The sequence below is a fragment of the Papaver somniferum genome, chromosome 11 (genome assembly GCF_003573695.1).
Source record: "Papaver somniferum cultivar HN1 chromosome 11, ASM357369v1, whole genome shotgun sequence".
NCBI classification, from domain to species: domain Eukaryota; kingdom Viridiplantae; phylum Streptophyta; class Magnoliopsida; order Ranunculales; family Papaveraceae; genus Papaver; species Papaver somniferum.
In genome coordinates, this window is record NC_039368.1 from 7,393,405 (window position 1) to 7,465,493 (window position 72,089).

General features: G+C 36.1%; 5 protein-coding genes across 7 annotated transcripts; 3 read left to right on the top strand and 2 right to left on the bottom strand.

The window, feature by feature from the left end:
- Positions 1-14,903: 14,903 nt before the first annotated feature.
- On the top strand, positions 14,904-20,337 carry LOC113320589 (pentatricopeptide repeat-containing protein At4g02750-like). Of its 3 annotated transcripts, none has more exons than XM_026568495.1 (5): positions 14,904-18,076; positions 18,185-18,288; positions 19,676-19,737; positions 19,823-19,901; positions 20,059-20,337. In XM_026568495.1, exon 1 carries the CDS (start codon positions 15,215-15,217, stop codon positions 17,999-18,001), a length of 2,787 nt encoding a protein of 928 aa, XP_026424280.1. In that variant the 5' UTR covers positions 14,904-15,214; the 3' UTR covers positions 18,002-18,076; positions 18,185-18,288; positions 19,676-19,737; positions 19,823-19,901; positions 20,059-20,337. The 3 variants fall into 3 exon arrangements, with proteins under 3 accessions (XP_026424280.1, XP_026424278.1, XP_026424279.1); XM_026568493.1 differs by having other exon boundaries at positions 14,904-17,997; XM_026568494.1 differs by lacking the exons at positions 19,823-19,901; positions 20,059-20,337 and having other exon boundaries at positions 14,904-17,997; positions 19,676-19,808.
- Positions 20,338-21,433: 1,096 nt separating this feature from the next.
- On the bottom strand, positions 21,434-22,153 carry LOC113324020. The gene is made up of 2 exons (XM_026572361.1): positions 21,613-22,153; positions 21,434-21,531 (listed from the first exon to the last, which is right to left on the bottom strand). The coding sequence occupies exons 1-2, from the start codon at positions 22,151-22,153 to the stop codon at positions 21,434-21,436; spliced, it is 639 nt and encodes a 212-aa protein (XP_026428146.1).
- Positions 22,154-40,576: 18,423 nt separating this feature from the next.
- On the top strand, positions 40,577-42,970 carry LOC113324022. The gene has a single exon (XM_026572362.1). It carries the CDS (start codon positions 40,577-40,579, stop codon positions 42,968-42,970), a length of 2,394 nt encoding a protein of 797 aa, XP_026428147.1.
- Positions 42,971-59,974: 17,004 nt separating this feature from the next.
- LOC113321174 (F-box/kelch-repeat protein At3g06240-like) lies at positions 59,975-61,569 on the top strand. The gene has a single exon (XM_026569055.1). It carries the CDS (start codon positions 60,007-60,009, stop codon positions 60,976-60,978), a length of 972 nt encoding a protein of 323 aa, XP_026424840.1. The 5' UTR covers positions 59,975-60,006; the 3' UTR covers positions 60,979-61,569.
- Positions 61,570-62,698: 1,129 nt separating this feature from the next.
- LOC113324024 (F-box/kelch-repeat protein At3g06240-like) lies at positions 62,699-63,916 on the bottom strand. Its single transcript, XM_026572363.1, has one exon. It carries the CDS (start codon positions 63,914-63,916, stop codon positions 62,699-62,701), a length of 1,218 nt encoding a protein of 405 aa, XP_026428148.1.
- Between the last annotated feature and the right edge of the window lie 8,173 nt (positions 63,917-72,089).

Consider the following 72,089-nt stretch of genomic DNA (forward strand, 5'->3'; position numbering starts at 1 on the left):
GTTAGGATTGATTTTTACCCTTTTATCTTATATAGAATGCTAATGGTAATCTCCTGTAAAATTTTGCATCAGTCTTTTTTACTTTTATTTCATTAAAAATCTACAAAACGAGAAAATTATTACAAAGGCGATGTTGGTGACCTAATAACAAGCTGGTCAATGTACTTTTTTTGTCTTATATAGAATGGTAATGGTAATCTCCTGTAAAATTTGGCATCAGTCTTTTTTACTTTTATTTCATTAAAAATCTATAAAACGAGAAAAGTATTACAAAGGCGATGTTGGTGACCTAACAACAAGCTGAGAAATGTATTTTATTTATTTGTTTATTTTTTTGCAAGTGATATTCAAATTTATCCTAATTATGTATTAAAAAAATATAAAAAGAAAATATATAGTATAAGCTATTATCATAAGCTGTTATGAAAAGAAAATAGCTTTTTTTTTGTCTCCTTCCCACAGTCTACTGCTTCCGATCAACAATATTAAAATTTCATAATGTTTTTAGTGGTATGTACTCTAGGTTATATCAATGTCCAAACATAAACAATTGTCTTGGTTTTGATTGATACTCCCTCCGTCCCGAAATAGATGATTTATTCAGTTTGAAATTTTGGCCCACTAAAAATCATAACTAAATGCTTTTTCATGTTTCAGTTTGGTACTTGAGCATCAAGGAATATCTTTGAACAATTAATGATAAGAGTTATGCACATTTTCAAATAATGTTGACATCTACAAGTTCCCTATCTCAGCAAACCCTGATTACAAATTCACACACAACATACAGAAATATGGGAATATTGGAAACTCGGAGTTTCTCTTGGGACCGGTTATATCATGACTCCCAAAGCCTCAAAGGCTTGGGAGGAGTTAACAACTAGAAGACGGGTTTTTACGATGTGGAAGAATTTAAATTTGAGGTTGTTGTTTCCGCTCAAGAACTGCACAAGTTAATAGAGTTGTGTGTCTCATGCATATGCAGAAGAGTTGGAGTCATGCTTCTCGAGTTTGATTTTCCCTCATACTATTTATCACACTCGCCTAGTTATGTCTTCCTTCGATCATCTATTTATGGACCGATGCATCATTAAAATAAAAGAAAATTCGGGTTTACTATGATTTACAGTCACATGACTCAAATCATCAGTCTGAGATGATGGAGAAAACTGAAAAACAAAAAATTACTCATTTTATATTTATGTGGATTCATAAAAGCAGACCTTACACAATTTATTTATCTCCCTTTATTGCCTTGCAGGTAACAACATCTGAACTTGTAAATCCTAACGAAAATTATCAAGTTGAAAATTGATTTGCAACTAGGAGAGGATATACAAGATTCGCTGAAGTATGGTAGTTTCTTGTTTTCTTTCTATCATTTTATTAACATCTTGATGTTAAGACAATCACTTTTATTTGTAATAAAAAAAACTAATAGAGTTGCATTAGCATACAAATGCGCCAAAATTATTACTTGCTCAAGTTTTTTTTTTTTTTTTTTATATTTGTGATGAGTTATAAAATGGTATAACTTTATTAACTTGATTATCTATATCGACTTAGTGTTTTTTTTTTCCTTTTTCTTTTGTGATTGAAGCATGAAAAAATATTTATTAAACTATTTATGCGACAGTACGTCTTGACCATCTATCCCATCTTTTTAAATTCGTCTTTGGGTCTCGTTTAAGCATGACCACAGACCTGATATGCTTGCTTATAGACGACAAATCACAAGATTTCAAACATCATCCACCCGCTAGGGAAATACTCTTTACTTCCTAACTTGGAGATAACTCTCTAGTTTTGCTAGCATAAAAGCAAAAAAAGCAGAGCGATATTTTTCTTACGAAAGAAGGGAAATTAATTAAAAAGATAAGTGCACCATTAAGAGGATGATGCCACTCGATGAAAATAGAAGACATGGCTCAATTATAGAGAGACAGAATTACGTGGAACCAATTACTGAATTCCAGTCAGTTAAAACCATGTTCAAAGTAAAACCTTCAAAGAATCCACATCCCAGTTAAACGTGAAAATTTTTACATTGTCAATTATCTCATCCAAGCTTTTATATCTTCCCTTGAAAACTTTATTGTTTCATTCTTTGATTCCAAATTATCTACCAAACTGCCAACAAGATTAAATCCACATCCTGATTTTCCTTGATAGGTTAGGACCCTTTTCTATGTTCCATTCCCACAAAGTATCCCTAACATATTATCGAAAAACCCATTGTAGATTATACCCATTCAGAAAATATAACCAAACTGTTTTAGTAGTATGGCAGTGCAAAAACATATGGTTATTTGACTGAACAACTTTCTTGCAGACTAAACAAACCATTCATCAAAATAGTGTTTTTCACCTTATCCACAGTTGGAGCAGCATTGTAACAAAGGCACCAAACAAATAAAATTACCTTTTGTGGTATTTTCGGATTCCAAAGACATTTATGAGGGAAATATAACAAAACATCGTCTTCCAAAGCTTTGTAACACCCTGAAACAATAAATGAATTACCAGAAAGCCTCTTCCTAGAGTCAATTACGTATTTATTATTGATAGCATGAAGCAAACGAATAAGTGCTGAGACTTCATCAACTTCTGAATCTTTTGAAGATCTACAAAAATCTAGATTCCAACCCGGTTCACTTGTCTTTAACTCTTGTATGGTAGAATTTTTTGATTTGTTGGTTTTTTATAAGGGCCGAAAATAAAATCTTTAAAGAGTGACCATTAACCCACTTATATTTCCAAAATAAACATCTATTACGTACCACTGTTAACCTGAATAACATCATTGTTTTCAACATGATCATTGCTTTTGAGAATACTAGTCCATAGACTCTTTCCCACAGTTTTGTCAGATTAGGTTAGAAAATTTTATTGGTTCTACCAAATTTTTCGTTCACTATCCTTTAGAGAGCCTTATCTTCAACTCCATACCTCCATGTAGAGATTTTTTCATTATCCCCAGGTTCTTTATTCACTCATCACCACCATCCTTAGGAAAACTCACATTACCCCCGTTTGACCAAACTGTTTTTTAGTTTATTATTAGATAATCCCCACAAAAAGTGCCTGATTATCTTCTCCATTTGCTTCTCTACTGAAACAGGCAACTGAAAACTGAAGATAATATATAGGCAAACTAGATAATACACTTTAAATAACCATTAGCCTACCTCCCTTGGACAAATATCTTCTCTGCCAATAATTAAATTTTTTATGGAATTTTTGTAGAATGATGTCCCAAACAATCACTGCTTTAGATTTGCTTCCTAATGGAATACCTAAATAATTCATAGGGAAAGAATCCAACTGACATCCAAAACTAACTGCACAGCTGCATTCTGCGCATTACCTACTGCAACAATAACACTTTTACTGAAGTTCACATATAAACCAGAAACAAGTTGAAATGCCATCAAGATATTTTTCAAGTTGTGAATCTGCTCCACTTCATTATCTAAAAAAATTATTAAGTCCTCAGTAACTGCAAATTGGTAATAGCAGAAGCACCTTGATCAGACTTGAAACCACCTATTGACCCCAAATTAGTTGATCTTTTGAGAAGTAAAGATAGTACTTCTACAACAATAATAAACATGAACAGAGAAATTGGGCCCCCATGCTTTACCCTTTTACTAGTTCTGAACCTAGTTAGCAATTCGTAGTTCGACATACGTACGTGTATTATTCGGATTTGTAAAAATCAAGTTCGGTCAAAAATCCGGTCAACGGTTCGTGAGTCGGGAATAAATCGGAACGGCATACGTACGTGTATAATCCGTTTTAGAGTTGTTGATTCGCTACACAAAATTTGGCACACATAAATAACATATTAATAAGTATTTATATCATAAAAGACTAATTTTTGTATAAGTCTCGGGATTTAAAGATGGAAAAATGTTGATGAATGAAATATATATGGACTAATGATATTATAAGAAATATATATGACATATATAACAAAAACTAACAACTGGAACGGTGGTCTGGCATGCTCCTTTAGGAGCATTAGGACTCAAGTTCGATCCCCATCATTCTTTTCTTTTTTTTAGTGAATTGACCGAGTCTAGTTCTTACCAATTCGAACGAGCGAACTATTCGGATACGCGAATAATTCGCGCATTATACGGCCAGCTCATATTACACGCGCATTATACGGCCAGCTCATATTACACGCGTATTAGGTTCGGAATTAGGTTTGTACACGTATGATTCGCGAAACGTATCAGTTCTGAATAAAGACGACGCTCTCCAATTAATTGCCATTGCAAATCTTGTTTCTGAGACCCAAAATAATATGAAATCTTGTTGACAAAAGCTCCTTGCAACTCGGAGATAATTGTCGGCATAACAACTTTCAACCCATCTGTCAGTAACTTAGTGATTATTTTGTAAAGGGGAAATTAGGCTAAGGCCCAAAAAAAAAATATTATTGTTGTCAGGCCCACAATCAATTTTAGTTTATGTGACACCTAAAATAATATGAAATTTTAAAAAATGTCTGTATAACGGGTTATTCATCCTAATTTTTCAGGGGTATAATTGACAACTCAATTTGGATATAACATATCTTACAAACCGCGCCTTAGAATTTTACAAATTTTATATCGTTGGAAAGCTTTTCAAGAGAGTTACATAACGAGTACAAACAACAATAATAAATTTAAGTTTTTTGTGCAAAAAATCGTAGGAAATTGTTCTTCTAAGCAAAATTTCGAAAGTTTAGTATACAACTATTATACAACCACCAAAAACGATGCATAACACATTATGCAGACACAACAAAAGATGCATAAAACGTTATGCAACCATATGTTGGTTCATGCATCTATTAATTTATGCATAACATGTTACACATCCATTTCCCTGGATGCATAAAAGATTATGCATCAATTTTTTTAATTCAGTGCTTACAAAAATATGGTTGCATAATGCTTTATGCATCTATTTTCTCGACTGCACAACATGTTATGCAGATGTTATTGTAGGTGCATAACATGTTATGTAGCCTTTTGTTTGTTGGTTTCAATACTAACAAAGAAATAGTTGCATAACGTGTTATGCAACCATTTTCTTGACTGCATACCAAGTTATGCAACAACTTTGGTAGATGCATAACAGGTTATGCAACCGTTTCTGGACTGCATAACAAGCTATATAACCGTTTTCATAGCTCCGTAACAGATTATTCAACTATTTCAACATGTTTTGGTGCAACTCAACTGCATACCAAGTTATACAAAATCATGTTCTCCTTAATTTGAAAATTGAAAGGAAGCTGAGGCTAATGTGAACAAGAGGACTGGTGAAGCAGAATTCAATATGCTGATTGTTTTTCATGAAGGTGTTGGTCCTGTTAGAAACATGTTGCTCGGTGGAGGGAGCATTTGAAAATATTCTCAAGACAAGGTCTTTGCATTCCCGCGCACATTGCGCGGTCTAGCTCATTTACAAATGAGTAATAGAAACACATTATTATGGGGAGAATGTTAACAAATCATCAAATAGTTATAGATATGAATATCATATAATTTGCAAGCGATGTCATTTTTGAGGGGATGCTATTACCTGAAAGCCTATTTGGACAAAAACGGAGTGCTTCGGTATGTCTTTTTTGAAAGATGTGGTACACTTAAAGGAGTTAAACGAACAACCAAGGGAGAGTGATAGGTACAAATTCAATCTTAACTTCACAAACTTCGATTCCAATGCTACATCCAATCTAGTATGATTTTGGATAATGGACCAACACCGATAGCATACAAATCTAAGCTTCATAACTTTCAAGGAAATGAATAGGATAGAGGCCCTACTTTACTTCCTACTCTCATGAAAATCAAGAATGAAATTGTAATACAGAAGATCATTTTGACTGCAAACCATTTTCAGTTGCATCATCCTATTCTTTCTTCTTTATCATCATGTTGTAGACTTCTAACGAAACCTATATTACATATACATTGGATACATCAAAGTTGCGAAGTTTCAACCAAAACTCATAAGAATGTATCTTATTCATAAAATTGTTTCAAGCGTCATTTTTAAACCATCTATCATCAGTATCTGCATGGAACCTTGGATTTCTTTGAGTCTGCGTTACCCAAAGTAAACTTTTTTTTTTTCCTTTGAGAAACCTAACGTAACGTTAGGGTACATGAAAATACGCATGGCGAGGAGAAAATTCGACGTTGTCTAATCATATGAATTGGTTGTGGATACCCTAGGTTCACAATCCAAGATATTTATAGTTGGGAAAGGTGTTGGCTCTCTACATGGCGTTTCTAAATAACGACTATTCTTTTTTTTCAACGTTTCCGTGAATCGACAAAAGGTATGAAGATTCAGTCATGCAGAATTTGAAGAGACACGTCCCGTGCTAAAAAAAACGCACACCTTATGTGACAGGAGGCATATCTTCTTGTGGTGTTCGGTAAAAGATGCGTCCGGTTGTTCAGTGTTTTCTCTAAGCATGCATCTTGCATGGCTTTCTAAATACGGCAATGCTACACCGCGCCCCGTTCCGCGCCCTACTCACCGTCCAAACTGATGTGTTTCCATATCACGCCCACCATTTGGATTCTCACTTCTCTCTCCAAGTTCTTATATTCTCTCTCAGCTAAAAAATAGATGGGCCTAGAGTAGGGGGCGGAATCGCGATGCACAAAAGCATTTCCGTTCTAAATAAATAGAAAACGTGAAAGTCATTGTGGGGACGACACATCAGCACCAAACATTCTCCTTTATATAATTTTTTTTTGATTTTGCAGAGTCTCCAAGAAGAAATCATCATCGAATTCTTTTCGGGGTTACCACCAATACAACTCTTAAACTTCAGGTGCGTATCCAAATCTTCGAGCATCTTATTTAATGATCCTAAATTGATCAACTTGATTATGAAAAACAATATTCTCATGCTGAGAGATGATAACACAGTATACTCTCGTTTGATTATGTATCGTCGTCATCATCAATACCTGATGATATTGCCTCACATATTAAGAAGATTAATCTGCCAACAGTGGTGAGAGCTCATCCACGCATTGTGGGTTCTTGCAAGGGATTGGTCTGCTTAAGTTCTTCTCATAGCTATTGCCTTTGGAACCCATCTACCGAGGAATACAAAGGTATACCAATATCAACAGTACCTGGATATGAATCTGCCTCTTCAGAATACTCCACTAGACAAATTACACAAGGTTCTGGATACGACTGCTTGACCAATGATTACAAGTTATTCCAAATATTTCCCGGTACGAACAACAATCGATCTGTAGTTGGTGTCTACTCATTGAGATCAAATTCATGGGAACCGCGATATATTCCTTGTGAATTTCCCCCTCAAACACAACCAGGGGTGTTGTCTAACGGAGCTCTTCATTGATTTTAACTACTTAGGAAAGCAGAAACCCTAACTTCACGAACAACCCCTCAATCTGAGTTGAACCCATCTGTCGCGGCTTCAATCCATACTCAAATAATCTTCAAATCTTCAGAAATTTGTTCAACCCCTTCTTCAAATCATCAGAGATAATCAATCTCAGAACCCCAAACGATACCCTGTATTTTTGAAATCCATTGGAATGGGTTTGTAAAGTATTATACATCGAAAGCAAATCTACAATCGAAACTCGTTTTGAACCAAATAGAGATGCGGATAAGAGGAGATTGGACTGTTAAAAAACAAAAAACAAAAATCTAAAAATTCTAGGTTTCGTAGAACAGAAATGATATTCTCCGCCCATTCCTACGTATCTCATATGTGGCTTGCTTAGTGTACTAGGTCCACGTGATTCTGTCTTTTTCTTTTTCTAATCCAAGTTTTTTTCTCTTACGTCGGTTCTTCTTCCATCTTTTTCATCGGTGATTACAAGAGAAGTAAAATTTCAAGAACAATCAAAAATTGAAAAGAAGCTTGGGTTCATAAAATCGACCTCTCAAGGGTATCAAGTGCAAAAATTCCAGCAGATGATTATTGTGAAAGTTCCATTAAGATCATGCAGATGCCCCCATCTGTGAATAGGTTAATAACACTACAAAACAGAAGGCATCTTGGGACGGCCAAAAAACGTCCCAAGAGGACAAAAAACCGTCTCAAGAGGTATTAGGGACGGTTTATGTACCGTCCCCTGTTCCACCGTCACTAATACTATTTGGCCATGTTTTCTTTTTGGGACGGACATATTTTAGCCTTGATTTAAATATTTTATGATTATTAGGGACGGTCAAGCCATCACCGTCCCAAATATCCTTCTTTGGGGACGGTTTTCTCAAAACAGCCGTCCCTAGAAGCTACTTGTTTTGTAGTGTAAATCTCCAGGATTCAACTGGTTTTACATGAAACTTTTAAAAAACTACCTTTTATTTCACCCATTATATCAAACATCAAACCCATACTATGAATCTGTATTTACACCCTTAAATCAGTAAATACTACTAACCCATGAAATCAAAATAGGGTTTTCGGAAAACAGTGAGTTGTGTTTCTTTGAGTTAGTAATTGTTTCGGTCCTCTTTAAATTAATTAGAATTTTTTTGCATGGGGAAGAATCGGATAGAAGAGGGAGGTGAAAGACAATTATTTTGTTGCTGGTACCATGATTAAATGTAATGCCAACTGGGTTCTGTAGAAAGACAAGGAAATCGGAAACTATTAACTCAAATGAAATGTAATGCTTCATCTAATCAATACAAAGAAAATTCAAGATGCAGAGAAGTTGTTGGAATTTTTGAATCTAATTAAGATACTGTTGAGTCTGCATGATGAATTTCAAATCTATAAGCTGCACATGTACATCGGTACCATTTTGATCATCATCAATTTCAAATCAAATTTTTTGATCAGGATCTAGAAAGTGAGATGAGAAAGAAGGAGAAAATTTAACAGATAGAGGAGTAGGAGAAGATAGAGAAACGAGTGTCTGAAGAAATCGAAGAAAGAGAAAAATTCACGGGATTTTTCCGACACGTTTCACAGTTTTTGACATTTTTCAACACGTCAGTTTGCCATCTCAGCGTGGACGATAAGTAGGGCGCTGAGCGGGGGCCGTGTAGCATTACCGTTCGTAGAAATTTTATACCAACAAACTGGATGCGCGCGTGAAATTTCCTTTCATGAGTCTGACAGTGAAAAAAATCTGAAAAATGGGTTTCCTTGCATTTTTTACTTTTGTAAACCTCTCCGATTGGGCAAATAGGCCTGAAGTTGTTCATGGAAACAACACCCTCACATTGAACCATTTTTCGGGGACCATAGTTTTTTTGGAAGGCCATGGTCTTATTAGGCCACCTTCCCTTAACCTACCTAAAATGTGGAAATGACTAACCTAGTCTTAACCTAATTTAATTTAAAACTAACCTAATAACCACCACCTCCTCCCCCACCGCCGCCCACCATTCGCACCACCACCACCACCTCTATATATATATAACTTAATTTAAATCATTAGCAAAGATATTCTCACAAACCCATTACTTGTCATTCATTTTTGGTTGAAAAAATGAGTAGTAATCATCGAAATGAGTTGAAAATGGAAGTTGCAGAGAGAAGTTCGGTTAAGAATTATGTGAAAAATTTTGTCGAACTAATCAAACCTAATGGAAACGTTTAACATGAAGAAAAGTTTGTCTATTTTGCAAAAAAAAAAATTCCTAACCGAACTACGTCGCAAATAAAAATTCCTAGCCGAAAACGTCGCAAAAAATATTTCCTAACAGTTCAGTTAGGTCGGAAAAAAAAATTCCTAACCGGACCTGAGTTCGGTTACGTCGCAAAAATAATTTCCTAACCGAAAACGTCGCAAAAATTATTTCTTAACAGTTCGGTTACGTCGCGAAAAAAACTTTCCTAACCGAACTAAGGTTCGATTATGTCGCAAAAAAACTTCCTAACCGAAAACGTCACAAAAATATTTCCTAACAGTTCGGTTACGTCGCGAAATTTTTTTCTAACCGAGCTAGGATTTGGTTACGTCGCAAAAAATATTTCCTAATCATTAATTATGATTAGTTTAATCTTCTCCTCTTCCTTCTTCTTCTCTAAAAGGGGGTTAGTCGTGGGAGAGTTCGAGAGATTTTAATGTATTTAGGTTTTCTCCTGTTAGTCCTGAGGGAGTTTGAGGGAGTCTCTCCAAATCTCCGTTAGTCGTGGGGGAGTTTACAGGAGTCTCCTAAACTCTCTAGAAAATACCTGTTACGCTGGGGAGTTTAAAAAAATCTCTTGAACTCCCTGTTAGTCATAAAACCCTACAATACTAGGGAGTTGGTTGCTTTGGGGAGTTCGAAGGAGTTTTTGGTGTATTTTGGTCTCACAACAAATATCTCAAAAGAGTAGAGATTTGGGAAGGAGTTTGGTGCGTAGAAAACCATAGGAGAAAGAAGAGGAAACGTTTTTTTCCAGGTATGTTTTTTTCTTCTTTGATCTCCATGATTGTTTATAATAGTTTGATTTGTGTACTATTTTGATTGTTTTTCATATCTTTGATCTCCATGATTGTTTATTTTGATTGTGTGTATAGTTTTTTTTTGTGGGTACTCTCTCTCTGTCAAAACCCTAATTTGTGGTTCAAAAGATCTTGGTAAGAAATTGCATGATTTGATTATAATGATATCTTTAAATTCAACCGTTGGAATATGATGAAATTTGAGTATGTCGTAGTTTACCTTGTTATAGAAGTACAGTAAAAGTTTCACGCGGATCAGGTCACGTTTGCTACTGCAAAGCTTGCACAATATATGACTATGGTCTGCTGAGTTTAAATCCCGAATAGGGACTGATTCCTATTTATCTCATTCTCCGCTTATCGGACAAAGCTGAAATTTTAGTATGATGTTTGTATATATGAATTTTTCCTACTGTAGAAATTTCATGAAGTTCTGATCACTTTAGGTACACCAAAGTGTGAGAAATCCGGAACTGAATTCTGTATGCACGTATTGAAAGTAGTCGGGTTCTGAGTAATGTATCGTTTTAATGAACCGTTAGAATGCTATGATTTTTTAGTGTGTTGTGGAATATTTAGTTGTAAGTGTTCCGTAAAAATTTCAAGAGGATCAGGTAAGTATTAGTACTTCAAATATTGGACAATCTGAAACTGTGTTTCGGTGAAACAGAATTCCTTTACAGCTATCTTCATAATTTGTTATGTCGTCATGTGCTAATTGGCTTGCTACTTTGTATGGGTGTCATTGAGAATCACTATCACTTGATAAGTCCTCTTATTTAGACACATACTTCTCTTCTATTCTATATGCCAAAGTTCAATACAGTGGCGTACTTCATTTCATATTGGCGTGTTTTAGCCAATTCATACGGTGCTTTTGTTGCAAGGAGTTGTTAAGGGATTTTCTTTGATTAAAAATTTGGCTAAGTAGCTCTGCGTGTTAGTACTGTGTAATCTAGTATCACATTTTTTTATCATGTTTACATTAGACTGTTTGGTGTTATTACTATCCTTGCTTTGTTAAGTTCTAGTATTAGTCTAAGTACTAATGTAGCTAACATGTCACACCATAGAATGGAAAAATCCAGCCAACCTGCTGAAAACAACAAGAAGAAAAAGAATGTTAGGAAGAATAAGAATACGGAACCGGAAACGGAAGTGACTACGAATTACAAACAATGGACAACTCGAGAGACTGAGAAATTTTTGGAACTGTTGGTAGAAGCTACACTTGAGAAGAAGAAAGACACTAGTGGATGTTTTACTAAGAGAATAGTGGAAGAGGAGATACTTCCAAAACTTAACCAAGCATGTGGTTGCGACAAATCTTTTGAGAACTATAAAGGGAAACATAGATGGCTGAAGACTAGATTTGGTCAATACCAGGATTTGTTTAAATCTTGTACTTCTGGATTCGGTTGGGATAATGCTAACAAGATGATTACTGGATCCGACGAGATGTGGAATAATTACTTTGAGGTATGTGTGTGTTACTTACTGAAAACTAAATTTGATATTTTTTTCTTCTATTTTGTGCAGAGTTCTAATTCATGCTTTATCCTTTATTTATTTTTTGTATGTTAACAGATCCATCCAAACCAAACTAACTTAAGGGAAGATAATGGTAAAGACTATGGTGACTTGCTTATTGTTTTTGCTTATTGTTGATCTTACCCATGAGGGTACAAGTGCTAGAACCTGTGATAAGGAAGATGAACAAGATGATTACTTCGATTTTGATTATACTCAACGAGAGCAATATGATAATGCTTTTAACATATCATACGTGGGATATGGCTTAGAGGAAAGTGATGAACAAGATAAAGATGAAACTCAAGATATGAACACAAAGAAAATTCCTGTCAGAAAAACGGCACCAAAGAAAAGACCAAGGTGTGACATTGGTGACTCTTCTACATCAACTAATCCTACTGGGCAGTCTGATTATCTAGAGAAATTGATTTCCAACAGTTCACCGAAGATAACCAAGTATGGGATCTTGTTTATGGCCTCAATGAAATTTCTTTGGAATATAAGCTGAAAGTAATTGAAATGCTGGACAACAATCACAAGAAGAACTTATTCATACGTTTTACTCCTGAAGAGAGAAAGTTTTGGATTGGTTCAAAGTTAAAAGCATAAACCTGTCATCTTTGCAAGTTTCTATTAGGTTTAATGGGCTTTTAGAGTTACAACATTTCATCGTTTTTCTTCATAACTATTATTATTTAATTTTTCTTTTCTCCTAGTTGAGAACTTATTGTTATGGATTGATTGCTACTAATTTTTATGGGTTGACATCTTTATGGTTATTATGATTGAATTTATGAACTTTATATTCTATATGCTTATTTTCTATATACATATACTTTTATGCTTTTGAAATAATGATGATTCTAATTAAAAAAAAGTACTTTTATCATCTTTTTAGGTGAACATGTCTGATTTGGATTTATCTACTGATAGTGAAGATGAAGCCTTTGATACAGAAGAAGAAAGCAGTGATGATGAAGAGGTAAGCAGCAATAATGAATTTGAACTATCCATATTTTTGAATATACTTTCAGCGGTGCATTCATGGTTGATGGATATAATCAAGCAATTGCAATACATATAAAGTCAGCGTATTGAAAGACCAATGAGACGCCCGGTTACTTTGTTTGGATATAACTATATAAGGAGATTTTTGCGTCAAGACCCAGAAGACTTTCGAAGAAGTTATAGGATGTACCCTGATATTTTTCTAAAACTATGTTGTATCATTAGAGAAACTACATCATTATGTGATACAAGATGTGTTTCTATTGAAGAAATGCTTGGTACATTTTTACTCGTTGTTGGCCAAAGTTCACGATATTTCACAATACGTGACACATTTGGTCGCTCTCAGTGGACAGTTAGTAAAAACTTCAACAGGATGTTGCGAGCTTTAAATTCTATAGCTCCGAGGATGATGGCTAAGCCAACAAGTGTAACTCCATTTAAAATTCGTGAGAGTACACGATTTTATCTTTACTTTAAGGATTGCATTGGAGCTATGGACGGTACACATATCCCAGCAATGGTAGAGAAAAGAAATGCAACCGTTTATCGTAATCGACATGGAATTACATCAGCGGTTTGCAACTTCGACTTGGAGTTCATATACGTGCTCAGTGGATGGGAAGGGTCTGCTCATGATTCGAAAATACTTAACGACACAATGACAAAAAGAAATGGACTGAAAATACCGCAAGGTAATTTTACTTTTATCTAATGTGAAGTTTTGAGTTTTTTGGTTAAGTTATATTCGGTTCTACTTGACGAAGTTTTCTTTTTGTGTTTTATTCAGGTAAATATTACTTGGGGGATGGTGGGTTTGCAAACCGACGATATTGTTTAACACCATTTCGTGGACAACGTTATCATTTGAAAGAATTTTCTGGTACGGTAATCATGCGAAAAAGGCTGAAGAATTATTTAACATGCGTCATGCTTCTTTGAGGAATGTAGTTGAAAGATTGTTCGGTGTTGTGAAGTCTCGTTTCTTGATCTTTAAGTCTCAACCTCCATTTCCGTATCAGGTGCAAGCGGAGATAATGACAGCTTGTGCAGGCCTACACAACTTCTTACGAAAAGAATGCCTTTCAGATGAGTTTCCGGTCGAGGAAGAGGAAGAGGAAGATAGCCATCCATCAACGCTTGTAAATGACGATGAAATTTTGACACAACAAACTCAAGAACAACAACGTCAAGAAGCTAATGCATGGAGAAAGAGTATAGCGGATGATATGTGGGAAAATGTTCGTGAACAAAGGGAGTTAGAATTGTATGGAGACCGTTAAATTGAAGGGAAAAAATTATCTCGTTGCACAAAATAACATACTATTGATACAGAGATATGATCATTTTTATTTATTTTTTTCTTTTGATTAAAGATCAATGTTATTTGCAAATAAGGGTTTATTGTTTCTTAAAAGAGAATGAGTTAGGAGTGAACTCTCTCAAACTCCCCCAAACTCCCTCTATAAACTCTCTCAAACTCCCTACACTCCCACAAACTCCCTGAACTCAAAAACACAAAACTCTCTCAAACTCCCTACACTCTCTCAAACTCTCTCAAAATCCCTGAGATTTAAAATACACTCAACTCCCCCGAAATCACTCGAGGACTAACCCCTGTAAGTTATTTAGCTTTTTTTTTTTTAATTTAGTCTTATACTATTCATTAATTATGTTAACCTAGTGATTCAACTAATCATGACATTAACTTATTGAAAAGGATAATTTTGATATTAAGGTAAATATATAGATAAGGAATAACTTAGTTTTATCTCAAATATCTTTCCCAAGAAAAACAATAGTCCAAAGAAAGAAAAAACAATGGAATCATATTCGCATAATTCCCGAACTTACCAAACCCCCGAATAACCTTTTTTACCTTTCCTCTTCGAAAGGCCTCCCCAGCATTATAGCTTGCTGCACACTGAGAGAAGGGAGCTCAAGATCATCAAACTTTGGCGTATAGGCACAATCTTCCCTAAGAACACCCATATAATACTTCTTAGCCTCCACCTTTATCTGATCTTTGTCATGAGACATTGAACCATCAATCAACAGAGAGTGAATAGAGTTAATTCTCTGGTTATAAGAAGCGTTCTTATGAAAAAACGAGAATTTCTTTCCCTATCCGCTGGCCATTCACCTTTGGCTCTAGCAAACCACTTCCTAGCCAAATTCAGAGAAGCTTTTTTGTGATCAAAGCAGAGCGATTACTGTTAATGGTTTTGTTAAGATGCAGAAACCTGCCAACATGTTCACTGAATCATCAATTGATTCACTACTTTCATTCTCTCTCCTCTTCATCATCTCTGTCGATTCACCAACACCCACAGAACGATCTTTTGCGTTGCAACTCGAGGATCCGAGAGTTATTGAGAAACAGAAGAGTAGGAGAAGCTCGAAATATGTTCGACGAAATGGCTCAACGAAATTCCATTACTTGGAATTCTATGATTACAGGGTATTTTCGAAATGGACAAGTTGAAGAAGCAAAATTACTTTTTGATAGTTTTGCTGGAAAAAACATTAGAACTTGGACAACTATGGTTTCTGGGTACACGAACAATGGTAAACTTGAAGAAGCTCGGCGAGTATTTAATTTGATGCCGGAAAGAAATGTAGTTAGTTGGAATGCTATGATTAATGGGTATGCTAAATATGGGGATTTGAAATCAGCTAGGATTTTGTTTGATGGAATGCCAGAGAGAGATACCAAGTCATGGAATACGATGATAACTGGGTATAGTCATTGTGGTTTGTTGAGAGAAGCTCGTGAGTTATTCGAGCAGATGCAAAATAAGGATATAGTGTCATGGTTGGTGATGATTTCGGGCTACGTTCGTAGTAATGATCATGTTGAAGCATGGAATATGTTTTCGAAGATGCATCATGGTGGTGTGAGACCTGAGCAGTCCATTTTTGTTGTTACCCTTTCGGCTATAACAGGATTGAATAGTCAAACATTGATCAAGATGCTGCAGACAGTAGCTATCAAGACTAATTTTGAGAGAGATGTGAAAGTGGGTACCGCGATAATGAATGCCTATACAAAAACTGGAAAACTAGAGCTGGCTTTGGATTTTTTCAAGACCATGTCTCAAAGAAATGAATTTACTTGGACCACGATCATTGGGGCGTTGTCAAAAAGCGGAAGATTGGAAGATGCTATTGCAATGTACAATCAAGCTCCAGAGAAAAATGTTCCTACTCAAACTGCACTGCTGACTGCATTTGCACAGCATGGGAAAATCCATGAAGCTAGACGTATTTTTGAAGAAATAAAAAATCCAAATGAGATCACTTGGAACGCAATGGTTACTGGATATGCACAGAGTGGGATGCTTGAAGAGGCAGGTATGATTTTTCAAAGCATGCCTGTTAGGAATATAGAATCTTGGGCAACCATGATTTCTGGGTTGTCACAAAAAGGCCAGAGTGAAGAAGCTTTGAATCTGTTAGCCGAGCTTCATAGATCAGGAATGGTGCCAAATCACTCCACTTTCACTAGCTCTCTTTATGCCTGTGGCAATATTGACTCTCTTGAGGTAGGTAGACAAATCCATACTCTTACTGTTAAAACAGGTTGCCAGTTCAACTCATATGTAGGAAACGCATTGATTTTGATGTATTCTAAGTGCAGAAAAATGGAAGATGTCCATCAGGTTTTCAATACAATGAGAGTTAAAGATATTGTATCTTGGAACACTATGGTATCAGTCCTTTCTCATAATGGCAAGTTGGTTGATGCGCGTACTGCTTTCGAGAAAATGCCCCAACGTGATATTGTTTCTTGGACTGCTATGATGTCTGGATATGCACAAGCAAGACTTGGGTATCTTGCATTCGGTCTCTTTCTTGACATGTTTGCATCAGGAGTTAATCCAGATCAGTCATCTCTAACTGCCCTTCTTAGTACATGTGCGGACTTAGGTGTGGCGAAGCACGGTAAACAAATCCATGCACTAGTATTCAAATTGGGCCTGGATTTTGGAATCTCCATTGGTAATGCTTTGATATTTATGTATTTCAAGTGTGGTTGTGAGGACGGATTTCAAGTGTTTGATGAGATGCCTGATCGAGATGTAGTTTCATGGAATTCCATTATTGATGGTTCTGCTGAAAATGGGTTTGGAATGAAAGCTGTCGAGCTCTTTGAACAAATGAAGTCTGAAGGTACAAGGCCTGACCAGATTAGCTTCGTGTGCATTTTATGTGCCTGTAGTCACGCAGGATTCATCGACAAAGGCTGGGCTTACTTCAATTCCATGAATAGAGATTATGGAATCATGCCACTCGAGCCTCATTATGCATGTATGGTAGATCTTCTTGGCCGAGCTGGGCACCTTTATTCTGCCGAGGACTTCATCGAAAACATGCCTATTGAACCAGACTCCATTGTGTGGAAAGCTCTTCTTGGTGCTTGTAGGATTCATCAAAATGTTGAACTTGGGCGTAGAGTTGCAGAAAAACTATTTCAGTTGGAGCCACATAATTCAGGCATTTATATATTGTTATCGAACATTTATGCATCTTTAGGGATGTGGAAAGAAGTAGGAGAAGTCCGAACCTTGATGAGAGACCGAGGTGTAAGAAAGGAACCAGGATTCAGCTGGATTCAGATCAAGCACATAACCAGTTATTTTGTTAACGGGGATAAGACCCATGATCGGGCAGAAGAGATTTTTTCGACCTTGAGGGAGTTTGTTGAGCGCCTAAAGGAATACGGATATGTTCCTAATACGCATTTTGTTCTTCATGACATTGAAGAGGAGCAGAAGGAAAATGCTCTCTTGTACCACAGTGAGAAACTAGCAATCTCTTATGGTATCTTGAACACGCCAGATGGAAGTTCAATCCAGATTATGAAGAACCTTCGAATTTGTGGTGATTGTCATACTTTTACAAAGTTACTGTCTAAATTTACTGAAAGAGAGATCATTATACGAGATAATAAAAGGTTCCACCATTTTAGAGATGGCTCGTGTTCTTGCGGAGATTATTGGTAAAAATATTGTCTTGGGTCTTTGAAGATTATCATTGCATCATAACCATAATTTTTTCCTGTAAACATGGTTTAAATGGTATGTGATATATTATTTCTTCTTACATCTTTCTCATACTTTTGAAGCTTTAATGTTGATTGACCACTAGATATACTGTTTAAGAACCAATTATATTTCTCTGAACAGGCGGATGCCGATTTTGCTTGAGGGAAACAAGGTCAAGCAATTGTTAATGAACCTAGATGTTGCTGAGGTGAATCAAATGCAGAATACGTTAACTGTCAGAAAAGGTACCTTTATAAGTTTAGAGTTTATATAATTCTATGGTGATCTGCTGTCTGTTGTTCGGAAACAATTTTGTGCACCTGTTAGTGTATTCTATATACTCTATTAAATAGATGATTTTCCCTATTGGGAACTTTGTGTGAATGAAGATAACCTACTCACCATAATCGTGTGTGTGACGGCAACCTGAAAACACCAAATTTGGTTAATCATTTATTTTTCACCGAGCATCAACTACAAAATCACATACACCAATGTACTCGCTTACCAATTGCGTGGAAAATGATTTATTTGTAGCTATGGAAATATCTTCCACAGTCCCTATACTCTCCACTTTAGGAACTTTACGTTGTACTTAGGAATTGGATTCATTTTTGTCATGTGATTGCTACTAAAGTTTATATGCATTCTTCCACTGAATTGATCCCTTAGGCTAAACTTGTACTAATGTTACTTGAGTGTTCAAGAAAATATCTAGCTAGTCCTCATTTAAAACTATAAATGAAGGGTGCAACTCTTCATTTGAAGCATTAAATAAAATTCTAATAAGGTGATATTTGGAGACCACTTGAGCATACTAATAAACCATAAGCATGTTATCATCTTTTTCCCGGTGGTATTTTCGCACATTCATCTGTATTATTTAGTATCAGTTGATGAATGTACGAAGGTGCCACTGTGGAAGAGGATCATAACAGGTACTACTTTTTTAGAACTTAATGGAGTTGAAAGCTTAGGAATAGAGCATTGTACGTGATAAAGCTGGTATACAAAATCTCATCCTCTTTCAAATGCTAATTCAGAGAATCCTTCAGTCCTACGGTTCTAACTTCAAAGATCTCTCCTCTCTTTATTTCAAATAACTGTCTCTCTGTTCTCCCGAAGATCTAATAACAAAGTTTTACTTTAGTTGACTCCTACTTGATTGAAGTTCAAGGGACCGCCACTTTGGTTTCATTTTTTTCTCTACACTTGTTTCTGTCTGGGTTTGTTATAATTTGATTTTAAATAGGAATCCAGAAAAATTAATTACCCTAAAGAAGATACTTGTCCACGTTTGTAAAAATTGTGAGCATCAGCACTGCAGGGTATTAGGATATGTAAGTGAATATAGTTGACACTGGTTGTCGGATTGTGACAAGATCTCTCTGGAAAATCAGTTGAAGGAGATGCTCGGTGATCCAAATCACAAAGCATGGCTGTGAATGTGAAATTGAGAAAATAAATCTATCGTAGATCCCTGTCATATATGATATATTTGGAAAAATAAATCTATCACTCAGTATTCATGCCCATGTCTTGTTTTGAGCCCAATAGCCGAGGTGATTGCAGGTTGTATGTGTGAAAGCTTATCTTACTTTTCCTTTATTATCTGTTTATTTGTTTCCGCAGAATGAAACCACAGTTGATGAGTATTGAGGCAAGAGTTGCTGCTTGGACTTCCCTTCCAGAAGGTGATTTTGGAACACCTTCCCTTCTTTTCTGCTCCCTAATTTTCTTGATTTTCAAATATCTTAACATAAGGCTTGTGGTTATCAGAAATGGGGAGGCCATGCAAGTACTGCAGTATGCGAATGGTTAAAACTATGAGCCACATTATGGCTATTTCCATGATAAGGTAAATCAAGAATACAGAGGCCTGTGGGTTGCAACTGTACATACATACTTGTCTAGTGTTGATTAGGGTGGTGACAGTCTTCCCTGACTCGGGTAAATTTGAGTTCTATTCTATGAGTTTTCTTATGTCTTATATCAAAACATTCTTCGTATTCCAGGGGCAACAACTGAAGGATGAATCTTGATCAGACAGTGCCAAAAAGGCATATGCAGATACACTGTCAGGCCTTTAGGTTGTAAAACTTGTATAGTACATATGAGATCGTAGAACCTATATTTTGTGCTTAGTAATTTGTAATCCCATTTTTGCTGATAGTACATTGAGAGAGTTTAAGAAGTTGGGGGAAGTAAACACAGCAGCAGAAAGTTGGCTGATAATTTGTGCTTTGTAATTTCCTTTTTCCTCATATTGAATTCGGGAGGTTACAGCTGGTTAATAATGTAATTGTAATGTTTGTTTAGCTAATATCTATTCTGGTTGAACACTAATAAAATACACCTATTGAGATTTTGCTTGGCATCGATAATAGTCCATGTTTTTTCTATTCTTACTTGAAACTGGGTGGGTTCGTGATGTATGATTTTGCTCAAAATTCTTTAATGAGCATATTCGTAGTGCAAGCAGCACTAGGAGCCTTTGCCTTTCAAATGGCACCATAAGATGAGTAGCAAAAATCAATTTGTAAACTGATTGAACCGATAATAAGATGAGTGAAAAGATTTATATTCCAGATAAGATTTTTTTCCTTTTCTGAGAGTTTCAAATATTTGAATTTCTTGCGAATCTAGCAATCCGAATTGGTTCTCTCATGCAAATGTTGAACTCATGTTTTTCCCAATCTCTTTTTAAAACATGCCTTTGCAAATGTCTTTACTTTTTCTCTCGATGGTTGTTTGTCACACTATTTTTTTTATCATGAAACCCGGTCACTAATCGCCTTCCTCTAATTTGTTTACTGCACTAGTTTTAGCATACAATGTTAGGAGCCAGTCATGTTGATGTCGGAGATGGTGGAGAAAATTGAAATCACAAGAGGCAATCATTTTGGCAACAAACACTGAAAGTTGAGAGATATTTTATAAAATCGAAGAAAGGAAAGATACACAGGCGGGACTATATATTCTGCTATATGTTATCAAAGAACGCAAAAATACATAGACGGACCACATATTCAAGTGTTTATCTACAGAACATTACTTTTTTTTTTTTTAGGAAAACTTAGGCAAAGCCTAAGGAAAGTGATACATAGAAGAGCTTGTGGTATCATTGTTTAGACAAACATCTGACCCACTGCTAAGGTTTTTACAGACAATAGCCATATTTAAAGCTTGCATATTTTGAAGTCTATGTAGATGTTTAAGACCCGTTAAAATAAAAGTTACAGGTTTAATTTTTAATGTGGTATCTTCATTCAAAAGGTGCTTTTCCCTGTGATAGTCCCTGCTGAATCTTCATTTGATGGCTTTGATGTAAAGAGCATTGAAATGTTTCAAAATTTCATTGGTTCCAGCATGTATCTCGATATTCATGTGCTACTTTTCCTCAGCCCAGCCAAATGCTAGTTCTGCTCCTCCTGTGGATCCGCTTGCTCCCAATTGGCCTGTGTGTCCTCTGCTATCAACATATTTGCCTGCAAAATCAGTAACAGTCAGAGCTGAGAAAAACTGATAACTGTTAGGATCCTATATAGTGCAGATTTTGATTATGTAACCATAATCCTGCTTTTGCTGAGGGATCCCAACATGGAATCCTGTTTCTTCTCTTTGAAGACCAGTTTCAGAGATATGCCCCTGAGTATTCAGGGCATGATGAGCCAAATTTTGGATTTTGTTATAATCACATAAGTGTTGTTGAATACTAAGAGTGGTTTTCTTATAATTGGGTTTGATGTTTTGCAAAACTAGATCACATCTAGCCTTCCAAATAAACCAGCAAGTAGTAGCATAAGTGCTGATATTTTCACTGTTAGTTGTATGTTGAAACCAAGTATTGAAACAATCCATGAAAGATAATTGATGGTCAAACAGACCATGACTTTCACCAAACATATGATGCCAAACATCAGTAGCAGCTGGGAAATTGAGGAACATGTGTGTCATTGTCTCCTCCCCACTTTTGCATATCTTGCATATAGGATCAATATAGTGAAGAATGCTTGCGGTTTTAGCATTAGTTGGGAGGATTTCATGAGCACATTTCCAGAGAAATATTTTGATAGCAGGTGCAACTTCCAAATTCCATAGATCTCCCATTCTCTTGTTGCATGGTAATTTCTGTAAAGATTCTCTATTTTGGCTTTGTACAGAGCTTTAACAGAGAATTTTCCTGTATTGTTGAGGTTTCATTGCATGATGTCCTCTTCCCTGGTGTGGATAACAAGATCAGTGATAGCTTGAGCAATATCAGGACTGAAGATCTGTTGAATAAGCTGAATGTTCCATTCCATTTGATCTGTCATTAAGTGAGCTAGAAGCTGAATACCATTTGGGAAGTTTACAGGTTTTGTGAGTTTGTCAGATGAATTAGGTATCCATATGTTCTCTCAGACTCTTATTTTGTTGCCATTGCCTATTCTCCAGAAGCAGTGTTGCTGAATATTCTGAATACCTTCAAGAACCCCTTTCCATATCCAAGAATCTCCATCTTTAGCTTTGGTGTTCATATTTAGCACATTTCTTCCTATTAAGTATTTGGCATCCATCAATTGGAACCATAAAGAATCTTTATCCTGTTCCAATCTCCACCCTATTTTTGTTATCATGGATATATTGAAGAGTTCCATATTCATGAATCCTAATCCACAAGATCCTTAGGTTTGCATATAGATGTCCAAGCCTTAGGGTAATATCCAGTGGGATTTTCCAGATTCTTTCCCCAGAAGAAATCCCTTTGTAACTTGTTCATGTCTTGACAGGTTTGCTTTGGTATTATGAAACAATTCATTTGGTAGATACTGGTTGTTGAAGTGACATATTTTATTAAAACTTCTCAGCCAGCGGAGTTTAAAGTAGTATTCTTCCAACTTGAGAGCCTCATCTTCATCTTATCCACTCCTGGTCTGAAAGATTGTATCTTGCTTCTATGAGTGAATAGTGGAGAGCCTATGTACTTGTCATTTAAAGGTAGAACCTGAACTCCTAACAAATTGCAGATTGTAGGAATTAGAGCTGGATCAGTGTCCTTGCTGAAAAAAGCACCAGATTTATTGAAGTTGATAAGTTGACCAGAAGTGTCCCCAAAAATATTGATGATGCCCTTGAGGTTTTGGGCTTCAGTTGTATTTGCTTTGCATAAGACCATACAATCATCAGCAAATAGAAGGTGGTTTATTGATGGAGCATTCTTGCAGATTTTTACTCCAGAAATAATGCCCAAGTCTTCAGCATGAGACAGAGTTCTAGATAGGGCTTCCATACAGAAAAGGAATAGATATGGGGATAGGGGATCCCCTTGTCTGAGCCCTCTTGAGGGGTTGAAGAAGATATCTGGAGAACCATTTATAAGGACAACTTTAGATGTAGTAGAGATTCATTGCATGATCTTCTTGGACCAATCGGAGTTGAAGCCAATTTTAGTCATAATGGTATGAAGAAATTTACAGTCAACTCTATCAAAGGTTTTTGCCATATCAATCTTGATCCCCATGCTTCCTTTATTACCCTTTATACCTCTTATGATTCTCATGAAGTGAATAACTTCATGAGAAATGGCTATGTTGTCAGAAATTTGTCTTCCAGGTATGAAAGCAGATTGGTAAGGAGAAATGATTTTTTTTAGGTGTGGTTTCATTCTTTGAGCTAGGAGTTTGGATATGATTTTGTTGGTGGTGTTGCGGGTTATCTATTTTGGGTATCAGGGATATGAAAGTTGAATTCATTTCTCTGAGAAGATGCCCAGACATGAAGAAATGCTGGACCATTTTTACCAAGTCTTCTCCCACAATATCCAAATTGGCTTGAAAGAAATTTGGTGGGAATCCATCTGGGCCTTGTGCTTTATCTTTGACCATACTGAAAAGGATTGCCTTGACTTCATGTTTGTCAGGGATTCTGTTGAGATTGTTGCCGTCAGAGTTGTTTATAGAAGTAGGTATGAGGTTGATAATATCATGATTCATGGCAGGTGTTTCAGCAGTGGCCATCATGGTAAAGTGGTTGGTGAAGAATTGCTTTATTTCTTGACAGTCCTCAGTCAAGTTTTCAGCACTATCGAGTCTATCATATTTCTTCTTATTCTGCATTTGGTGGCTCTATGGAAGTAACTAGTATTCTTGTCCCCCAATTTGATGAATTGATCTATGCTTTTGGTTTTCCAGATTTTTTCTTCAATGTCTTTCCAATCGTTGAGAACTTGCATTGCAGCTTTTATAACTTCACTTCTATCATGTCTGAAGTAGTTTCCTTGTAACCAGTTTAGGTGTTGTTTACTTTCTTCAATATTAGCTTTGATGTTGCCATACACTTCTTTGTTCCATACTTTTAGTTTCATCTTAATGTTTTTGAGCTTTCTGGCAATGAGGAAAGCACTAGAACCAGATAAGTTTCTGTGCCAGCATTCAACAATAATATTCTTATAATCCTTATGGTCCAACTAAGGACCAAAGAATTTAAAAGGAGTTTTACCAGTACACCAAAAAAGGTTAGTGTTAAGAAAAATAGGATGATTAAGTCCACAAAACATTACATTGATTTTATATGCGAGTTATCTAAGTTCTAATTTGGTTACTTAGTTTGTCTCCCAAATAAAAGTCTGGTGTCTTGGTGATAAAGTGGAGCTCCGGTGTCTTGGTGGTAAAGTGGAGCCCGATAGCTAATTGGCTCAATTCTACTTTGTTAGTCTCTTTTCTCACGGTCATCCCTTTTTTTTTCTTCTCTCGTTTAACTCTTCCTGTTAGGGGGTGACCAATGGGTGGAACAAATTCCAAAAGTAACATTTTGGAATTTAAGCAACGGTTTTATACCATTTCTGCCCTCCAAACTAGACTTTGAACAACTGTTTCCTACCACAAACATAGCATTAACTGTCGACTTATCCGGTTGACGACCTATGCACTCGGTAAACTTTTACTGGGCGCTCAAAACGTACTGTTGGCCGTTGAATCTTTAATGTCGAGTGCTATTGACCACCGAACATGACTGGTCAACATTTCCAACACTGTTAGTGCGCTTCGAAAACTGTTCTTGTTGCATTCATCGAGTAATCGCGTACGTCATCATTTCAGGGACGTGGGCGATATATTTGGTCATGTTATGCCTTTTTGGTCATGAGTGCTGGTTTCGTGGAATTGGGCCATTTTTTCCGCAAAAACCTCCAATGGGTATGTGGATGAGGATATGGTATCACCCGCGTTCAATTTATCTAAATGGCGTATTTGAGATTCTCACCGATGTCCAACCCAATACACGTCGAATATGGCACTTGTGAATGAGCGGATGAGCGGATTGGATGCAGATGAATTTAGGAATCTGAGAAAATTATAAACGAATAAGGATAAGAGCAATTCCTATGGGATGAACAAACTCTGAGTTTGTTCATTTTGCTCCCTTTATGGAATGAACAAACATAAAAAATGGATGTTCATTTGAACATTGAGTCGTAACATGCAGTACACGTCTGTGTTAATGACGGGCGCTCGTGTCATATACGCGGAGTCAGAAGGAATGTCACCCGAGTTGGAGGGGATATCGCTGGAGTTGGAGGGAATGACGCTGGAGTTAGAAGGAATGTCGCCCCTCACATATTCTCTCTCCAAAACACTATTATAATTATGGTTTATTTTTTATTATTTATTTTATTAGTTAAATAATTTGTGGGACCAAACTCTTATTAGTTTATATATATAAAATCATTAGTGGGACCCAACTCTTATTAGTTTATGTTAATAAAATCAATAGTGGGACCCTAAAGTATCAAATTTTTCATTTTGCCTTGTTTCCCATAGTGGAGAATGCAGTTTGTTCATCCACGTGGCTCAAAAAAATTTTATTTTTGTTCATTGCCATAGGAACTGCTCTAAATGGTGAACATGTGTAATATAAGAATAAATGTTGAACATGAGTAATATATTTTAGTTTTAAAACTCAGAATATTAAAATATAAGTAGTTAACATAACAAGAGTAGCACACTCCGACACCCAAAGTTATAATATGTATTGATACGAGGCTTCCGATTAATTCAAAATTGATACTTTTGGAACATCATGGAGGATCTTTAATACTTCTCAATAACATACTAACATTATCCTTAAGGTCTGATGTCTAACGAATGAGTGACGTTCCACCCACGTCCAACCTGTGAAAATGATATGTCACCCTGCATTCAATCCGCCAAGAAACGGATTGAATGTCCACTTGCTAAAAATGCGGATTGATTTGCATAAAATCTATGGAATTGGATGTTTTTGCTCACCCCTACTTTTTGTTCCCCCTCACGTACTTCACTGGATGTGACATATTTTGTTTTGTTACCAAAATGAACTTGGGACTGTAAGAGCATCTTCATATGCATTCAATATTACAGAAAACATTCCAAACATTCCAAACTAGGATTTCCATCAAGGATGAAACTTTCCTGCTTGAAATGACCACACTCACCATCAGGGAAGCTCTAACAATCCTAACCTTTGGTCTGCTGCTTCAACTTTTTGCTCATCAAAAAATTTCTTGTAGTTGGAAATCTGGAACACTATCCAAAAAATCTGACGAACTTGTAGAAAATGAATATAGGTTGAAAAAATCTTCTTCTTCGCCTTCATTCCCCAAGTAGTTACCATCTGTTATAATTTGATCAAATAGAGAAAGTTGTGGAATTTCAAAATATAACCACGAATCATTTGAATTCAATATAGCTTCTCCACTCATCCCATCAAAATCCTCGGAAGTTTCTTGTCTCGTATTTTATAGTAAGACCATCAAATACAGCACATATACTAATGTATTCGTATAATCATTTGTACACTACTACAAAAACAGTTCAAATCTGACAAAATAAGTTATTCATTTAGCATATGCGAGTGATTTGATGCTCAATCTCTATTTTCTCATGCATTGCCTAAATAGGTATCTCTAAAGCATCTACTGACTCAAACTAGTACATATAACCATACATATAAGGTTTACATAATGAAACACATACAAGCATTTAAAAAAAACTTTCATTCTTGGTTAGAATAAGTAAAATCATAGTTCATTCATAATGACTATTGATCATAAGTTCAATGAGTGAAACTAGTTTCATCCTAGTATAAACATGGATGAATCATGTACACCATAGATTAACCCTCATACTCATCTTAGTTTAAAACTAGATGAAAGTGAAACCAGTTTCATCCTAGTATATACATTGATGAAACAATATACATGACAGATGAAAACATTTTCATACTAGTTTAAACATGGATGAAAACAAACAACAACAAATTCAAAACAGGGTGAAACCAGATTCATACTAGTTAAAAATTGTTGAGAACAAATTCAAGTATATTCATAATAGTTAATCATGTAAACTGCAGATTTCACCTGGATGAAATCGTGTTTCATCATAGTTTCTTGCTAAAACTAAATACACTGCATATAAAATCTGGATGAAACCGATTTTCATCATAGTTTAAACCTACTGAAAAATATAAAACACAAATTAATCATGTATGAAACTGGTTACATCCTAGTTTCTACCTGCTAAAACTGCTGAAAAACTTGGATGAAACTGGTTACATCCTAGTTAAAATCTGGATGATAGTTTAAACCTGCTGAAAAATATAAACCGAAGATTAATCCTGTACGAAACTGGTTACATCCTAGTTTCTACCTGCTAAAACTGCTGAAAAACCTGGATAAAAACCAATTTCATCCAAGTTGAAACTATGATGAAACACTATAATGACTAGTTAAAATCTGGACGATCATAAATTATGGGTTAGAAACTGGTTACATCCTAGTTAAAATCTGGATGAAATCGGTTTTCATCATAGTTTAAACCTACTGAAAAATATAAACCGCAGATTAATCATGTATGCAACTGGTTACATCCTAGTTTCTACCTGCTGAAACTGCTGAAAAACCTGGATGAAACCAAGCAACTAATGAGACGACAACATTTCCTGTATAGCATACCGCATATATAATCACTCTAACTACACCTGGATAAATCCAATTTCATCCTAGTTTGATTGGGTTAGACAGAAAACCAAATTCATAATTTTATAGCATAAATATGACAATTTTATAAACCTGGATGGATGATTTCAGTTTCATCCTAGTTTAAATGGGTTGAGAGTATCAATTTCACATCATACATATGAATATTTTCATAAACAAGGATGGATGATTCAGGTATCATCCTAGTTTAATTGGGTTAGATAGATACAAATGAACCCATTTTCATGATTACAAAATAATTTTCAAAAAAAAAAAATCTAAATTGATATATAGAGAAAAATAATTACCCTCTTGGTGGTGGTGGTTAAGAGAAGACAGACTCGCGTGTTTGGTGGAGGTGGTAAAAAAATCTTCTGATCAAAATCGTGATGATGGTGATTAAAGAAAATGAAATTGATGAGGATTTTGATTTTTCACAGTGATGATGGTGTCGATGGTGGTGGTGGTGGTGGTGGTGGTGGTTAAATATGGATGGATGGAAGAGGTATTTTGATCTTTCACGGTGATGATATTTGCAGTCATGATGGTGGAGATGAATAAGAAATTTTAATGTAGAAGAAGAAGGAATTTTGATGATGTGGACGAAGCAGATTCATGAAGAGAAATAGAAGATGTTCGATGTTTCTGAAATGAATCAAGGGTATGGTTGTCTGTTTCTATTAGAAGATTCCCCTGTCCATCTGACCCAGATGGAATGTTTACCCGTCCATTTGACCCAGAAAAAGTACACTTTTGGCTAAATAGCCCATTTTCTGAAAAAAGATTAACTTAGATCACTTTATCCTAAAATTTTCGTGGTGAATTTTTCAGTTTCTGTGGTTTTATTATAAGGTTCAGATTATACTCGAGTTACACATGTAAAGCAGCGAAAATTAAAAATTATTTGTCGAGCTACTATTTTGATGATTATTTTAAGAATATTACGACGATTAGGGTCTTATTGGGAAAATCTGTCATACAAAAAATTGACCTGGAAGTTGGGGGTGTCACCACGAAAACTGAGAGTACAATAAATCAGCTGAAGAATACAACGTAACCACACAGACTTGCGCGACTATATGATCCACCAGCTCGGTTCACCAGATTGATAAATTCAAAAACGGAAAATGGGTCATATGACTAAAACCCATAAAGTGTGGGAACAGTGGACAAGCAAAGTATGAGTCTGGTGAAAAAGACATAAGAAAATTTAGTCATACATACCCTTTATTTTACGGAAAATGGGTAATTTGTCCAAATATTTTTGAAACACGGTTCTAATGGACGAGTAAAAATTAGCATGTGTGAAATGGACACAAAAAAATAGCAAAGATGAAACTAGATTCATCCTGGATTAAACTTAAAAAATAGCAAGGATGAAACTGGATGCATCCTGTGTAAATTTAATATAAGAAAAAGTATTTGAAAATGGGCAGGATGAAACTGTTTACATCCTGGCTATTTTTACATTTTTGTACATTTAAGCAGTATCAAAATCTAGATGTCTTTTTCACCCAGAAATTGTTGATTTTGGTCTTTTTAACAAATTTTGTGTTTATTTTAAACTTTATTCTTTATCATATCTTTTTCTCTCTCCTATTTTTTATTTCAAATATAAAATTAATCCCGAGAAGGGTCTTAACTTGAAATATAAGTCGGATTTTAATAAAATTTATATTTTTGGAAAGTGCTCGAAAATCTCTACCAAACAAGATCCATTGTTTGTAGGGAATTCGAAAAGAACAAATTAATATTTTAAATCAGGCCATGGATACATTATGCACCCAAGTGCAACTCGGCCAAAACCTGTTTCATATAAGAATACATATTATGCACCCAGGTGCACCTTTCCAAAACCTATTTCCTATAAAAATATGCATGATGCACTTAGGTGCAACTTGGCCAAAACCTATTTCTATAAGAATATGCACGATGCACTCAGGTGTACCTGGGAAAAACCTATTTCCTGTATAAAATATGCACCATGCACTCGGGTACATCTTGTGTATTTCAGGGATAAATCTAAGTTTATCCTACTGATCACCAACAATCTATTATACAATACAGAAGGGGTTTTTGAGCATTAATCATCCTTCATCAACCTATAAAGAAAAATAACATTAAAACCTTTATTAATACTTTAAAAATAAATAAATTTGGAAAACGTTAAGTATGATAAGTTACTATGATGTGCACGTATGTTAATTGGAATAGTAATTTTGAAACAAAGTTGATTTATAGTCTATTATAGCTAAGTCTCGGACTAGGAAAGAAAGTGTAGTTGAGCTCAAGGACTTCATGGAGATTCATCATACAAGAAGAAGAACTACTCAAGGAATCGGTGAAACTTCTCGACAAAAAGGTATGTGAAGATTTGAACTTATCTGTCACTCAAAAGTCTATCTACTCTATCTACTATTCTTTGAGACAAGAAGTCGTATGCTATATATATAGACTTGGATTATACACATTTGGTATTTCGAGCCGAGTATACCTCGCCTATCTATATCTCGAAATATGTGTTGGTAAGCTTTTCTCTTCGATCAAGTTTATCTTTACCATGTGACGAAAGTCATAATATGTTTCAATCATCTTGAAAATTGTTTTGACGAGAAATGGTGTAACAACTATATAACGTCCTCTAAGAATGTTTCAATGATTGAAATGGGAGTTTAGGTTGCATAACCAATGGTGGACATAAGCATTGTTGTGGAAACACATTTATGTATAATTCCTATTCCTTGAACCAAAGTTTGCGAACTTTGTTGATCAAGAGAACCGGAAGAATGGCGTTATCCAAGTCTGCGAACTGCCGAAGTTCTCAAACCCGAGATTTGCTGCTGGAATTGACAAACTACTTGCGTGAAGCTAAGTCCGCAAACCCAGTCCGCGAACCGGAAAAGTTCTCAAACCCGATAATTTCTACTGGACTTTGTAAACTCTGTCCGGTAACTTAAGTCAGCGAACCTAGTCTGCGAACTTGAGAAGGTGATATATCTAAATATGATTTCAGAACTTAAACTTTAAAAAGACTAAGGAATACAGTTTGAAAACCGTGGCTATAAAAGTTCATGAACCGACTCAAGTGAATCAAATCATCTTTGCTTCAATTGTTTCTTGTGTAGTACATGAGATTTCCTTGCAATTGAACAACTCTCTAACTAGTTCATTTGAACTAGTTATGGTGAAGAAGAACATGGTTGATATGAAATGCTCATATGGCTAACCTTTTGGTTAACTGCTGTTGAACCAACAAATGCATACGTTTGGGTACGGTTAACAAACCTAGAAGCATGCATTTTCAAGTGTGTATAACAAGCTAAGTTTTCGATCTAACGGCTGAGAAATATTAGCTTGAATCTAAATCAGGTTTTCATCTAACGGTGAATATTGAATGCTTTGTTACTAAGCTAACATTGATTGCAAACCCTGATTTGAAAGACTATATAAAGGAGACATCTAGTATTGTGCAAAACTAATCCCCACACCTCACGTGTGATACTAGTTTGCATACTAGAGTCGATTCTCCTTTAACCTTTGGTTTTCTTCTTCTAAAACCAGGTTAACGACTTAAATACTTCATTGGGATTGTGAAGCCAGACCGATACTATTTTTATCGTAGTCGTGTGATCTGATCTTGCATCTTCTATCATATGAGTACAATCAGATTGATTAGCTTTAGATTGGTATATCTGATAGGAAAGATATAAAAAGTAATCACAAACATCTTTGTCTCAAAGTTTGTGATTCCGTAACATCTTGTTCACTACCATACGATTAATATTCTTGTGAGGTGATTAATAACTCTAGGCTGTTCTTCGGGAATATAAGACCGGATTATCAATTGGTTCCTGTTCACCTTGATTATTATCAAAAGACGGAACAAAACCTTTAGGGTTTATCTGTGGGAGACAGATTGAGCCTTTGATAGACTTGTCTGTGGGAGACATATTTGTTTATTGTCAAAACCTGCGATTTTGGGTCGTAGTAACTCTTAGTTGTGTGTGAGATCAGTTAAGGGAATCAAGTGCGCAGTATCCTGCTGGGATCAGAGGCGTAGGAGCATAATTGTACCTTGGATCAGTGGGAGACTGATTGGGGTTCATCTACAGTCCAGTCCGAAGTTAGATTGGAGTAGGCTAGTGTCTATAGAGGCTTAATAACAATGTGTATTCAATCTGGACTAGGTCCCGAGGCTTTTCTGCATTTGCGGTTTCCTCGTTAACAAAATTTTTTGTGTTTTTGTTATTTCAATTTCCGCATTATATTGTTTTATCTTTATAATTGAAATAATACAGGTTGTGCGTTAGATTATCAATTAGAGTAATCCAACCTTTGGTTGTTGATTGTCATTGATTGATCCTTGGATATTGGTCTTTGTACCATCCAAGTTGTTGCTTGTGTTTGATTAAAGACTGGAAGATTTCTATTAGCTCGAGTAAATCAAAACAAGAGAGAGATATTAACTCCTTGAGATATTTTTACCTAGATTGAGTCTAACTGTCTAGTTGATCCTCTAGAAAGTATTTCGGAGTTAGTCCATACAGATTGCTAAGCGAAATATTGGGTGGTGTTGTTAGACCCCCGCTTTTTCAATTGGTATCAGAGCAGACAAACACGTTCAAGACCTTACAAGTATGTGTTTGTAGAGATCTGACTCTATGGACAAAGGTGCTATCTATATTAACGTACCACCAGTCTTCGATGGCTCTAATTACTTATAGTGGAAAATTGTTATGCGAGCTTTTCTTCAAGCGCGTGATTTTCAATCATGGGTATATGTTGTTAATGGCTATGATACTCCCGTTGTGGCAGTTAGAGATGTAAACGTTCCCAAGAATATTGATGAATATAATCCTGCTGAGATACTTGCTGCAAAGAAAAATTCCGACGGTTTGAATGCCATCATACATGCCATTACCCCAAATCTTCAGCTACATGTGTCAAATTGCACTAGGTCTAAAAATTCTTGGGATATCTTAGAAACCGTATTTGAAGGTAACTCCGGTGAAAAGAATCTAGGCTTCAAAACCTTAATTCCAATTGGGAGAACCATCGTATGGCAGATGAAGATATATTTTATGAGTTTAATCACAAAGTGTCTGAAATTGTTAATGCATCTTTTGTATTGGGTAAGACTATTCCTGAAAAGGACATTGTGATGAAAATTCTCAGATCGTTTCCATCTGGATACGAGTCTAAGAAGCATGCCATCGTTGAGGGAAATAACCTTGATAATCTTTCCAGAAATACATTGGTTGGAAAGCTAAAGATCTTTGATCATGAGAATACATCCAAAATCGGAAAGGATGTTGCCTATAAATCACAAAAGAACACTAAGTTACTTGATAAAAGTAAAAGTGTTTATGTCTCTGAGGCTGATCAGTCTGAGGGTGATTTTTCGGATGAAGATCTTGACAAATCAGTCTCCTTGATCACAAGACAGTTTAGGGATCTTCTATTTAAGAGAAGAAATGATTTTCAAGAGACAAACCTAGGTCGTCAGATAAACCTCACAATCGTGTCCCTCCTAAAAACAGGGATGCTGACGAGGCTGATGGCGAGGAGATGCCACAGTTCTTTAAGTTTAAAGGTTTTGGTCATTTTGCAAACGAGTGCCCAAATCATAGAAAATACATTAGCAACAAAGGTCTAACTGTAACACTTTATGAGATGTCTGAGATCTATGATTCTGATGAAGATAGGAAATCAAGTGTTGGTCTTCTATGTGAAAACATTGATTTTGATAATTGTAGCAATACATATATAAACCATGATGGTTTCGGTGAAGAAGAGAATCCAATCAAGATGGAAGAATCAATTGACCCATCCTTTGGAAACTCTGTTTGTAATGTTTCAGGATCTACTATGTGTCTGGCTGCTTTCACACCACAGATGCCTGAATACTATCCAAGTTTGACGTGCTCGTTTTTTTCTCAGAAGGGTCATGAACTAGCAAGATGTTACAAGTACAAACATCAAGTGAGGCACGCCAACAAACTTCAACGAAGAGCAAATCGATTGGCAAGGAATAGAGCTGGCAAACAAGCCAAAACCCGCGTGTTTGCCCGGCCCGGACCGTAAAAAACCCGCACCCGGCTCGGCTGGTGTCTAAACAAGCCGGGTTAGGGTTTAATAAATGTCGGCTTGTGAGTAAACGGGTTAACCCGCACCGGACCGTGAAACCTCGGGTACAACCCGTAAACCCGTCAACAGTAACTAATTAGTAATTTATATATAATCCTGTCTGTAGGATTAATCACATCCATACGTTTAAATTATAAAAGGTGAAACCCTAAAACTAAATGAAGAAACATATTTCTTTTTTTCTCTCTCTCTCTCTTTTATTCTTCTGCTCCTTCCCTTCTTCTGCGTTCTTCGGATGGTGGAGAATTAGAGATGGTAAAGAGAGATTGAGACCCAATGTTGAGGGGAAAGGTTCAATTGGTGTTAGTAATGGTGTTATTGAAGTTAATTAAGTAAAAAAATATGAAGAAGTCGTGAATTGAAAAGGAAAGAAGTGAGAGTTTCCTCTGTGTTGGTAGAGAAGAAGACAGTGAAGATTTTTCAAATCATTATCGTCTTGGAGGTTTTTGTTTCTTTTGAGGACTTCTTTTAACAGCAACATCAATAGATGGGTTCGATTTGATTGATATTTCTCAATTGAGAAACAACATCGGTGGCGTCAGGTTCGAGATGGGTTAATGTTTTGCGATGGAAGAATTAGATGTCTGAGATGTTGGTGACAGTGGTGGTCTCTCTAGTTATCTGCAACAGTAACAATGGATTTGGGGTCTCGTATGGTCTTAAATAGGGCATAAATAAAGTGTTATCATGGTTGTAAGGAAGTGTAGATGAGTGTATTATACAAATGCATTTTGTGTATTGGATTTATGTGCAGTATTTCAGGTGTAGAGGGAGATGAAATTGTTGCCTGAGATGGGATTTCTGAGCCAACAACGATGGAAATTAATTGGGAGTTGTTTAATGTTCTGGGCATTTCTATTTGGCAACAACAAGACATGAGGTTGGTTGTTCTGGCTGATTGAATGGAAGGTAGTGGTGATGTTACTGGTACCTAGAATGGGTTTGTCTTGCTAGTGGTGATTGAATAAGGTATAAATGGTCATCATGAACTCTTGGTTCTGTTGATCGCACAAAGATGGATTTGGATGGGGACCAAAAGTGGGTTTAGTTGAGAATTCAGTAGAAGTGATGCTAAGTTGTTCACGGAACAAGAAGGCTTTTGTGCAGTGATTGGATTTGAGAAAGCATTGACCTGATTTCATAATTTTGAGTTTAAGTCATAAATGTAATTGATTTTGAGCTAAACCCCTTTGATTAATTTGGGAATTATGTCATAAAATTAAATTAACGAAGTTTTAATTTTTAACATTTAATTTATGGGTTAACCCGTTACCCGCAAGCTTTACCCGCTATGGGTGCGGGTTGAAGAAATGACCACCCGCGAAGAAAAACAACCCGTAAGCTTGAGCCCGTTCTAACCCGTAACCCGCGGGTTCGTAACAAGCCAGACCCGGCCCGCCCGTTTTCCATCTCTAGCAAGGAAGCTTAAACTTTCTCAGAAGACTACTGAGGTATGTAGGATTTTATCTTCGTCTAAGAAGTTGGTTTCCAAAGACAAAATAAGACCATCAGAGAAGAAGGTATGGTCAAATTGCTTTGATAGACAGAAAAGTCTGAGGATTCCTCTCTAGAGGAAAATTGTTGTTCACCACAAATTGATTGTGTTGTTTGGTAAATCTTGTCTCATGTGCATGATCAAAAGAGACAAGGTTGTGTACCAATCAGGATTTAGGAAAAGTTTTTCTTCTTCTTTTCTTAATTGTTTGTCTATCAAAATAAAAGAAAGGGTTATTATCTACAATTCTACTCTTATAGGGTTTAGAGTTGGGCGTCCAGGAACCTGTTTAAAGGTTGCGAACCCTACATTCCTTTTTTTCATTTATATCTTAAGACTTCTTGATGAGATTGTGAATTCCACTCACAAAATCAGTTGTTTATAACTGTTATCTAAGCATCATGTCTTTGGATGGAAAGGATGTCAATATGATTGTTAAGCCATCAGTCAAGGAAAAAGAGAAATCTCCAGTAACTCCTTCCTTGAAAAGAAAGAGGAGGAATACAAGAAAGCCAAGAGGTGTCCCTTCTAACTCTCAGAAGTTTTACGATGTTCTTGATGAGTTGAAGGAAGTAAGAAAGGAGATTAATGAAATAAAGCTTGCGTTTTAAGATCTTTGGAAATTCAGAAGGCCCTGGTTCGACATCGTCAGCCAAGACGGTTTGTTGGTATTGACTCCTTTTCCTCCACGAACCTTATATTCCAATGGCTATTGACGACAAGGAGTTCGAGAATGATAAGGAATTTCTCAAAGATATTGTTTCCTAGTATGTCTTCTTTTTGGTTTAGTTGGAAGAATAACTAGTGCTTTGAATAGCAATGATTATGACTACACATAGCTATTATTTTTCATCTTCTTGTTTTGTTTTAGGTTTATTGGTTTAAATTCTAAAAATATTTGGAGGATGATATTTTTTTATGGGATATTGGTGTTTACGTCCGTGAACTATGTTTGTCCCATACCTTGTGAAAAGTAAAGTCGTTCATGTTCGGTATTCACGTACTGGTAAAAGAATGAATGGACTTATGGCAAATACAAAAGTTAAGCCTATATTGTCAATCTTGATGGAAGATAGGTTAAAATCTTTTGTTTTCAAGGATTATGTCTATTATTGTCGTTATGCAAATAGTGATTGAAGATAGAATGAATCCTTGTGTATTTTGCAGTATTGTTCATCCCTGATCCATATTTTATGTATTACTTTGAGGCTCTGTAATGTATCTTATGTTGAGAATTATACAACCAAGTTGATTTTCTTACCTTAGTTGTTGTTACGTGAGATATGTTATGTCGAGCATATTGAACTAAATTAATCATCTTGTTTGGTTATTTAGTTATTGCTCCGTAAGTATTCTTATGTCGAGCAAAATGAATGACAATTAAATTAATTACCTTTGTAATTAGTTTGGTTGTATATTCCAATTAGATTAATTATGGGTTCTCTTGTAATTAATATAGTTGAGTATTTTCGTGTCTCCATAAGTTCTCTTATGTTGAGCACAATCAATTGAATTGATCACTTCTTGTGTTTGGTTGCGTATTCCGATTAAATTAATCATAGGTTTACTTGTGATTAATTTGATTGAGTTTTTGGGTATGGAAAATCATTCTCATGGTTTTTGGTGTCCAATAAAAATCCTTCTTTTCTTTTGAAATTAAGGTCGCTCTTGTTGTTCTTTCGGGAATGACATCAAATGGGGGAGAGTTCTTTTGAACTTGTGCTTAATGGTCATATCTTGAGGGGTGTGCGGTTGTGGAATTTTAGAGGGGTTATCTTGTATCTTTAAAATCCTTAACGAGTGCATTTAGCTTCGGCATTATGATTGCATCTAAATTATTTGGTATGTATTTTTATTTTCTTTTAGTCATGAAATGTCTCTTTCGGAAATTTCATTATGATCCCGTTCTTGTACCTTTGCCTATTTTATTGACAAAAATGGGGAGAATTAATATGTAGTTCACACTACAAATACATATGGTTTTCGGACCATTGTGTAATGGGGAGTGGTTTCCATGTGAGATGGAGCATTAACTAAGGGGGAGTGATACATATCACCATAGTATTATAGTTGAAGTTGTGATACAATTGTACTTTGACACTGTATAACAATGATCGAGACCGATGCTTTATCATTGTTGTATCTATGGATCTTCAACAACGGTGATGTTAAACTTACAACCTTTGGGGATCATTGGAGTACTTGGAAGTGACGAAGATTTCGAGGAATGTTGTAGATTAGACATGTGGAATAGAAGCTACTAAAGTTTATTTATCTTTTTTGTATTTCATATGTATTGATAGTTTTGTCACTAAAATTGACAAAGGGGGAGATTGTAAGAGCATTGCTCAGTCGAACTCGCATGCGTTGCTATCTCAAGCATGTTTGTCAATGTTAGTGATCAAAACTATAAGTCTTGATTTCTAGTCTATTATTGCTAAGTATCGGACTAGGATATAAAGTGTACTTGAGCTCAAGGACTTCATGGCGATTCATCATACAAGAAGAATAACTACTCAAGGAACCGGTGGAACTTCTCGACAAAAAGGAATCTGTCACTCAAAAGTCTATCTACTCTAACTCCTACCCCTTGAGACAAGAAGTCGTATGCTATATATATAGACTTGGATTATACACATTTGTTATTTCTATCCGAGTATACCTCGCCTATCTATATCTCGAAATATGTGTTGGTAAGCTTTTCGCTTCGATCAAGTTTATCTTTACCATGTGACGAAAGTCATAATATGTTTCAATCATCTTGAAAATTGCTTTGACGAAAAATGGTGTAACAACTGTATAACTTCCTCTAAGAATGTTTCAATGATTGAAATGAGAGTTTAGATTACATAACCAATGGTTCACATAAGCATTGTTGTGGAAACATATTTATGTATAAGTCCTATTCCTTGAACCAAAGTTTGCGAACTTTGTTGATCAAGAGAACCGTAAGAATGCCGTTAGCCAAGTCCGCGAACTGCCGAAGTTCTCAAACCCGAGAATTTCTGTTGGAGTTAACAAACTGCTTGCGTGAAGCTAAATCCGCGAACCCAATCCGCGAACGGCGAAGTTCTCAAACCCGAGAATTTCTGCTGGAGTTTGTAAAATCTTCCAGGTAACTTAAGTCCGCGAACCTAGTCTGCGAATTTGAGAAGGTTATATATCTAAATATGATTTCTGAACTTAAACTTTAAAAAGACTAAGGAATGCAGTTTGCAAACCGTGGCTATAAAAGTTCATGAATCGATTCAAGTGAATCAAATCATCTTTGCTTCAATTGTGTCTTGTGTAGTACATGAGATTTCCTTGCAATTGAACAACTTTCTAACTAGTTCATTTGAAGTCATTTGAACTAGTTATGGTGAAGATGAAAATGGTTGATATGAAATTCTCATATGGCTAACCTTTTGGTTAACTGTTGTTGAACCAACAAGTGCATATGTTTGGGTACAGTTAACAAACCTGGAAGCGTGCATTGTCAAGTGTGTATAACAAGATAAGTTTTCGATCTAACGGTTGAGAATATTAGCTTGAATCTAAATCGGGTTTTCATCTAACGGTGAATATTGAATGCTTTGTTACTAAGCTAATATTGATTGCAAACCCTGATTTGAAAATATATAAAGGAGACATCTAATATTGTGCAAAACTAATCCCCACACCTCACGTGTGATACTAGTTTGCATACTAGAGTCGATTCTCCTTTAACCTTTGGTTTTCTTCTTCTAAAACCAGGTTGACGACTTAAAGACTTCATTGGGATTGTGAAGCCAGACCGATACTACTTTTATCGTAGTTGTGTGATCTGATCTTGCATCTTCTATCGTACGAGTACAATCAGATTCATTGGCTTGAGATTGATATCTCTGATAGGCAAGATACAAAAAGTAATCACAAACATCTTCGTCTCATAGTTTGTGATTCCGCAACATCTTGTTTCGCTACCATACGATTAATATTGTTGTTTGGTGATTGATAACTCTAGGCTGTTCTTCGGGAATATAAGACCGGATTATCAATTGGTTCCTGTTCACCTTGATTATTATCAAAATACGGAACAAAACCTATCGAGTTTATCTGTGGGAGACAGATTGATCCTTTGATAGACTTGTCTGTGGGAGACAAATTTGTTTATTGTCAAAGCCTGCGATTTTGGGTCGTAGCAACTCTTAGTTGTGGGTGATATCAACTAAGGGAATCAAGTGTGCAGTATCCTGCTGGGATCAGAGGCGTAAGAGCATAACTGTACCTTGGATCAGTGGGAGACTGATTGAGGTTCAACTAAAGTCCAGTCGGAAGTTAGCTTGGAGTAGGCTAGTGTATGTAGCGGATTAATACAGTGTGTGTTCAATCTGTACTAGGTCCCGAGGTTTTCTGCATTTGCGGTTTCCTCGTTAAAAAAAATTATGGTGTCTGTGTTATTTCAATTTCCGCATTATATTGTTTTATCTTTATAATTGAAATAATACAGGTTGTGCATTAGATCATCAATTAGAGTAATTGATGCAGATGAGCAGGCTATATCCTATTTGGAGGCTCAACACCCAAGTGTAGTAATTTAGATCATTAGGGAGTCTGTTTGGGTCGTCGTATTTTTAGTTTAGGGGTTTTTTCATCCTTTCTTGACTAGCAAGTTAGGTTTTTTCCCCAAGTCTATAAAAGAGTCTTTCATAAACTGTTTAAAGGGGGGATGAATATATCTTCTTTATAAAACTTGTTCAAGTTTAACCGATTTTTATCTAAAGATGGGAAACCAAAGCCTAGATATTAATCAATATTCATAGTCGATATTCCTAGGAGTATTTGAAGTCTGAACAACATATCTCTAATCTTTATTTTCGCCAAAATCCGCTGCATCAGTTGGCATCAGAGCCAATTCGATTCTAGGGTTAATAATATGCCAAGACTAGCAATTGGTCGAGGACGTGGACGAGGCCGTGGTCAAGGCCAGGGAGTTGATCCATTTGATTATAATATGATGAAGGAAGAAATATTGAATGAAATCCGAGTGATGATGGGCCAGAACAATATTCTACATGAAGAAGAAGACGAAGAAGAAGGGGATAGTACCATCGAAGAAGAAAGGGAGAATACCAACCCTTTTGGTAGAAGACGCCGTGAAGGTAGGATAATCCGACGTGACGATTCTGAGCACTGGAAGGCCGGAATAAAAGTGGAGGTTCCAGAATTTTATGGTGGTTTAGAATCGGAAGAGTTTCTTTCGTGGTTGAATACAGTTGAGGAAGTATTGGAATTTAAGGAGGTACCAGATAACAAACAAGTTCAGCTGGTAGCAACTATGTTTCGGGGAAGAGCTAATTCGTGGTGGCACAAACTACAACGCTCTCGTAAAGGGAAGCAGAAGCTAGTTTCATGGGAGAAGATGAAGAAACATATGAGAGCAGAATATTTACCACACAACTATATCAGCTTGATGTACCAGCAGCTACAAAACCTACGCAAGGGAACACGTTCTATAGACGAGTACACGAAGGAATTTTATCGATTACTTTCTCTTAACGATTTGTCGGAGTCAGATGAGCAAAGAGTCGCACGTTATGTAGGTGGCCTCCCTCAGCAATATCAGGATACACTTAATATGTTTGACTGTTGTTCTATTTCGGATGCACATCACAGGGCAAGGCAGGTAGAGAAACAATTGGGGCGTAGAAGTTCAAACTGGGGTAACAATGTAGCATCTTCCCAAGGAAGTAATCGTAGTACATCAACAAGTAGTACTATTAATAAACCTAATTCGGTGTCGACACCAAATAAAACTCCAGGAAGCTATTTTGGAGGCAAGTGTAATAAGTGCGGTGAGACTGGGAACAAAGCCACTGACTGTCACAAAGTAGAACGTGTGAACAAGGCTCTTTTCAATGAGAACGACCGTGAAGTAGATGAATGGGTACCTGAATATGAAGAGGATCCTGAGGATGATGCTGAACCTAATGAAGAAGTAGTTACAGGAGATACAGGAGTGAACTTTGTAGTAAGAAGAAGTTTTCTCACTCCATGTAAAGATGAGGGCGACAACTGGTTACGTAATAATATATTCCAGTCGACATGCACGATCGAAGGAAAAGTTTTTCGTCTAGTTATTGATCCTGGAAGTTGCGAGAATATTATTGACGAAGAGGTCGTGAAACGGTTCAGGCTAGAAACCAAGGCTCATCCGCATCCATATAAACTTTCTTGGCTTAAGAAAGGGAATGAGGTAACAGTAAACAAACGTTGCTTGGTTTCTTTTTCGATTGGTAACAAATATAAAGATAAAATATGGTGTGACATTACTAGTATGGATGCTTGTCACTTGTTGTTGGGTCGTCCATGGGAGTTTGACAGGAAAATTAGTCATGACGGGCATAAAAATACCTACAGCTTTTTATGGAATGAAGTACGTATAGTACTTGTACCCAGCAAAGACTTAGCATATAAACCATCCACTGGACAAACTACCAATCTCTTGACGCTTAAGCAGTTTGAAGATGAAGTTGAAGATGCAGGAGAACTGTATGTGTTGATCAGCAAAGACCAACAACCGGATGAAAGTAGTATCCCTATTGCCGTTCAACCTTTAATTAAGGAATTTATTGATGTTTTCCCTAATGAGTTGCCGGACGAACTACCACCTCTACGGGATATACAACACCATATTGATCTCGTTCCTGGATCAAGCCTGCCAAATAAAGCGCATTATCGAATGAGTCCTAAGGAGCATGAAGAACTTCGTCGTCAAGTGCAAGAGTTGTTACAGAAAGGTTTAATCCGACAGAGCCTAAGTCCTTGTGTAGTACCAGCCTTGCTGATTCCAAAGAAAGATGGAACGTGGAGAATGTGTGTTGACAGTCGAGCCATCAACAAAATCACAGTAAAAAACCATTTTCCAATTCCTAGATTGGATGACTTGTTAGATCAGTTGTGTGGAGCGAAGGTGTTTAGAAAACTCGATTTGAAGAGTGGGTACCATCAGATCAGAATTCGAGAAGGTGATGAGTGGAAGAAAGCTTTTAAAACGCGAGAAGGGTTGTATGAATGGATGGTTATGCCGTTTGGATTGTCGAATGCGCCTAGTACATTCATGCGTATAATGAATCAAATTCTCAGGCCCTTTATCGGTACTTTTGTGGTCGTTTACTTCGATGATATTCTTATCTATAGCGTTGATATGAATTTACATGTTCAACATCTTCGAAAAGTGCTTTCAACTCTGCATCGGGAAAAGTTGTTTGCAGCCATAAAGAAGTGTTCATTCATGACTGACCGAGTTGTATTTATCGCTATGTCGTAACCAAGGATGGAATAAGGGTAGATGATTCCAAGGTTGAATTTGTAAGAAATTGGACTACACCTAGGGCTGCACAAGACCCGCCCATGATACCCAAACCCACCCGTACCCGCTAAGTCCGTGGGTTTTTAATCCATACCCGCCCGTTGTGGGTGCTGGGTTGGTTATGAAAAAAAAAAACCGCTGTCTGTGGTGCGAGGTTGGTTTAAGCTAATACCCGCCCATACCCGCCCAAAAAACCTGCAGATTATATATCATTAGATAAAACTAATCCTAATCGTCCATTATGAAACCCTAATACTAGTAGATAGGATAACTGATAACCCTCATTCACTTTCTACACTCTTCTCTCTATTCGGCCTCTCCTCTTCTTCCTCCTCAGTTCTTCTTCTTCACCTACGAACGACAATTACCAGAAATCTTCACCAGAAATCGACAACAACAACTTCGAATCTTCACCAGAAATCGACAACAATCGAAAAATCAACAGATTCAACACTTAATCTTCATCTGTGAACTTCCTAGATATGAATATTTTGGGGGTTTTGGTTTTTTTTTTCTCACTTAATCAAGGAGAATAGAAGTTACTCTAAATACTTGAATATAAAGCGGGTTTAAACCCGTTTAAACCCATACCCGCCCAACCCGTAGCGGGCGGGTAACAAAAACCGCCCGCTGTTTGTGGGTGCGGGGTTGGTTATGAAAAAAAAAAACCCGCAGTCTGTGGGTGCGAGGTTGGTTTTAGATTATACCCGCCCATACCCGCCCATGTGCAGCCCTAACTACACCCACTACATTGCACGAGGTAAGGAGTTTCCATGGTTTCGCTTCTTTTTACCGGCGTTTTATTCATCAGTTCAGCACCGTTATGGCACCCATTACTGAATGCATGAAATTAGGAAAGTTTTCATGGTCTGAGGAAGATGACAAAGCCTTTGAAGCAGTCAAGACAAAACTAATAACCGCACCACTATTGGTGTTACCTGATTTCAGCAAGCCGTTTGAATTACACTGTGATGCATCAAAGGTGGGAATTGGAGCTGTATTGAGTCAGGAAGGACGACCTGTAGCGTATTTTAGTGAAAAGATGAATGGTGCTAAGACCAACTACAATACTTATGATGTGGAGTTTTATGCCATAGTTCAGGCCTTGAAGCATTGGCGACACTATCTAATTCATAACGAGTTCATTATGTTTTCGGACCATGACTCTTTAAGGCATATCAATAGTCAAGAGAATCTTTCATCTAGACATGGTAAGTGGGCTTCTTATTTGCTGGAGTTCACTTTTGTACTGAAGCACAAAGCTGGGTCGCAGAATCAGGTTGCTGATGCCTTAAGCCGTCGGAGTATGTTACTCAACACCATGCGAACCGAGGTAATAGATTTTGATTCATATTCTGCACATATTCTTACGGATCCAAACTTTGTGGAGATTTTAAGTGATTTAAGTCTAGGAAAACGAAGCGATTACCTTATGCATGAAGGATTTCTCTTCAAAGGAAACCAACTGTGTATTCCCGATTCTAGTCTTCGGCTGAAAATTATTAAGGAGTTACATGACGAGGGGCACATGGGTAGAGATAAGACTTTCCAGCTTGTTTCAAAATCATATTACTGGCCTACGATGAGGCGTGAAGTTGCTAAATTCGTGGAAAGATGTCGAATCTGTCAAGTTTCAAAAGGAAAAGCAACCAATGCAGGTTTATATATGCCACTAAAAGTTCCAAGTCAACCATGGACAGATTTGAGTATGGATTTCGTATTGGGTTTACCTCGAACTCAGAGGGGACATGATTCAGTATTTGTTGTTGTTGATCGTTTTTCAAAAATGTCCCACTTTATTGCTTGCAAGAAGACTACTAATGCACTGAAGGTAGCTGAATTGTTCTTCCAAGAAGTGTATCGTCTGCATGGATTTCCATGTTCAATAGATAGTGATCGAGACACCAGATTCCTTAGTTATTTCTGGAAAAACTTGTGGAAATTGGCTAATACAAAGCTTAACTTCAGTAGTGCGTATCATCCTCAAAGTGATGGACAGACAGAAGTTGTGAATTGTTCTTTGGGTGATGTACTACGGTGTATGGTTGGAGACAATACGAAACGTTGGGACCAGAAACTTTGCCAAGCTGAATTTGCATTTAACCGTTCTGTAAACCGTAGCCTGGGTATAAGTCCGTTCAAAGTTGTGTATGGATACAATCCACGAGCACCAATAGATTTAGCACCAGTTCCTGATTTGAAGAGAATTGAAGTTCGTGCTGAAGAACGTATTCACTAACTACAACAAGTTCACAAGTTGGCCGAAGAACAGTTGCTTCGAGGTAATGCAAGGTATAAGGAGGCGGCTGATAAGAAACGCAGAGTTGTAGATTTTGAAGTAGGGGATTTTGTGTGGGCAATATTGACAAAGGATCGTTTTCCAGTGGGCGAGTACAACAAACTGAAAGCGCGCAAGATTGGTCCTTTGGAAATTATCGCAAAAATTAATCCCAATTCATACAAGTTGAAGCTTCCAAGTCACATACGTACTTCTGATGTTTTTAATGTAAAACACTTGGTGCCTTTTTGTGGTGATAATTCCGATGATGAGACGACAAATTCGAGGGCGAATTTCTCTCAACCCCGGGAGAATGATGCAGATGAGAAGGATATATCCTATTTGGAGGCTCAACACCCAAGTATAGTAATTTAGATCATTCGGGAGTCTGTTTGGGTCGTCGTATTTTTAGTTTAGGGGTTTTTTCATCCTTTCTTGACTAGCAAGTTAGGGTTTTTCCCCAAGTCTATAAAAGAGTCTTTCATAAACTGTTTAAAGGGGGGATGAATATATCTTCTTTATCAAACTTGTTCAAGTTTAACCGATTTTTATATAAAGATGGGAAACCAAAGCCTAGATATTAATCAATGTTCATAGTCGATATTCCTAGGAGTATTTGAAGTCTGAACAACATATCTCTAATCTTTATTTTCGCCAAAATCCGCTGCATCAGTAATCCAACCTTTGGTTGTTGATTGTCATTGATTGAACCTTGGATATTGGTCTTTGGTAACATCCAAGTAATTCCTTGTGTTTGATTAAAGACTCGCTGATTTATATTAGCTCGAGTAAATCAAAACAAGAGAGAGATATTAACTCCTTGAGATATTTTTACCTAGATTGAGTCTAACTGTCTAGTTGATTCTCTAGAAAGTATTTCGGAGTTAGTCCATACAGATTCCTAAGCGAAATATTAGGTGGTGTTGTTAGACCCCCGCTTTTTCACACGCATCCTAACATTGACGAATTCATATAATAACCAAATGGTTTTGTTAGTAATAAAATTTAAAAAATTACCGAGTTATGAATTTTTACCTGTATAGTAAAACCACAATCGATGAGAATAAAATTTATTTAAAATCTCCATATTAATGAAACCACAAATTCTATCGTTATGAAAATTACAGACATGGTCTTCAAATAGAGGAGAAAACATATGGTAGTTTTTTTTTCCTGCAAGTGCACCACCAATAACTTAGTAGATTCGGGTGATTTAACAAACACTTACACATTCTATCGTTAGTGCACCATCAAAAATTTAAACACTTACACATTTAACAATAATCCTTGAGCTTAGGACGATCAAATAACATTTTCAGAGAAGAATGTTGCATCCGACCATCTCGATCTCACCTAAGTGATAGATATCCAACGAATGTAAGATTTGTAACCTCCTTTCGTTACAGATATATGCATTCATAACCCCATAATTAGTTCCTCACCATTTAATTAAAAGAATTAATGTAGCAACAAAACAACAAAATGAAAAATTAATTGTTACAACCATTTAAGACTAATATTTTAGACTCATATTTAATTATTCAAAAAGAATAAAAATATATTTTGACTCGTATCTTTTAAAAATAAGAAACAATAAACCTGCATCGACCTGTGTAACATTTGAGAATTGCTGCAAGAAAACCATGAATCTAGATTAATTTTCATCATGTCGTGCCGTTATGGTACGGGTTATTTCTAGATCCAAATGGAGTTAATGAAGTGCACTAGTTAAATATGATAAGGTACCATTAAGAGAAAATTTGAACAATAATGTGTATGCATGTAAACTCTAATCGAGTCTAATGTTGAGCAAGTGTGTAAACTAACCTTACTTCTGAAATAAAGGTGCACAAAGATACCTTTTTTGTTCCAGTTTTGATTTTTATTTGACAAACTCATGTATTCAATGTTTAGTGGAAACTTTTGAGGAACTTTTGGATGTCATAATTACCGTGCACGTATCCTAGAGTAGATGAGTTCATATTAAACACAAAGGGTTTTGTTAGTACTAAAATTTTAAACCTTGCCATGTTCCAGAATTTTACCTGTTTTCTAAAATCACAATTGATGAGAGTAAAAATTTATTTAAATTCTACGTAGTAAATAAAACCACAAATTATGTCCTTATCAACGATGCAATTAGGGTCTTCAAATGGAGGACGAAACATATGGTAGTTTTTTTCGTGAAAGTGCAACACCAATAATTTAGAAGACTCATATAATGCAACAAAATTATTTGGATGACAAATATCTAAGACTTTCATAGCTATAAGGTGTCATGAGTCAAAATAAGTCTTATTATAGTTTTATAGCATTTATTTAAACCATTATGATCAAAAATTATTAGGGGTGAGACTTGGGTTGGGTTAACCCTCCCAACCCATGCCCAACCCGAACTTTGGGCGGGTATGGGAAACGTATTTCAAAAAATTGGGCAAGTATGGGCATAAATTTTATAAACCCGAGTTCAATTTGGGCAAGCATGGGTATAAATATTTCTAACCCAAGCAACCCGCCAAACCCGGAAAACTATGATATAGTTATATAAAACTGTTTTTATAATTAGTATTATCTATCTAGAGTAATTTTAGATATTATTTTCAAATCTAATAATGAAAATATAAATTATAATTATCTCATTAATCATTCAATATGAAAAAAGTTTATATTATTGTAAATAATCTTTAGTTATTTCGAAATTTGAGATAAATGGAGCAATTAAATTTTATTATTACTAAAATTGTTATTATCATATTACCAAACTCGTATGTCCAGCAAAACTTGGGCCAACCCGGAAACCCGAGGAACATAATTTGGGCGTACTTGGGCAGTACCTTCATGGATTCCACGGATTCGATGTGCAATCTGGGCAAAAGATTCCTAGATCGAGTCTGCCTCGGCCAAGCCTTCTAACCCGCCAACCCAAGTCCCACCCCTAAAAATCATATAGTCTCAAGTCGTGTCGTTACGACACAGGTTATTTCTAGTATATTATACACAACTAAAATCACTAATTCATGATCTCGAGCAATAAATCAACTACCATTACCATCACATTTGCCATCAAAACATTAACAAAAAACAAGCATTAAAGTAGAAAAATAAGCGGAACAAAAGAAAATTCAAAAATATATACATTATGCATTCGGGTGCAACCTGCTCAAAAATATATATCTCTATCAAAATATGCATTATGCACTCGAGTGCACCTGGCCAAATTTATTTTTCTGTTAAAACGTATATTATGCACTCAGGTACATCTTGTGTGTTTTGTGAATACAAATCTATATTATAACAGAATATCGATTTTATACCAAATGTGTACATTTCTCCACGAAGAATGGATGTTGCAGCTAAATGCAAAAACCCGTGTACAGAGCTAGTCAGAGATATTTGCAATTACAAGAGTATAACAACATTAATTATTCAAATACCACTTAGGATTTGAATTTAAATCCACTAGATGACAGCCTCAAGTTGTCCCAAAATAGCTAAAACAATCCAAGGATTTGAATTTGATTAATAAATTTAATCAATTGGGAAGATTACAAGTGTTGTTGTTGTTTGCAGTCCACAACAGATAGAGTTGGTGACAAAAAAAACTGAATTAAGGTGAAATCTTTCAGAAGTTTTCTCAAACACTTCATGGACGTAAAATTGGTGCTGCAAAGGTATTTTTTGGTTGTAATTTGCGTCTCCGTCTATAGCTCTTTTCCCTGCAAACTCGAATATAGACACCATACAATCCTTGACATGTATAAACACTAAAACAACCTTGAATCCACCGAAGCTTTACATATTTTAATTCGATAAATTGTTTTAAAAAATACCATTAACAAATTATATACAAAAATCCTAAACAAGGCTAAAGCAGAGCAAAACAAATCCATTGCAGAAAATTTAGAACCCACGTTCAGGAAAACAAACTTGAAATATGATTAGAAATTCAATTCCAGGCGGGGAGGCAGAAACGGAAAAGAAAAACGCTTTGGCTAAAACATATGATCGAAATCATGCTGAGATACATCGTCGATCTGTTTTCGGTTAACGGAGGAGGAGAAACACAAAAGCACTGTGTTTCAATTTTCGTCAAGATGGAGACTAAAAAACAAGAGAGGTTATTTAAGTCAGTTTCCCTAAAAATAAGTTTTAATATTTGGGTGAAATATCCTATTTGAATATTAAAACAGTATCTCCAAGTATCTTGGTTATCGGAAGGATTGTCAAATTTTTCTTGTCTTTTAGATTCAAAAATTCAAATTTAAGGGCTAATTAACTAAAAAAAAAACTGAATTCAAAAATAATCATAGAGCGGTTGAGCTCGTTCTAGTTCCCTTAACAGTCCCTTTGCCTACTGTTAAAGCCAAGTTTAGCTACTCAAACCATAAAGAGTCGCGGGAATCTTAGTTATAGTTTAACATGATATAAATGGAGCAAATAAAGTCAAAACTTGGGAAATGAACACTTATTAAAATTGGATATGCTAAGAGCATTTCCTGTTGACTCAACAAACTTGTAGGTTGTTCATTTTGTTTTCACTATGGACTTAACAAGTTATTGGTTTGTTGAATGAGTCAGCAGAACAGACGCCTGTTTGATGGAATATTGGGCGGTTCTACCAAAAATGCACGGACCATCATCACACGTCCGCTGCTCTTCCTCACACGCCCGCGGCTCTTCGACTCACGCCAAGTACAATCCCTAATTACTTTACTACTTTATATCATATTTTACCTCACTTTATCCTATTATATTTCACCAAATATAATTTTTATATTTTGATTTTATACTAAAAACATTTTATAGTAAAAAGAAATAGTAGTGGGACCCAAAAAACCAAATCCGTTCATAAAACATTTTTTTCAACCACGTGTCTCAACAAAAAAAAATATATTTGTTGATTGCATAAGGATTGCCCTAAAGACACCGGTTATCTTTGTTATAATTTAACATTGTATCCAGCTGGAGCAAAGAAAGTCAGAAATTGCGAACTTTGGCAAAACCTTTTAATCCAAACCGCCTTATTCCAATAATAGTAAGCGTATTTGGAATTATCTCTGTTCTGAAGCTAACAGGCGGGTGAATCTTAGTCGTTCTATTATGGATATCACAACAAACTGGTCAACCTCTCGTTTATCGGTTTGTGGTAAGAAGTGTGGAAGCGTACGTATGCCGTGATCTTTTGGACTTTGGCTGGAGCGCAACAATCGGTCTTCAACAACAAAGAAAGAACAGTTGAAAATATCACCACCGTTATCAAGTTAACTGTTTTTCAGTGAGCTAGATACTCTCCTTCAATGTCTGGAATTTCTATCAATCAGGTCGTTGTAAAATGGAGGAACGTATTTTTTGAAACACCTTAGGGTAATTCTGTTTTGAGGGCCTTCCTTCTGTTAGCTTTTTGTTTTATTTTTTGGTGGTTGGCTATTCTTTTGCATGCTCTTCTTTTTCTACTAAATCTTTACTTTACGTAGAAAAAAAAAATATGAACATTTTTTTACATTTCTCCTGCTCATGGATATAGTCTAGTTTCAGAAATTGCTCTTTAGAAGTAAAACGAGTCCTCAACTAAGTAAAGGTACAAATAACAGACCACAAAAACCGAAATGATATATATTGCATGTTTTTTTTCTTCTGAGGAGGATACAAAAAACTACCAGAGGTAGAACAAGGGAACCACCTTAACCCCAACCCAATAGAAAGTCAAAGGTACGTTTCTTGCTGCCTTGCTGGTATAATTACCGGAATAAACTACTATAACCAGACTAGCTATCACTTTCTTTTGTTGAAATCATGCATTTCCAGATTTCCTTTGGAGTCATGCTTTCCTCAATGGTTATTTGTCATACTATTTATGAAACCCAGTCACTCCATTGAATGCCTGCTAATCACTTTTTTATACCTTCCCAAAATCACTATATGAGGTTTGAAGAATAAACTGTAACACTATTTATTGAAAGTAAGTAATAACCCAATCAACTTCTTTTGATTTATTTTTACGACTTTAGCTTTAGTTTACAGTGTGTTAGGAGCTAGCTAGTCATGTTGATGTCTGAGTTGGTGGATAAAATTGACCTCACAAGATGCGGGAAATTTTGGCGATGAACATCCGAAATTGGTGTTTTTTGGTGGTTCAAATTGAGCGCAATGTTTTAGTAAGAATTTCTGAAGCGTTCCGTAAAGAACTTGTATGGAGGCACTCTACAAAAGAACTACAACACTATTTCGGTTAAAGATTCATCTGGTGAAAGTTGGTCAAAAAAGAAATCATTAGAAGGATTCATTTGTGGTAATAGAGTATTTCTTTTCATTAAAAAAAATAGAGTAGATTTGAAATTTGATCATTTTTTCTTCTGAAGTTTTTATAACCAATTTTCAGTTTATGTGGTTTTATTTTATTTTATTTTATTTTGAGAAGAAAAGGATATGTATTAAAAAGAAAAATATGTACAAAATATTACAAAGATGAGCAACAAGAGCTCAAAAGCTTGAAAAGAAAGTCGATCACAGTTATCTCATCGACACCACAAATTCCCATTGGAAAAGTAATTGATTCATTGAATAGTTCTTAAAAACGTCAGTATTCGAACTCCACAAGTAAATATGAAGCTGCACCGCTGTAATCAGCTCTGTCTTGGATTTAGCCCTCCAGCCATGAAATCTATTATTTCTTTCCAGCCAAAGTTCCCAGCAAATTGCGAATAGAATAAGATACCAAACCACTTTAACTTTCTTAGAAACTCCCTGTAATTGCCAATTTTGTAAACAAGTTGTCAAGCTATCATTCATTATCCATTTCATTTGTAATGAATGAAGAAATCTCACAGGTTTTTCGCCCAATCACAGTTTAAGAAAAGATGATCTTGTGTCTCTACCTGCCTATCACAAAATAAGCATAATATAGAGTTCACAGTGACACCTCTGTGATGTAACATCCATCTAGTTGAAATTGAGTTATGCATAGCCGCCCAGATAAGAAACACAACCTTAGGAGGAGCATGTTTACTAGCCACTATCTTTTCAAACTCCCAATCCTCTTCTGCCTCGTTCAACTTATTATATAACGCCTTAGCAGAACAATCCCCTTCCACCCCATCTTCCTCGTCCTGAACCATATTAACTTCTTGCAAATCATGCTTGATTTCCAGCAGTTCATTATGTTCTGTCGCGTTTAGATCTCTGAAAAACTCAAAAATCCACACCATATCTCTCATCTCAGTCACTGAAGCATATTTGTGTTTGCTTAATTTATAAAGCCCGGAGTATTTATCTTTTAAAGCCCTTTTTTCTCTCCACCAGTCGTGCCAAAACCTAGTATTCCTCCCATTCTTCACCTGAATTGAAGCAGCCTCAAAGAAGTCTACATTCTCCCTGCAAGGGAACTAAAAAATTCTATTCAGCACCTGAATTCTCGCAAACTATTCTCCTCCACAAAGCTGATTTTTCTCTACAATACCTTCCGTGCCACTTTGCCAATAAAGACCTATTAATCTTCCTCAAACTTCGAATCCCTAAAAATCTTTTTTTCCTTGGTTTGCATATCTTTTTATATGATACCCAACTCATCTTCTTATTCCCTTCCTCCTCTCCCCAAAGAAACTTACGCATGATACTGTTTAGTTTCTTCTCTACAGCAACAGGAAGGTAATATACCGAAAGGAAGTAAACGACAATGCTCTCAAGAGTGCTTTTAATCAAAGTAACTCTACCTGCTTTGTTAAGGAATTTTCTTTTCCAGGGAGCCAGTTTTTTCTTCATCCTCTCAATCACTACTTCCCATATATCTGTGTTCCTCTTACTAGCTCCAATAGGCATACCCAAGTATGTGATTGGAAAAGAATCTCTTTTGGATCCCATATCCAATGCCAGAGCATCCACCATATCATCTTCCCCTATGCTAGTCATCGAGATTTTCTCCAAATTCAGTTCCAAACCTGTTAATACTTCAAACATTAATAAAATTATGAGTAATCTTCTGACTTCCTGAGTTGTAACATTAATCATAATTATTGTATCATCCGCAAATTGTAGATGAGAGATCACTGTTCCTACCTCCTCCACCTGAAAGCCACCAATTATCTTGTCAGCCACCGCATCATTCAGCAACATAGACAACACCTCCACAACCAGCAGAAAAAGGAAAGGTGACAAAGGGTCACCTTGCCTTATTCCTTTAGAAGGCTTAATCAGATTAGTAGCTTCTTCATTAACCAGGATAGAAAATTGCGCTTTTGTCACACACCACTCAATCCACTTAATCCACTTCAAACCAAAACCATTCTTCCTCAGGATGTTAAAAAGTGAAGACCAATTTACATTGTCAAATGCCTTTTCCATGTCTACTTTGCAGAGAATTACAGGTTTCTTCTGCCGAAGTCTACCATCTATGCATTCATTAGCTATTAGAATACCATCCAAAATGTGTTTATCTTTTATAAACGCACCTTGAGCATTTGAAATTAGATCGGGCATAACATTCTTGATTCTCTCCTCTAGCAACTTTGAGATGATCTTGTAAAAACTTCCAATTAGACTAAGAGGTATAAAGTCTTTCACAGTAGTAGAATCTTCCTTCTTCGGGATCAATCTCATAAACGCCACATTCAATCTCCAATCCAAATTCTCCTTTTCATGAAACTCATTCACTGCAGCCATCACTTCCACCTTCATAAAATTACAACAAGCCTTGAAGAATTCTATATTATACCCATCTGGTCCCCGTGCTTTATTTGCATTACAACTCTTAGGCCGTGTTTGGGAGCTTTGACTACATAAAGCTTAGCTAGGGAATTTTTTTCTCTAACTTGAGCAGGATTATCTCAAGATGTATTAATAAAGATGATGTTTGTTTTTCCGTTATATCCATCACGGGTTTATCATGTATTATGTTTGTCTCTCCATATTTTAAATATGTATTTTTATAAAATAATTATGTATTATGGATAAAATTGTCGGAGAAAAAAATAAAAACATAATAATAAAGTTAAAAAAATTGAAAATATTTTGATTAATTAAAATAACTACCTCTATAACCGTCTAACCCAGGCAAGGATATTGGTATCCTGGCTATTTTGGAGAATAGCATAACCTTGCTTTTTTAGCTTCATAAACTCAAGGAAGATTTAGTTGTTCATATCCTAGACTAGAATTAGAACAAGACAAACATAATTTAAATGTATTTTCTTGATAACCCAACCTAGGATAGGCATTTTCAAGGGGCCAAACACGACCTTAATTGCATTCATCACCTCCTCTTCCTCAAACGGACGCTCCAGCCATACCTGTTGAGAAGAATTAATACGCCTAAAATTCATATTATCAAAAGTTGGTAAAACAGGATCCTTGGCTGTGAAAAGAGTTGTGTAATATTGCCGAATTTCCTTCTTAATCACCTCCTGATTGAAAATATCCACCCATGCCACCTCCAACTTAGCTATGCAATTTCTTCTTCGTTTAGCATTAGCAATCTTGTTGAAGTATTTTGTGTTTTTGTCTCCTTATCTAAATCCTTGAACCTTTTCCCTTTGATATGCCATCCTTGCCCTATTCACTTTAATAGTATTCAGTTTTCTCAACAAAGTAGCTCTCTCCTCCAACTGTGTCTCAGTAAGACTTGCGCTTTCTTCTTCTCCGTTTAAACACCCTATCTTCTCAGTTAGCAAATTTTCCTCCTTCTTAACATTCCCAAACACCTCCCTGCTCCACGGATTCATAAAGAACTTCAAATTCTGAAGTTTTCGAAACAAAATATAATCAAGAGAACCAGTAAAAGACATTGCTTTCCACCATATTTCTACTTTCTTCACAAAATCTAGATGCTTAATCCAATGATTTTCAATCTTAAAACTTGAGTTCGTTTTAAGATCAGCATTGAGCTCAAGAAGTAATGGGCTATGATCATAAAAAGTTCGAACTAGCACCGTTTGAGTTGCAGGTGCATATTTAGAATCGAAAGCTGAAAATACCATGAACCTGTCCAGTCTGCATAATAATGGCATCTCATGTTTATTGCTCCTATTGTATGCCCTTCCAGAAAGCGGTAAATCGATCAACTCCTGCTCCAATATAAAATCATTAAGAAAATTCATGTTTCTCACGTCTGCACCAGCTCTATTCCTTTCCGCATCGCTTCTAACATCGTTCACATCTCCTGAGAAACACCATGGTTCCATAGACCACTGTCTAATTTCCGCAAGATCCCTCCAGAAAATTTCACGTAAGTTGTACTCGCAAGGCGAGTAAACATTTGTGTGAATAAACTTAAAGCCAGTGCTCCTTAGTCTGAATAAACAAGAGATGGAATTAAATCCAATTCTCTATCCAATAACTCTAGCATTGAGCTATCCAAGATTGTAATCGTTCCCCCTTTATTACCAACATTACCTTGTGAAGGAATAAACTCCCACTCAAAATCTGCATCGTACCAAAATTGTCTAATGAACCATCTCGACATACTCACCAATTTCGACTCCTGAATAGCACAGATCATACTTAACGCAATCTGTTTATGATATGCGTTAATTCCCCTGAGATTCCAGCTGACAATCTTACAACCCATTATCCACCTCCAATTCCTTTTCATTAACTTCCTCCATTTCCAACTCCCTGGAGTTAACTTCATCTAACTCCTCCTCTATCTCCTGATCATCAGTTGAGTTAAAAGAGTCGAAGCTGTCCTGCACTTTTCTTCCTTCTTTTAGTGCTTTATACCTGTCCCTGTATTTGAACAATATTACCTCAACTACCTCTTTGGATTTTTGCTCGTCTTTATGAGAAATTCCTCCAATATGACAGCATAACTCAACCACCATCTTAGATGTTGAGAAAATCAGCTCATTAGAATCGATATCTGTTTCCTGTAAATTCCCCAAAGAAATTACAATATGGTTTTCCTTTACCTGAAACAATTCTTTTGGTGTAATCATTTGCAAAGGTAAATTACCAGTTCCATTCTCACAAACAACGTCTTCTTCAACCATCCCTGCTGACTCATGTAGAACGATTTGTAGGTCGTCATCATAAGTTGAGGAAGAAACCTTACCGTCTACATTCAACACAGAAACATGTTTATTTGCATCCCCATCATCTGTCGCCAATACAACATGTACATCTGAGTTTTCTTGATTGCTAGAATGCTTGGGAACTGCAACTTCACATCCAACCACATCTCTCACAACAAGTGATTCAGCTGCTAAAACACTATCAATAAATTCCAATCTAGATGAAGTAGGTACTGCACCTTCACCTCCAACAGCATCTAGCATATGAAATTTATTGGTAGTGAAGATAACAGAGGTATTTTGAGAATTAGGAACTGCATCACCTCCATAATTCTCCAAAACAACGTCAACAATTTGTGTCTATAGGTTGAACAAGCTCCTCTACAGCCATCTTGTTCACACATAGAGACAACGGAATGGATGGTCTCTCCAACAGCGTCATCCTTCCAGTTAAAGATTCAGCCAAGTTATTCGAACCTGCCATAAAGCCATCTGACTCACGTGTTGTGTTTAGTGCACAAACTCGCTTCTCCAGAGTCAAATCAAATGAGTTCGCAGCCATAACTCGCACTGACTTTGCTCCTACATAATCGGGAGTGACTTTTTTCAAATTTGAAATACTCTGCCGATTTTCAAACTCAGTCAAAAGTATGTTAAACTTAGGGTTGAACATGGTGTCGGTTAACCGTTGGAAACCGACCGAACCAGACCAATAAGCAAGAAACCGAACCAAACCATTTAGATTTGGATTGGTTTGGTAAAAAAAGTTGAAAAACCGACATTACTGGTTTGGTTTTGGTTTGACCTGAAAACCGAACCAAAAACCATTGGGAAACCGATTAATTTTTAAACTTAGTTTCTACCGTCGATTTAAAAGTATTAGATTCTACCCATTGATTTAGAGAATAAATAGAAACCCTAAATCTAATATTTCATTATGATACTCTCCCTCTTTCTCTTTCTCATTCTCTCAGCCGCCTCCCTTCTCCACCCCCAACAACAGCTGCTGCTACTCGACTTTTTTCTTCCCGTCTTCCTTCTTTTTTATTTGTCAATAACTAAATTAAGATATATTATATATCTTCTTTTGATCTCTAGAATTAGAGTAAGCTTTAACTATTCTTGATTTTTTTTTGTCTGTATATTTGTGTAAACCAATATTATCGGCAACTACGATTTTTTTATCTGTAAATTTGTTTATTTTTTTTTGGTTTGACATAATTATTGGTTAACCAAAAACCACTGGACAAACCGAAACCAACTGGAGCCATTTGGAAACCGAACCAATGGTTAATGGATTGGTTTGGTTTAGATTTTTAGAAACCAATAATATTGGTTTCGGTTTTGGTTTGGCTAGAAACCGAACCAAAACCGACCATGAACAGCCCTAGTTAAACTCCTGTAAAGTATCCTTAATTTTTGGATTAAATTTGTAATCCCATTCCATTGAAACTTCCCACTTATGGTCGCCGTCTTCTACCATCATAATCGCCGGAATCTCTGTGAAGTCTCCTTTGACTTTAATTCTAAAAAACTTCAGACTTTCCTTCTTTAGCGTACTATCTGCAACATCCATGAAACCTCCCAAGGATTCTCCAATGGATTTGAATAGATTGTAGCTCCAATACTGATGAGGAACTCCCCTAATCTTCATCCACTTGCCAAATCGTGACATAGCTTGTAATGGAATCAGAATATCTACCTCTCCAGCACTAATTGGAGCTATAGAGCTTTGTCCAGTATTAACTTCCTTCACCATCTGTGATAAAGTTACCACAACATCATCCACCATAATCCTTTTTGGCCGCCAAATATCAACCCAATAATTTTTGTTTACAACTATCTGTGCAGATTTTTTATCTAAAATCTCCAGATCCTGAAAAGCTTCCCACTGCACCTGCCTAAGGATTTCTCTTGCCACCTTCTGCCATTGCACTACTCCATCTACCTTGATCAAACCTCTGCACACATCTTCCTTCATTTCCTTTCTTGGTAAAGTTTCTTTGAAATCAGACTTCCCAGGGATTATTTTTTGTACCCTCGTGTGCAGATTATTTTCCTTCGAGACCTTCAATATTTCTTTGCATAAAATACCCCAGTAATACCCTCCTTCTCCATAAGAATACACAGAGCATAAGCATTTGGTCCATCCCCTCTCCTCACCCTTGAGATTCTGAAATACACCCCTGCTTCATTTTCTCTAATTTCTCCTAAGAAAGACGCTTCTCCCTCTCTTCTTGGCCATCGTCTTGCAGTACTCTCCAACCTCATTGCTTCTTGTAAAACATCAACCAACCAGTCCTCCATATCCACTGGAAAGTAAATCCAAGAGAAAAAACCTCTTATTTTCCTTTCCTCTAATCTGATTCCTACAATACTCCCCCAAAACTCCATTGAAACGTAAAAAATATTTCCGTCAAGATGGAGCGCATTTTGCGCTCTTTCTCTCTTCAAACTGTACTCGCTTATGTGGTTTTATTATAAGGTTTAGATTACACCCGAGTTAAATTATGTGTATGCAGCAACCTAAATTGGAAAAATAATCTGTCGAATTTCTATTTGACGATTATTATGGAAGATTGAGTTACTTAAGAAGTCTTCCCTAAGAAAATTAGGACGATCAGGGTCTAACTGAGAAAATTTTCCACACGAAAAGTTGACTTCGAAGTTGGGGGTTTTACAAAGAGGTAATGCTACACGTACCGCCTAAAAAACAAGGTAAAAACCGTCTGTCTCACATGAAATTGGGCCCCACGCTCCATGGATTTAGCAGGGGGTCCCACCATTTGTGAGAGAGACGGTTTTTTCTTTATTTTTCTCACGGTATGTTGAGAATTTTTGTTACAAAGACCACGTAGACTTGGGCGACTCTTTGGGCACCGACTCGATTTTGTTTTTCTTTTTTGATCGAAAAATAGGGGGTGGGGGAATATATTGCAGAGGGGAAAAAGAATTACAAATTACAAGATAAAAAAGAGAAGAAACAAGAATATTAAGTAACACCAGACTGAGACATTCAAAACGATTACTTAGCGGTTAAGCGTATGTAGCTAGTAATAGGGTCCCTTAACAGTCCCTTGCCTACTGTTAAACCTAAGTTTAGCTACTCAAACCATAAAGAGTCCCGGAATCTTAAGTTATAATTTAATATGATACAGATGGACCAAAGAAAGGCGGAAGTTGAGAAATGAACGCTTATTAAATTGGATATTCTAAAGATACGCAATCTTAGTTATACTTTACATAAAATTGGTTAAAAAGACCAAAATCAATAATTCATGGGTGAAAAAGATATTTAAATTTTGATATTGTTTAAATAGACAAAAGTGTAAAAATAGCCAGGATGTAAACAGTTTCATTCTACCCATTTTCAAATATTTTTTTAATTTTTAATTTACATCAGGATGTATCCAGTTTCATCCTCGCTATTTTTTAAGTTTAAACCAGGATGAATCCAGTTTCATCCTTGTTATTTTTTTTTGTGTCCATTTCACCCATACTAGTTTTTACTAGTTCATTAGAATCATGTTTTAAAAATATTAGGACAAATGATCCATTTTCAGTTTAATTTAACATTGTATCCGGTTAGAGCAAAGAAAGTCAGAAGTTGTGAAATTTGGCAAAACCTTTTAGTCAAAACCGCCTTATTCCCAATGACTAGCACAGCAGTACGAACACGATGATTTGAGAGCTGACTGCAATAGTAGGAGATAAAAATGTCAAGCCTACCACTCCCAGAAGATATAATCGTTAACATTCTTTCCCGGTTACCAGTGAAATCAATCTTACGATTCAGGTGCGTCTGCAAGTCTTGGTGTCGATTATTTCGTGACCCTGATTTTATTAAATATCATCTAGATCATGAAACTGAAAAAGAGAATTTTAGTCTTTTGTGGAGTTATAATGGAGACATTTGCTCCACAGACTACAATTATGAATATTCATCATCGTCGTTACAATCAAAACTCTATAATGAAACTGTTCATTTAGATTGCTCTGTCGATGCAGAATTAGAATCAAAATTTTACTATGATTACGAGAAACAAATGCGTAATAGGACATGTGATAGTTATTTTTCAAGGGATTATTTTTCTATTAAAAATTCTTGTAATGGTGTGGTTTGCTTGATTGCTCCCAGTATAGTTGTCCTTTGGAACCCATGTACAAGAGAAACCATGAAAATTCCATGTATAAACGGGTGCGATATTGGTTTTGGTTATGATTCTGAAACTGGTGAATTCAAGATGGTAGAACTTTCAAAAATCGATCCGATAAAAAGAAGGAGAACAGGCACAGGGTATTCAAATTCTGAAGACCGGGAGAATAGTCTGCGTGTCTATTCATTTGATCAATCAAATTCATGGAAAGTCATTCCAAAAATACCATACAAAAGTACTTCTTATGATATTATACTCTTTAATGGGGCTTTCCACTGGTTGGCAAGGCCATGTAATGGATCCAAACAGGTTTTAGTTTCTTTTGTCATGCATGATGAGAGCTTCCATGAAGTCTTGCTGCCACAAGATTTATATCGTGATGATTTAACTAGACCGCCTTCAGATAGAAGTTTGACAGAAGTGGTTGTCTTGGGAGGATTGCTTGCTTTAACTCATACTCTTTACCATACTCGAACAGAAATATGGGTGATGAAGGACTACAGAGGAACAGATTCTTGGACTCAACTTTGAATCATTACCTTGCGGATGATTTGTATACATCCACTTAGACGCTCGACTGTTATACGGTCTTTCAAGAATGGTGAGTTACTATTTCAAATTTATCCTCCTAGTCAGGATGGAACATGTCTGTTATTATATGACCCTAATCATGAAAAGGGTAGAGCTGTAGAAATCCTTGGTATGCCACCGCAAATTCAGAAATGCTATATTTCAATCAGTTCTTACATCAGGACCTTGGCGTCAGTGAGACGCAATACTTCAAAGGCAGCAACTCAAAGAAAGATGACACTTAGGAGCTGGAACAAGAGGCATTTGCTGCGACAAATTGGAGGAAATTTGAGACAAGTCGAAGCTGCTGATTAGATTTGAAGGTTAGGATTCTTACAGCTTCTTCATTGGTGAATGTGGTTATTTCATCATATATGGCATCATTCACAATCCTCTTAATCAAATGGTGAATGGAGATATTAAGAGTAAAAAGTTGGCATCTCTGACCAAACTCGTCAAATTCAGCCGAGTTACTCGCGAGTACTCGCTAATTAGCCGAGTCGATTCTGACTTCGTCACCGGGACATAGTAATTGTGGAGGTCGTCCAAGTCTCACCGGTCTTTGTGTGTGCTTGTATTTGAATTTTACTTGTTTATTTGATCGTCATGATTCCTTTAATGTTGAACAAGGATAGGTGTCGTGTTTGATATTTCGTGTTGTCCGTATTTCCATTGTTTATGTCATCGAATCAGTTTGTTAGTTTAAGAACAGAGTTCTCTCGATAACTATATGTTTGTGACTTTGTGTGGTGGATAACGTCCATGGAACTAGTTCCTAGAATGAATTTTCCATGACAATCTATGGATCATTCTCGAAAGGGATAACGTCCATGGAACTAGTTCTGTTAATAGCTGCTCAGGGTGTTCGCTGAAAAACAATCAAAGTATGACAACTGTCATGAACAAATACATGAATGGTGAGCCAAATTATCAATTTGGTCAATTGTCGTGCCTGTTGCAGTCACGTTTAGGGTCAGAGGGTTATTATTATTATTTTATTTTTATTTTTGAAGAGAATCAGAGGGTTATTTCAATTCATGCAAATTAGGTGAGCCCCACAACCCATGGAGAGACCATTATTAGTGAATATGAATGCGGGGGAAATGTTGGGCATCTAGAGAATATAGAGAATGAACCCTTTTTATCTTTTTTCTGTTAGAAATTCATTTAGATGTCATTGTTTGTTCGTTTCTCCAATTTTTGTGTGTAAACCTTTCAATATATACTGTTTGGAGTGATTTTATTAGAAAGTCCAGATTAAGCCGAAGTTAAACTACGTGTACAGTCGAATTTCCCCCATTTAATATAGAGACTTCAATACCAATAAAACAATGCACATACAACTAGCAGCATACGTTCAACATCAAAAGCATCATTCAGAACAAATAAACCAGTATGCTTTGAACACATGCAGACACAAAACTAGGTGAAACCCGGACTTCTTCGGGCGATATACTCGTCAATACTCTTCCCCAATTACGAATCCAGAATTGTCTTGGCTAAGAAAGAAGTAGTGAGTGACTTGGCTGAGTTTGCCGAATTTGACTATTTTCGTTGGAAATGCAACTTTCTACACATAATATCTAGGTGTTCCCTGGAGAACATCATGCTCTAAGAATCCTAACCTTCAGTATTTGATCTACAGCTTCAACCTTTGCACATCAAAAATTTTCCTGCAATTTTATTGCTGCAAATGCCTCTTGGTCCAGCTCCTAAGTGTCATCTTCCTTTGAGTTGCTTCTTCTGAAGTATTGGAACCTACCCAAGTCAAGGTTCTGATGTAAGAATTGATAGGAGAATGTTGCTTCTTAAATTTCTGTGGCATATCATGGATATCTACAGCTCTGCCCTTTCCCTGATTAGGGTCATATAAAAACAGACGTGTACCATCCTGACTAGGAGGATACATTTGAAGCAGTAACTCACAATTCTTGAAAGACCGCATAACAGTCAATCGTGCAATGGGATGTTCACGAATTATCCGTAGGTTGATGAAGCAATGTTGAGTCCAAGAATTAATTCCTCCGAATTCCTTCATCAACCATATTTCTGTTCGAATATTGTACACAGTATGGATTAAAGCAAGAACTCCTCCCACGACACCTACTCTTGTAGCACTTAAAGTTGTATTATCCTGATAAAAATGTTGTGGTAGTAGCACTTCCTGGAATCTCTTATCTTTCATCAGAAAAGAAACTAGAACTTGTTTGGAGCCATCGCAGGGCCTTGCCAACCAATGGAAAGCTCCTTTGAAAAATACAATCTCATAAGAAGTAATTTTGTAAGAGACTTTTGGAATGACTTTCCATGAATTTGATTCAAATGAATACACCCGGAGACAATTCTCCCAGTCAGAATAATGTGAAGATCCTACGCCATTTCTTTTTCTTTTTGTCGGAATCATGGGATTGATTCTTGAAAGTTCTACCATCTTGAATTCACCAATATCAGAATCATAACCAAAACCAATAAACGCATCCCTACGTGAAATTATCCTGGTGGATTCTCTTGTGGATGGGTTCCAGAGGATAACTATACCGGGAGCAGTCAAGCAAACTACTCCATTACAAGAATTATTAATTAACATTAAGCCCATCCGGAGCAAATCATTAAAATCAATAGAGCAATCTACATTAACAGTTTCATTATACAGTAATGATGACAACGACGACAATGAACATTCATAATTGTAGTCTGTGGAGCAAATCTTGCCTTGATAATCCCACAGGAGACTAAAATTTTCTTTTTCAGTTTCATGATCTAAATGTAACTTGATAAATTTGGGGTGACGGAATAATCGACACCAAGACTTGCAAACGCACCTGAATCGTAAGACTGATTTCACGGGCAACCGAGAAAGAATGTTAGAGATTATAACATCTGGGAATAAGCTTGACATTTTTATCTCTTACTACTGCAGTTGACTCTCAATTGTTGCAGTTTTTATTGGGATAGTTATGTATTCACCAATTCTTAACTGTTCAAATTTCCAACTTCTGACTTTCATTGCTGCAACTGCATATCATGTTAGATTATAATACTAAGATTCCCGTGGCTCTTTATGGTTTGAGGAGCTAAGTACGCAAAAAAAACAATGAATTACTCGACAGTCAACATGCTTTGATGCGTCGTGAAGCTAATAAGACTATATTTCCAACACAGCAAAAGCTGCAATACTACTAGTTTAATAACCATGAATAAGATCCTGGAAATGTGTGGTTTGTTGGTGCTCAACATGATATAGTCATAAGAAGAAGGCCAATCATTTGAATATTTTTCCTTTCAGATAATTTTTAGTCCTAGTTACTTCTAAGTTCTGCATCTAAGAATCGCTCTTTTAGACATAAAATTAGTCTTCAACTGAGAAAAGGTACGTTTGCACGTTTTACCTTTCAGCCACTTCCGTCAAAGAGATTTATTAGTGTAGCTTCTTGGTCCTGAAGGAACCGACCTTGTTAGTGGCTGATTGTTTAACAAGGGACCTGAGTAATTTACATTCCTTATCCTACTCAATAAATGACATAAATTTCCACTTGGTTCACTGCAGTAAGGTGAGCCGGCACAGTGCAATACAACACACGCATCCCAAACATGACGTGCATGTTGGTTTAGCCCACACTTTTAAATTCTTAACACTTCATGTCTATCCATTATACTCTAGCCTGAAACTGGGATGGGAAAACGATATGATGTATGATTTAGCTCAAAATTCTTTACTGAACTTCGTAGTGCCCAAACAGCACTTGGAGCCTCCATAATTGTGTCATAATCAATTAACAATCCATTGCACTTAACAGTTTCGGTTTTATTTATTTATCGGCCCCTATATTATAAGGGAAAAATCAAAACAAATTATGAGTTACATGCGACTTTCTAGGGAACCTAGCTCCCAATTGGTTTTCTCATGTGTAGTCATGCTTTTTCAGTTATGTTTTTCTTTTTTTCACGATGGTTTGTGACAATATTTATTTGTGCAAGTTCTTTTAATTTGTTTCCTTATGCTAGTTTGAGCTTACAATGTTAGGACCTAGTCATGATAATGTCTGAGATGGTGGAGAAATTTGAATTCGCACACAATTTATTCTGCCGATGAATATTGGAGAATGGGGTTTTTCTGTACATTAATTAAGTTGTGTGGACGGAAAAATCAAAGACATCAGGCAACAAAATACATCAGAAAATGTTAAATGGTTATCATAAAATAAAAATATACAATGTATGTCCATTACAAGATAATAGAATATCTTTTTTTGATAAAAAAAACAGTATAACTAAAATTGGATATTTGTTTCTCCAGAACATTTGTGGCAAGTATCACCTAAATTCCATCCTTCCATGTACGAAAAACTAGGGCTTAACCCGTGCCGTAACGACACGGGAAATGATATGTATTTCAAATATATCCATCGTTTGTACATATCATAATTGTTTGCTAAAAATCGATCAAGTTGATCCAAATCTAAATGTTTTTGAGGTGTTGGTTAATAAACATGTTTTAGCCTCAAACATTTTAATATTATATCTATAAGTCATACAATCCTTTAGGACAAATATAGTTAAACGTTAACCAATTTTTCAAAATCCTATGGGCCTATGAGTAATAGAACACCATTTCATAAACTTTTTCAAAACAAAGTAGTGTCCCTTCTTCGAAAAGAAATAAATCATCAAAGGTCGTTCACCAAATTTATAACAAATCTGAAACACAAAATTACTTCAAAATCAATTAGATTAATCTTATAAAATCTGTTAGCTTCAAGGATTATTTTTCTCCCTTTGGTGATATAAATTATTCTAAATTTACATAGATTTGTGTTTTCCTAAAGTTTAATAATCTGTAATTCTTGATCCATTTCGTTTTTTATCTACTTATCTTCTCTCTTTACCTATTACCATGAATTATTTCTCAAGCATGCATAATCATATGAAGTCGAGGAGAAATGGAAAAAACATAAATCATGACAAAATATGAGAATAAAGAGAGATATGATAAACTAAATCAATTACAATTGATTCGCGTGTAGCCTTGTATATGGTCAACTTTTTTTATAGGTTTCGTCTTCTTACCTGCCCCGACCCGACAAATCTAAAAACCATAGCTATTGATTTATCTTCTCCCTAGAAAAATCTGGCCTTTAATATTTATTTTAATTAAAAAAAAAACAAATTTAAAAACTAATAAGAGCTCGCGGCGTAGCTTGTTGCTCGCTTTCCTGTTGTGTAATTATTTTTTTATTAAATTGAAAAGAAACTCTCAATGGATTTTTCCTGAAAAAATAATATCAAATAATTTTTTCTAATAAGTGCAACTAAATAACCTTAGGACACCTTTTTCATCCCACTACCACCACCACCATTAACGTCGTCACTCCACAATTCTCACCAACACCCACCACCATTATCCCTGGCGCCGATCCACCAGCCTTTCCCACCATCACAACTGCCATTAATGCCTATTGATTTAATATAAAATAAATTTATTATGTATTGTATTAATGAAAATATATTTATTGGATTAATTAAAAAAATATTTATTATGAAATATCAATAGAACATTTATTATTGAAAGTTAATTAAACTGATCATTTTACAACCGTAGATTTAGCTTTTCCAAGAATGAATCCATAATGGCATGGATGTTATATAAATTACGTATAATCATGTCAGATTATTTACTGAAAATAGCTTCTAGTCAAATTATTCTGGACTTTGAAACAGAAGCCCGAAGAACATGGGCTTTTTTATACATGTAAGATCATTTTGCAGATACCAATTTATTGTCAAATTATAACGTGTAATCTGGATAATCTTATAAGTTTCTGTGTAAGTTTATCTATCAAGATGAAATCAAAATTCTATTTCCATTAATATCTAAACAAATAGAAACAAAAAATTGGTTCTTGAAAAAACCACCTTTCTAAACCAAAAAGTTGTGAATATACTGAAACCCCGACGACCTGTGATAGCCAAGTTTTAATCACAAAATACATGCATCCCTAAATTTCACCATGAGGTTATTGTGATCAATAAGGTTATATTCGAAAATGTATACTTCAGCTAAATATACAACAAATGATATTCAAGAAAATGATAGAAACCCCAAACATTCATACATGAAACAATGTAATAAAGAAAATATTTTCTCAAATGTTGTTAGCTCAGAGTAGTTTGACTCGTCACAGATGTACGTTTTGGTGGACGGAGACTGAGAGAAAATTGAAAGAAGATTGAGCGGAACTATACTCTTGTACTTTTTCCTTTCTGCAATCTATATCCCTTCCAAACTTCATTTCTGATTTTCGTTTGCTCCAAAGTAAGGAATTAGAGTTTTCAAACCCACTCATCATACCGACTGTGAGAGAGAGAATCAACTGTTCAGTTTTATGGGAAGGTAGGTTCTTAATTTTCAGTTGATCAAATTTTTCCATTTTGATTTAGATCTTGATATGGGAATAAGAGAATATGTAATGAATTTTTCTCAATTAAAGTGTGTATTCATGGGATCGAACGAAACCATGAATTTACCAATTGGGAGGAAAAATCAGTATCGGTCTTTATCTTTCTAACTTAGAAAAGCTTCATTTTATAATACAGTACAAGGAAATAGGCAGAAAAGTATACACATCTAGGGTACAACCCTTACCGTAACGACACATCTCGATAATAAGTAAATTTTTTTGTATTGATTTTGACTTGTGCCCGTTTGTTTGTAGTAATTATATAACGTGACATTTTGTGGTTTTTTTTTTTGTTTTTCTTTGATCTTTCAGGTATTTTAACCGAGTTTATTTTATTTTATTAATAAGACGATCAACCAACTTCTAATTTATAATGTTACCTATTTTTTAGCGATACAAAATTAACATAGCCTATTGCTACTCACCAACCGTCGCCACCATTACAATACCATTTATTTCTCCACCACAACCGCCGCCTACCTCCCGTTGGCCGTTTGTCGTACTTCTAATTTTTAAATCACAAACATCATGAGTAAAATTACGGTTGAACAAACTTACATCGTTAACTAATTTATTTCATTACATTTTTTATTGTTATATACTCTGTTGTATTGCAATTACTTTTATTTTAACGGTTAGAGCCATGATTTATACAACCGGGTGCTAAAGGTAGCAAGGGTACCGTTTAGGCGATCTGGCGGTTATGATCATTTTTTTTAAATGGTATGGTATCATCCTAATTGTATGATATTTGTTTTTGTCATCGTGATGACCAACTACATCTTTCACGATATAATGTTGCTTGTGTTGTAAATATACAAAACTAATATTGCACGACTATTCACCAACATCACCATCATAAAACCACCCATTGGAATTATTTTTCCACCACCACTGATATTATCGCCTCCACCACCACCACTTCTACCAGCCACTACTTCTACCAGCCACTACTTCTTCACTACTAACCACTAATTTCTATTGATATAGTAAAAAAAAAATTAAATTATTTAGTAATGAAAAAATACATATTTATTAGATTAATTAAGAGGATATTTAATGATGAAATTTAATAAATATTCATTGTGAGACACTAATTAATAAAGCACTCATAAAGATTAATTTTAATTAGAGCAAACCACAACCATGGATTTAAGTTTCACCGAAATGCATCCTATTCGCTCTTTATCTAGGCTAAGTTGTCCAAACTATGCTTTGTATTCTACATAAGATGTCTTAAGGTCTATTTAGGTTTAGCTACATAAATTAATCATTTGAGCCTCTATTCAATGATTATGCGTGGCAGATTGAGTTACTTTAAAAAGATGTTCGAGGAAATTGAGAAAGTTTATAATAATAATAATTTACTTCAAGTGTTTTTTTTTTTCGTTTTTTTTTTGTGCCTTATAATTATTTTCTTTTTCGGAAAAAAATTGAATAAAGGGACGAAGCTTATTACATGTGCAGTAAAAAAAAGTTGTCAATTGAGTTGGAAATTTAGGTTTCTAAAAGTTGACCAGTGATCTAATAGTCTTGAAGGTTGTCGAGAGAATAAGACATCTCAAGAACAAAGTAAAATCAAAATCCTTTTATTAATTAATAACTTAAGAAAATGTTACAAATATGGAGACTCAAGTATACCCTAATATCACACCCTAGACAATTCCACCTTAGCACTCTAAAAATCCAACCCCCTTTACAATGGCCAAATGTCTCTATTTATAGGAAAACTAGTGAGTGGAAGGTAGTTATTTTACTTCGTTGGTGATCACGCATTCACGTGAAGTTGTTTTTTTCTTCGCCCAAACCATTTTCCATAAAATTTTTCCTTTCTTTTCGCCGATAATAGTGGTAGCTTGTCGGGACATCCATCTCTTTTCTTGCTCAGCAATCCATATACTTCGTCAACTGTCTTCTTTTCCAAGTAATCTTACTTCGTCTATTCAGTCTCGTGGAGGATATCTTGTTGGTTACTCCTACTTATTCCTCGTGTCCCAAGTTTATTTCGCAGTCTTCTTTCATGTCAAGATCATTTTACTTCGGATAGTCCTGTGAACTTCGCAGATTTGATAATAATAAAAGTGATTATCACAACTGATTTGACAAGTCACTGACAGATATTCTCGAGAAGGGTAGGATCTTTTGGTAAGATTTCCTATTCCTATTCGAATCATTTCGTGCGAACACGTGGCGAGTACATTTTGTGTACCTACATTTTTCCTTTTCTTATTCCATTCAAGAAACGCGAGAATGGAATAAGAACCGCTCTGGTTTTCTTAACCGCCACGTTCCTCTTTCCCCTGCTTCCACGTGGCAACGTTCTCCATGTAACCGCTCATTGTCGGTTCACATTCCTCGATCGTGCACACGACCTGCTGTAGTCGGTTTCATCTTCTTTCTCTATAAATACTTTTACTTTCCTTAACTCTGCACTTTATTTCATCTTTTCCCTCTTCTTTCTCTCCGACATCTTTGTTGGTGTTGTTGCTACCGTCTTAATCTTCACGAATTTTTTATTTTCTCTTCCTACTGATTATTATAGCTCCTAAGAAAACACCTTCACCTACCTCTGCTAAAACCTTAGAGGAATTTCAAGTCGAGTTTCGACGGAAGGGTTTAACCTTAACTTCTGCCATTGATTCCTTTGTTGAGCCTCCTGTTGTTTCTACCAAGAACATGGAGCTGAATCTCCGGTGGATCGAGTCGGGAACTTGATCTGAGAACAGAATCATCATCACTGCTGGTCAACTAAGAGCTGGACTAGTTTTCCCACTGTATGATCCTTTCAACCGTCTTTTCTTCGAGATCATGAACAAGCTTCAGCGAGCTGTTTTTTAGCTTTATAGGAATGTACTTCGTATAATTAACGAGGTTGTGATTCGTTCCAAGAAGGTACTTCGCAGGTACCTGATTTCGCACACGCTTACAATCACCGAGATTTTAATGTGGACTCCTTCGTGGTCAATTATTCTTCCAAGTACATGTCTACGAGGAAACTCCAAGAATGGGGCGTTAAGCTTGCTCGTAATACTCTTCTTGTTCCCTCTAAGGCTCTTCTTCTATATGTGGATCCCGCTGGCAAGTCGAAGAATGACCATCTTCGCTGGTCCAGTTACGAAGATTGGATGATGCATCCTTTGGTTGTGGAGGGTCCCTTCATCTGGGGTATTGATTCGAAAAGCGTTCCTCGTACCGATCCTCTACCCAAACACAGTCATCTCACGGGCTACGAACCTTGGAAGTTTTAATGGTCTAGCAGACGAAATAACTTATTTCTCTTTTCCCTTAAATTTTTTATTTCACAGTAGTGTTGACTTCTGCCCTTATATTTTCCTTCGCTTTTGTTAGTATGAAGTGCCCAACGTTGGTTTTCTCAAAGATTGCAAGAGGAAAGATGTTGTTGAATCTCCTTCGTCTGATCAGGTATTCTAATCATTTTACTTCGTAATTTTCACGAGCTTTATTTAACCCAAATTTTTAGCAGGAGGAAGTTCCTAATGCTCAATCTACTGCTCATGGGTCGACTAGGGGACGAAGGAAGCGTGAACTTCCCGCGTCTTCGCCCCTCCAAGATCAGGTACTTCGTTCTTGGTAAAAGTTATTGATTCATTTTCCGTACCTCCTTTGCTCTTCGCATTTCGCTAACGTTGTTATTTCGCAGATTGGTGCTAAGGAGGACTCCTTTGCTGGCGAAACCAAAAGACAACACAAGGTTTTGAATCTGGCAAATCTGACTTCAGTGAGAAGTCATGTTATTTTTCCAAGTCAACCTCCTCCTAAAAATCATTCCTCTAGTTCTCGTCAACGTGATACTCTCCCTAAACCTGTGGTTCCTCCCACTGTCAATCTTGAGGATATCCCTAAGAAATCTTCGCGTGAAGAGGTCGTGAAGGGAAAGAAGAAGGTGACTACTTCCGAAGTGGACAACCCACTCTACGATCCAGACATGAAGTTCTTGCACAATATCTACCATGGTGCTTGATAGACACATTTTTGTGTCCGATTTATCTCGATTTTATATATTGTTAGGGTTCATTTTTGTACTTATTATGGTGTTTTATTTATTTGTAGGTATTTTTAGCCAATAAACATTTTTGGAAAAAAATTCGGCTCGAAAAGTTGTTAAAGGCACCTCCGGAGGACATCTACTAAAAGGACTCCCATTTTGGATAAGGGGCACCCCAATTGTTAAGGGCCACCCAACTGTTATTCATACCCCATCAAAGGATAGGGGGCGCCCCTTATTCTTCCCCATTTAAACATATTTTGACGGGAACAAATTTACAGAGCCGTGAACTTCCCAGTTTGGATTTGAACGATATTCTCTCATGGATTTTCGGTGGAAGTACGTGGGTATGGGCCTGTTAGGATTATGGATGCTAGCTAATGGACTTGGACGCGGAAGAAACATGATTATTACACGTTGATTTGTTAAAACAGGGAAGAATACTCACTCGGATTCTGTTGGTTCTATTCTTGGAAATTTTGTGCAGTAATGGAGCCATATATTCTGTTAGATTCGTTTTGATCTTCATAGAGTTTTTGGAGAGTTTGGAAAGAGCTAGAATCCGCATATAAGAGAAAAATAAAAGGAAAGTACCGTGACCTGCGAGA

Coding starts and splice junctions, on each gene's coding strand:
- LOC113320589 (XM_026568493.1), top strand. CDS start 15,215: ATGGTTTTGTTAAGATGCAGAAACCTGCCAACATGTTCACTGAATCAT. Junction 17,998..18,184: donor TGTTCTTGCGGAGATTATTG/GTAAAAATATTG, acceptor TTCTCTGAACAG/GCGGATGCCGATTTTGCTTG.
- LOC113324020 (XM_026572361.1), bottom strand. CDS start 22,153: ATGGGAGATCTATGGAATTTGGAAGTTGCACCTGCTATCAAAATATTT. Junction 21,532..21,612: donor TCAGCAAAAGCAGGATTATG/GTTACATAATCA, acceptor CTGATTTTGCAG/GCAAATATGTTGATAGCAGA.
- LOC113324022 (XM_026572362.1), top strand. CDS start 40,577: ATGCCAAGACTAGCAATTGGTCGAGGACGTGGACGAGGCCGTGGTCAA.
- LOC113321174 (XM_026569055.1), top strand. CDS start 60,007: ATGTCAAGCCTACCACTCCCAGAAGATATAATCGTTAACATTCTTTCC.
- LOC113324024 (XM_026572363.1), bottom strand. CDS start 63,916: ATGTCAAGCTTATTCCCAGATGTTATAATCTCTAACATTCTTTCTCGG.